At 37.2% G+C, this 53,712-nt stretch overlaps 1 protein-coding gene across 1 annotated transcript; it reads left to right on the top strand.

Moving 5' to 3' along the window:
- The first annotated feature begins 2,520 nt into the window (after nt 1–2,520).
- Nucleotides 2,521–51,066, top strand: LOC120525796 (sulfotransferase 6B1-like). Its single transcript, XM_039748397.1, has 7 exons — nt 2,521–2,784; nt 18,198–18,313; nt 20,416–20,505; nt 29,658–29,784; nt 45,679–45,773; nt 46,234–46,390; nt 50,888–51,066. The coding sequence occupies exons 1-7, from the start codon at nt 2,592–2,594 to the stop codon at nt 51,013–51,015; spliced, it is 906 nt and encodes a 301-aa protein (XP_039604331.1). The 5' UTR covers nt 2,521–2,591; the 3' UTR covers nt 51,016–51,066.
- The last annotated feature ends 2,646 nt before the right edge of the window (nt 51,067–53,712 follow it).

The raw sequence follows: 53,712 nt of genomic DNA, 5'->3' as shown, positions 1-53,712 counted from the left end.
AGATGAGCCCTAATGTTCTTTTTGCTTGACAGTGGTTTGCGTCTTGGAAATCTGCCATGCAGGCCGTTTTTGCCCAGTCTCTTTCTTATGGTGGAGTCAGTGGCTGCAGTTCTTTAGACGTTGTCCTGGGGTCTTTTGTGACCTCTCGGATGAGTCGTCTCTGCGCTCTTGGGGTAATTTTGGTCGGCCGGCCACTCCTGGGAAGGTTCACCACTGTTCCATAGTTTTGCCATTTGTGGATAATGGCTCTCACTGTGGTTCGCTGGAGTCCCAAATCTTTAGAAATGGCTTTATAACCTTTACCAGACTGATAGATCTCAATTACTTCTGTTCTCATTTGTTCCAGAATTTCTTTGGATCTTGGCATGATGTCTAGCTTTTGAGGAGCTTTTGGTCTACTTCTCTGTGTCAGGGAGCTCCTATTTAAGTGATTTCTTGATTGAAACAGGTGTGGCAGTAATCAGGCCAGGGGGTGGCTACAGAAATTTAACTCAGGTGTGATACACCACAGTTAGGCTATTTTTTAACAAGGGGGCAATTACTTTTTTACACAGGGCCATGTAGGTTTGGATTTTTTTTCTCCCTAAATAATAAAAACCATCATTTAAAAACTGCATTTTGTGTTTACTTGTGTTATATTTGATTGATAGATAGATAGATAGATAGATAGATAGATAGATAGATAGATAGATAGATAGATAGATAGATAGATAGATAGATAGATAGATAGATAGATAGATAGATAGATTTGACTAATGGTTAAATGTGTTTGATGATCAGAAACATTTTGTGTGACAAACATGCAAAAGAATAAGAAATCAGGAAGGGGGCAAATAATTTTTCACACCACTGTACATCATAGCAGCAATGAACTGATTGAGTGAGAAATACCACTCCGTATTAAACGCCCCAGTGTCCATACTCTGCACTGTTAAACCTATGATCAACTGTCTGTTAAGGAGCTTGTTTGTATGAAGAATAGCACCCCCTAGTGTCATGGCTGCTTGCATTCTTTTAAAAAGTAGAGGCATCATTCAACTAACCACGGTTTACACCAAGTCCATGTATTATTTTGTTTCCTGCCATCTTTACCCTGTCATAATTTGCTATTTGTAATTTTAAAAATGTTTCCAAACTGTTTTCTCTCTGCTTTCTGTAGAACGGTACTCAGTCATTTCTGTCCCCTTTCTAACATAATCTTGCACTATTGAACTATTGATTTGTTCAAGCAGGTGTATGGATTTAGCAGACAAACTTCATAATTAGGTTTTCTCACTTCATTTAATCATGCCTTGCTGCAAGTTCAAAGATTAATGTACCTGTGCGCCCTGAAACTAAATTCAGTGCAACTTTCATCAGGTGTATGCCACTCTGATTTCACAGTGCGCTTGTTTCTCAAAGATCCTTTAAATTCTGCTCAGAAACTTGTATGACATGGTCGTGCCTGATCTTCTGCTCATTCAGTAATCAGTGTAGAGAAGAATTTGTATCATATTTCATTCCTTTCTTTATGCATAGCTTTTTGCTACGGGTTGTCATGGTATGAGTCTCCTGGTAGTTTATTTAGTCACTAGACATTCAGTCCTGTGGGCAAAGCGCAGGAATACGTTACTCTGTAAACAAAATCTCTCCGTGTTGCTTTTGCCATAGCATTGAATTAAGAAAATGACATGTAGGGCTTCTAGAAAGGCAATAATTTAAGAAGATATTAATCTGAGAGCAACATTAGTAATTTTTTAACACACAGCCTCAACCCAGTCTATGCTCTCTAAATATTAAGCCACATCCGCTTATTATTTGAACAAAATTATTCCCATCTAGAGCCAGGGGAAGCTAGAGGTTATCCCACAAGTGCTGATAAATAAGACACCGTTATATCACAAGATTTACCCACACAGTTCTGAGACAATAAACAATTTATTAAAAACTATGGAAAGTGGAAGAAAACTGGAATAAGATACAGGTAGAACATGTACATGTCATACAGATAGTGGAATGAGGAATTAAAAACACAGCACTCTAGGGCTAAGGTTAGAGCTAACCACTATGCCAAAACATGACAACGTGAATCTGATTGCAATTGTTTCATTAAAAAAAAAATGCCCAAGGATTTTGATTGCATAAAATCTTACCTAAAGTAGAGCTTCATTTTTTTCTAATTTTAAAAAAGAGAGCAGTTTTTTTTCTTTTAATATTTTTAAATTGAAAATATTACACATATTGTAACACACACAAAATATATATTCGAAAAAGGCTCTGTTTTTATAAGGGTGAATCTGACTGCAACATTTCTGAGCCATACATTCAACTTCTTAAACATTTGCCTGCCTAGAGACTTATAAGTCCCTAAGGAGATAAGGCAGCACATGTATGTCATTATTATGAGTGTGCCATAGATGAGGAGTACAATTGCATGCAGGCGCTGTGTAAAGGGGGTGGCTCCTCACGTGCTCTGCATGCAAAACAGGTCACTAAAGTTCATTGCCGCTGCCGTATTTAACATGAAAGTGAGGCACCACTTTACATTATACAGACATCTGCCTGTGGGACAAATTCATTCTCAGCACTCCAGAACAAAGCAAGCATCTAACATGGATAGAGAAACTGCTATGAAAGATTTAGAAGACCTGGTAGAAAAAGTAAAAGTAATGCCAGTAGAAGATAAACAGTTTATGTATAAGGGAATCCTGTATCCTACCTTCACTTTTCCGGAAACCTTACAGGCACTGGACAATTTTGAAGCCAGGGCAGACGACATTTTACTGGTGTCATATCCAAAATGTGGTAAGTTTGAAGGTTTTGAGAAAATAAATTAAGTTCTGTGGTCTTTAAAGTTCTGGCTGTGGTATTTAAATAAAAGTAATAGTTCATTCAGGAAGTATGTAATTAGTCAGTGACTTGATGTACAATATTTAACTCTAAGTGAGCAGTCAGGCTCATGAGCAGGAATGTTAAACGAGGCTTTCATTAAGAAGCTGATAAAGGAGAGCATAGAAACTATCCATCCTTCAGTCTGTGCTTGTTACCTTTAAAAGTCATCTAATGCTTTGCATTTTCCCTGTCAGTATAACTATCCCCATTACCTCTACATATTGATTGTCAGCAAAATGTTGTGCTATCCATTTTTCCACTTGACTGGCTTCATATATGCATACATAAAAAGTTAACATAAAATATGTGTATACACAAACACACACATACACTCACACGCAGGCACAAAAGCATGCTCGCACACATGTATGTAGCTTTCATACCGGAATCTTGTAAATGTTTAAATAACGATCTAATCTATCTCTGTATCTGTTTTCAGTCTTAAAATTCCATTTGTGCAACTGAAATGCTTGGAATCTCAATGAACATTTCATAACTTAATTCTCAGTGTGTAGACAGCAGCCTTCTTTATTCAAGAAGAAACTTATTTATTCTAATGGAACATTGTTTAATCTGAAATTTACAAAATTCATTATTTATTGGAGTGGTGACATACACCAATATGTACTAGTATCATATTGTTTTCTTCTATCTATCTATCTATCTATCTATCTATCTATCTATCTATCTATCTATCTATCTATCTATCTATCTATCTATCTATGTTGTCAGATTCCTATTACTGGAATGTGATTTGGACCTGCTTTGCTTTAGGATTACCTTATAGGCAACTCCTTTTTGCCGCTTTTTTGTGAGCTGTTCTTTTTATTTTTCACATTTTTGTTAATAAATCTTTTTATAGAGATTCTATGCTTGTTCTCCCATTGTGGAGCTTTCAATATATTTTTTGATATTGCTACAGTTGTTTTTGCCAGACCCTACTTTTTGGGCCTGCTCCAGCTGGAGCTAGTTGGTTGCCTTGGGGCCTGGTTGAAGTCTGGTGAGTCTCAGATAGGCAAGACTCTATCTATCTATCTATCTATCTATCTATCTATCTATCTATCTATCTATCTATCTATCTATCTATCTATCTATCTATCTATCTATCTATCTATCTATCACAACAGAGAACTCACAGCAAACCAGTTCACAGAGTAAAGAATAGAAGTTGGACCATAAGAACCTTTAAAAAAGGAGGTTTTCTGTTAATAAAATTCTTTATGGTTAGGCTGTGGGAATTGGTCTACTACTATTAGGGGAGCACTATGTCTTATGATTAAGGAGCATGCTCTAGAACTAGTAGTATCTGGGTTGACAAGTTAGAGGAAGGACAGTGGGGATCAACTAGTTAGGTGTCTGAGATTCTAAAGTCCAGTAATTAACAGCAGGGAGACTCTTTATGTGACATATAGCTACCCATTATAATGGTGATGGGAATCAAGACCACAGCATGACCCTGGTCCCTAGAGTGGTGGTCTGTGGGTGGTCAAGTAATTTCAGAGTATAATCCTAATTCTGGAAGTTATTGTGGTCTTAACTCCAGTGATGGGTCCTGGCTAGAGCTGGCTGGACCTTAAATGCTCCATTTGTTCAACTGTAAGACAGCATGTGCGTTTTAAATAAATAGATAATGCGCTTGTGTTTAGGGTGGGGTATAGGGCAGCTCTGGTAGCAGATGTGGGCAATCCCACATCCATGTGCACATGTGTGAGATTGACCCATTACCTACCTCATTAGCATCGGAGCCATGATTGCCGCACCCTGTCCCTCCAGGTTTTAACAGAGAACCAATGTGCGAGTGAATTGTGAGTGAGTGCAGTATTGAGTGGCTGAGCCAACTAGTGAGCATGGTTGGTAGCCCTGCTGAAGAGTGAACGATCAGTGCTCTAGGGGCAGATTGTTACCTATTGATTTAATGGAGAAGCAGGAACAATGGCGATGGAGTTTTATTTAGGGATCCATGGGATGTCAATAGAGTGTTAAGGATAACTTGAAGACAGCCAAATCTGAGTGGAAGCCAAGACATGGATTGGAATTGAGTACTGCTGATACTGGTGTGTCTGCCAACTGAGCAAGTCATTGGGTAAGCTGGGCAGGAAAGAGAGAGAAAGTTGCGCTGGGCTCAGAAAGGAAGGAGAAAGAAGAGCAAGGACCGGATGACTGTGTTGTTTTTATTATGGTTTTATTGTTGGATTATTTATTTAATGTTAAACTCTCAGACTGCCTCTGATTTTATTGAACTGTTTATTGAAGATCTTTTGATGAACTGCATTCTTTGGACACTGTTTAGTTTTTAATAAAATCACTGAATCACTTTGCACCAACCACTTTGTGACTGAGTGTGCCCTCATTTGCCTGGCTCATCTCCAGGTATGTTGTTGATGGTTCCAGGTTCAAGAGGCTCCTGGAACCAACCATGGAGTGCGAAGCTAACCCTAGACCATCACAAAAAGTGTTCATTATGTGTGGAGTTGTAAGGAATGGGAGCAGCAAGCACTTGTCTAGCAGCAGAAAAAGAGGCCAAGATTCTTAATACAAACACACAGACATTTGCTCTTTAATATTGTTTTATTGCAGCACACTGCATTTTTTCTATACATATTGTAAAATTTTGTTATAGTAAAACTTGCTTGTATTGGGTGTGTGGGTTTCAATAAGTGACAGGCCAAGCAGAACAATAACTATCAGAAAACTAAAATATCAAAGGTAGTATTTTATTAAACAAAAGTATAAAATGCAGACATAATGAGAACACAAGATGATTGCTATTGTCAAATGGCGCAGCTTGCCCATTTACCCAACTGAAACACTACCCTCTCACTCACCTCGCAGTCTCCCCATTCTTCAGTATTTCTGGCTTTCCCACCTCCCTTTTGAACCTTTGTTACAGCTCACTTTTATACACTAGGCTCCTATTCAACCCCTACCAAGGATTAGTACGGGTCCAAATCTTTCTAGACTCAAAATTGTCTTCGAATGCTCCTACAGAACCCGCTCTGATGACATAAGGTATCCCTATACTTCTCCACACCAATTCCCAATTTAAAGGTGATATCAGTTATTCTGTGTGGGAACCATTTACTGCTGCCAGCAGTACACTTTCAGTGACATTTCCTTCTCCTCTGTAACCTTTATTTGAATGCTATGGAAGAAATTGCTTCCTGAGCATAATTTAAGATAATAGAGCCACCTAAATTTTACCCACACTGGCGCCCGGAGGATTTCTCCAGCTACCAGTGTGGATTTCTCCTTTAACATAAAGACCTTGCCTGGTTTATTCTCTGATGTGTGCTATGCCTGCTGCCTCATTTGTCCCCACTCTCTGTTTTCATATAGTAGGGTCTAGTAACACAATACCACTTAAAACCACCTTGGATTATAAGAAACAGATATTGTGCTGCATTGACGACGTCTTATTTAACCGATTTAGGAAGGGAAATGAAGTGGGAAAAAAAAATACAAAAAATATCTATTGGCTTTGTTTCAGCATTGGAATGCTTTGCTAATCTGAATAGACAATTATCTTACTTTGCCCTCATGATCTCCAATTTCTTACTTGCCCAAAATATTTTTGCCTCTTTTTTCCATTGTTTTGCTAACGCCATTGTTTCATGACAGAGCTGTATGGCAGGGAAAGGTCTTTTTAAATTTTTTTTGGAGTTTTACTTTCCAGGAATCTCATCAGGTTTAACCCTTCTAAATATTAATGCCATCCGGTAGCAAAGTCTTTGAGTGTCTAAACTTCTTTAATATTAATTTTATTAAAAGTTGAGATGGAACCCGGGTTTCCTGCAATTACCAGAGGACATTGAGTCATATGTAGGTTCTCCTGGGGATATGATGAAATGTTCTCGATATCCCGTACGGACACCTGGGTCATTACCATTTCTGCCTTAGATTGGCCCCATAGAATGGTTGTTTCATCCTTGCTGACTGTCATTGCATCCTGTGTTTGACCTTAATGTCCATGTGCTTTTTAATGTAAGGAGAAGATAATTTAAGAAAAATATCTACTAGTATGGTATATTTGTATTTGTTTACTATGTAAATAATATATAAACAGATAAGAAACATTTTGAAGAGAACCAACAATTTGCTACATTGTGTAAATTTTTGTGTTTCTATGTGATGCATACAATGCACTGAATTGTACTTAAAAGGTTTCTCCTCAAAATCTAACAATCAGTATAAATAATGCAATTATTGCCCTCTGGTGGCAGCCCTGGTGCAGGGCCTCTACTATTATATTATTAAATTGTACCATTACCCTATATATTACTGTAATTTACATTAGGTATTAACATTTTGACTGGATTCAGTAATCTTTGATGCAAGATTCTCTAATTAATAGGCTTGCGCTCATTTTGTGCAGGATGATTAACTTAGAAATATAAAGAGTTGTATAGTACAAGTAGGAGAGGTTTATTATAATAGGGGATATTGTTCCTCTGGAAATATTCAAGTGATCATATTTTATTACATTAGAATGTTTGCTTTAAAGGGTAAATACTCCTTTTTATTATCTGAAGTAATCCTCACTCATATTTACCCTCTGTTTTCTCATTTTGTAAAGTTGAATCAACTTTTGGGCAGTAGTGGGTAGCACTACTGCCTCGCAGTTATGAGACCTGGGTTCGCTTCCTGGGTCCTCCCTGCGTGGAGTTTGCATGTTCTCCCCGTGTCTGCGTGGGTTTCCTCCCACAGTCCAAAGACATGCAGGTGAGGTGCATTGGTGATCGTAAATTATCCCTAGTGTGAGCTTGGTGTGTGGGTGTGTGCGTGCCCTGTGATGGGCTGGCACCCTGCCCGGGGTTTGTTTCCTGCCTTGCACCCTGTGTTGGCTGGGATTGGCTCCAGCAGACCGCAGTGACCCTGTAGTTAGGATATAGCGGGTTGGATAATGGATGGATGAATCAACTTTTATCTTTTTGCTGTTTTGGTGTGTGCATGTAGTAGCGGAAGAGGCATCAATAGCAAACTAACAATGCTAGCATGGTTGTTCTTAGTCAAATTTTATGTGTGAAGTGGTGGCTCTGAGGCTAAGGATCTGCGCTGGTATCTGGAAGGTTGTCGGTTCAAATGCCGTTACTGGCAGAAGAAATCCTACTTGTATGGGCCCTTAACCTGAAAATTGCTCCAGGTCTGCTGTGCAATGGCTAATCCTGGCCTCTGACCTTCATGCGAAAACACAACTTCCCCTTGGGAATTAATAAAGCAAATCAAATAAATAATTACATGACAATGGCTCTTAGCAGGACTTACCTCCCCAGATTTTAAGAATTGTGCCAACCAACCATTATGAGTGTGATGCAAAGTAGTAATTAGACTCATGGGAAACAAAACGGGAGAGCCAGTATATATATTATATATGTACTGTATATAAGAATTATGCTAGAAATAAAATTTGTATTAAAATTATTTATCTTAGGCTAGCAGTAACAGAAAAGATTAAAGTATATTTTGTTGCTTGCGGTCTTGATTAGACACCAAGCACACCAGTAACATTTTAGGTTTTCATACTTGTAAAAGAATTTGGATTGTTAAGGTTTGTTTGCACAATATATTGTACCTAAAATCAAAGGTCTCAAGGGTCTGGGCATTGAACATAATAATTTAAAGAATTTAAAGAACACTGCCATGCTAAATTTTTCTGTCACTCTTTTATATCTTTTTTTCCCCAACATGGGCATGGTTGTGATCATCGGACTTTGCATTTTTTGCTTTATTTAATGGAATTCAGTTTTATTTTTGTATAACGTTCTTCACTGAGGACAGTCTAAGAGTACTTGCTCAAATTTTCAGCTATAATAGAAGTAGTTAAACCATACACTCTTTACATTAATACACACACACACACACACACACACATATATATACAAATTAGATAGAACACACAGCAAAACAGAGCAAATATGATTAACAAGTTATAATACAGGAACATTATAATTAAGATATGGCCAGTACAATAATAACAACAGAGAAGAGGGAAACAACAATTCTATATATGATGTAATTTTTTTTATGTGTGCGTCTTTTTCTTGGTTTTGTTTCACTGTCATTATTCTGAACAGTGATGTCATGTCATGGTATTTTTTAAACCACTTAATCCACGTCATGGTGGGGGTCTGCAGCCTAAGGGCTGGTTTATACTTCATGCTCAGAACGCGCACGCATCATGGCCGCCATGCGTTCCCAGCATTCATTTGATGCGTCCTATGAGCATGTCCTTAGAAATTAACACAACGTGTGTATGAGTTGCAGTACCAGCAAAAGGTTGGGGATGCGCAATGTGATCAAGTCGGAATATGATGTCAGAGTCTCCATTTACTATCTACTGTATATGTGACAGAAAGTTGCTATGCAGATCGTACAGGATCCTTAGATTTATACTTGAAATTACTTTCATAATGAAATGCATTAAAGTAGAGTATATATGTTATATTTTACAGATAAATTGCTAACTTTTTTTAAATAATGAATACTGGTAATAATTACACATGTGGGGGCGGCACGGTGGCAGAGCAGTAGCACTACTGTCCCTAGTGTTACCTGCCTAGAATTTGCATGTTTTCTTGGTGGGTTTCCACAGTGTGCTCCGGTTTCCTTCCAAAGGCATGAAGATTTGGGGATTTGGTAACGCTAAAATGATGCTAGTGTACGTGTGTACTTGTATAAACTTTGCGTGAAGTATAAACCCGGCCTAACCCAGCTGGCATAGGGCACAAGGTAGGAACAAACCCTGGACAGGTGCCAATCCGTCACAGGGAGACCACACACACAGTGGCCAAACACACACTAGGGCCAAATTAGCGTCACCAATTCACCTAACCTGCATGCCTTTATACAACCGATGGAAACTGCTGCAGACACACAAGTATGAATTTCATTGTACTAGGTACACATGACAATAAAATTTGTAGCAGTGCTATGGATTATTAGACTCCATTTCCCAGCCTTCCCCGAGGGTAATGTACTGATTGGATATCTGCTACACGCGCAGGGGCTGCTGGGAACAACAAAGTCTAAGCAGCTAAGCAGCAAAGACACCCCGGTTGTTTTGTGTTTGTGTTCACCCGTCAGTCTCATCTCATCTCTAATACCTCCTGTGGAATGTCATTTCTATCCTAGATCTTCAAATCCTTAAAGATGTATGGAATGTGGCATTCCTACCTGTCATGTGAGTAGTGTTGGATTGGTCATCATACTTTATCAGAGGGAGAGCTCCACTAGGCACATCAGGACTGTTTAATACATTATTTACAAAAATCTTTTCCTCCATTCAATTTCATCCACCACCATTGCATTTATACTGTTTATGGACTGGATCATTAGTGTTTATTGTTATGTGTTTGTTGTTGTGTTAGTAATTAATATCGTCATGGAAAAAAGGGAGAGTTAGCTGTTTATTTGTTGTTTGTGTTTCATTCAATATATCACATAGTTATTTATTTGATTTGCTGTTAAGTCATGTCTCTGTGTGTGAGTAGTGCAAGTCAGGCCAAGGCTGGGTGTGTTCCTGGGATCTCCACCAAAAAAGTAAACAAATCACCGTCCCTTCCACGATGTTAGTCTGAGCGGCACTGGACTGCTACAAGCTGAAATAGATATGTGAAGGTATTTTAGGCGTTCTAATCTTCTCTGCATTTAATTAATAATGGATCTTTAGATTGTATAAGGCACCTAAACCAGCTCATTTTAGTTCACCTTTTATCCATTTTCTCTCTTTGCATGTTAAAATTTGTTTTGTTCCTGCCCTCGTTCTTTCTGTCTTTCTAGTTACTTTAGAATTATTTTTTTAAAGTGGCAAGCTTAATGTATGACTTACAAAAGGCTTGCTTGCCTGATAGATATATCTGAAATTCCTAAAAATCAGCATCTTCAAGTGTAAGAACAGTTTCTTTGGACTTAAAATCTAGTGTAAAGTGTCCATCATAATAACCTAAGGTCATTCATTCATTGGATGAAAAACTCAACAAGACACTTAACAAGAACATATTAACTGTAAATGCATACGTGTCAAAAGTTCACAAAATTCTTTGAAGATAGGATCATCTATCCACTGCTCTGCTGTTCAGATACATCTGCTAACATAAGGCATTAAGGAATGTCTGGTAACAGTGGCCGCTGTAGGTGTTGCGCCATCTATTCCTTTGTTTCTGCTGAGACTCTGACATCAAAAAAGTCTAAAATAGAAACTCCTACTTACTTCTAGAATATTTCTGAAACTCCTACATAATACTAAAATGTTTTGGAAACTTCCACTTACTATTAGTGTGTTTTGGGAACTCCACCTTAGTACTATAATGTTTTCTGTTTTTATTTTTTGTTCACTAATCATAGCCACTTAATTATCCCACAGAAGAGTACATAAGTAATAACAAAACAAATAAAATGTTCAGAATGGAGTGATCTCTAAATGTTTCACAGTCAGGCCAGATTTTCACAGGTAAACAAACTATCCCTAATGGACAAACAAAAAAGCTATGTGGAGAAATGATTTTACAAACATGAACTCTTTGCATTGATTTGTGGACCATCATACTAAACATGCATTATGCACCTGGTAAGAAGTGTAATTTTGTTCCAGGAATAAAAATGTAAAAATAGTGAGCATTGATGCCTTTATTTATTTTTTAGAAAGCTATTATCTGATACAGAATTTACTTTGTAATTATATGCCTTACCATTAATATAATTGTAATTGAATAACTAGCAGGGGTACCAAGCACTGTCCAATGGTGGAATAAAGTGTAGGAGGGATCATTAAATAAATTACAAAGCTGGAAAAGGTTTCTCCCCAAAATTTTGCTCCCAAATTTGCATACATGTTGCAAGTCCCAAAACTGTCATCTAGGTGCACTTCCCTAATAATCCACAGAGGTGGTGAAATTTCAGAATGAAACATAGCCTGTGGTCTTCTTCCTATACAAACGGGAAATCTGTACAATATTTGCTGGGCATAGATTCAAAAGTGTGGATTGCATAGCAGACATAAACACAGATTCAGGATTATACATCCATCCAGCCATCCATTATCCAACCTGGTATATCCTAACTACAGGGTCACGGGGGTCTGCTGGAGCCAATCCCATCCAACACAGGGCGCAAAGCAGGAAACAAACCCCAGGCAGGGTGCCAGCCCACCGCAGGGTGCGCACACACACACACACAGTATAATAAAGTAATAAAAAATAAAAAAAAGTAGTACATTAACAGATAGGAGAACACTGTGCAAGAAACAAGCTGCACTCTTAGATTAGGTGAGAAAAAGCCAAGCCTTTTTATTAAAAATAATAAAAAAAGAACTGCAGGGGGATTCAAACAGTATGAACGCATGAATCCCATTTTGTGACTGAGACAAGATGTTTTTTATAGCTCAGCCTAAATTTGTTCACATCATGTTTTGCATATCAATGCAATATTGCAATAATACACTTTGATTCTTTTAGTAAAAAAAACATGTCCTGCATCTGTAAAGGGAGAGTTTCTTTACAAGCTTACAAGTCGTGTTATGAGGAGGACAGTTACATAACTTGAGCAATAAAAGTTACTAACATCAGAGCTTGACCAAGCAGGTAGAACACAAATGTAAATTGCACAACGTGAAATATTTGTTATCCCGTGAACAAACCATCTGCCCAAAATTGTTTTGCACTAGTCACTCTATAAATGAACAATTTAGACATACTGAAGTGAAAAATAGGCTCTTCTAAACAAATATACTTCATGTTTGGCAGAATCAGTCTTCGGGGCAATTTCAGGGTCCTTTTTTCAACCAATATCCATCATTTTCTTTATGAAATTGCACAGAATTATTTAAATAGTCTATACATTTAATAGGGGTCATTTGTTATTCTATCAACTAAGCATTGCATAGTTCCCCATTCTAAATTAATCTGCAGTTTTAGAAATAAAATCATTATGTAGAGCAATAATGATAACATAAACCATGCAGCTTATGTTACTGTACATAAATTCTAAAGTTTCTTATCAGCACAAGTCTATAATTCCACTTAATTGAATTCTGAACTATCAAGTGAGTCCTTAGTTTTACAGGACCAGTGTATTAATCCATCATACAGTACAAATCATTTGACACTGAGCAAGTTTTTGGGGCAAGTTCTGCCTAGTAGACCATGCAAAGTTCTCAACAAACACAAAATTGAGTACAGCTTCCATCAGCCGACTTATATAATCACTCCAAGTAATACCAGTGCTTTGTCTTCCCTTTTTTGGGAACCTGCATCTCTGTGCTCTTTCTTATCTTATTAGAAACAGACCTGATGTTCTGGGTGTTGAATCTATTCCAATGAGGGATATCTGTAGTCTGCCACCCACCCTGCAGCCGGTGGTGCCCCTTATCTGACTAAACAGTTGGAACAATGCAAGTTGTTTATACTACAGTATAATACAGAATGCAAAAATGATAGAATAAAAAAAACAATAAAACAAAGCTGCAGCTGAAAGTGAAGTACTTATTAAAAATATTCATTTTCTTCACTAAGACACATGAAAATCTCACAAGCAACTATATACGAGATTTCACTGAGGACACAGAAGTAAGATATGTTTATTATAAGAATCTGACTAATGGCGAACATTTATCATATCTGCTGGTAGTAAAGTGTAGGAGTTATGATTAAACAAGTCATTCTCAAACCTGTTTATTCCAATTCAGTGTTGCAAGGAGTTGGAGTCTATTCTGGTAACACTAAGTGCAAGGGGAAGAGCAAACTCTGGATGGTATAGCTCCCTAAAGTCATGATAAAATTTCAAAGGAAATTAATATTTTCAGATAATCCAATTAGCAATGCCAAAGAGACCTGGTGTGAGATTGAGTTAGGGAAGAAGTAAAGTTGAGTTCACTTCTTCTTGTTGTTCTTTCGGCTGCTCTCGTTAGGGGTCACCACAGAAGATCATCTTCTTCCATATCTTTCTGTCCTCTGTATCTTGTTCTGTTACACCCATCACCTGCATGTCCTCTCTCACCACATCCATAAACACTTTCTCTTAGGCCTTCATCTTTTTCTCTTGCCTGGCAGCTCTATCCGTAGCATCCTTCTCCCAATATACTCAGCATCTCATTAACACTGTTAATTAGGTAAATATTTTAATAGCTAAACTACTTTGGGATTTCTATTATAAAAGCCAGACATATTTAAATATGTTATTTCATATTTATTTTAAACACCGATCAGCTACAACATTAAAACCACCCACCTGATATTGTGTAGGTCCCCCTCGTGCCACCAAAACAGTTCTGACATTTCAAGGCATGGACTCCACAGTACCTCTGAAGGTGTCCTGTGGTATTTGGCACCAAGAAGTTAGCAGTAGATCTTTTAAGTCCTGTAAGCTGACATTTGTTAGAGCCCAATAGTTCTAGTATAATGAGCCTAGGATTGAACCTTTTTACTTCTTGTTTACTTTTTACTGCAATTACATGGACCTGGCAGGATGAATTTTTGAATTCTACTGAAATATCTCAACAGGTTTATCTTGTTATCATTTATTAATTGAAAGGCAGTTCACTTGTAATGAATGGTCATCATTGTGAGTGGTAGATGCTAATTAACATTTAACATGATTTTTTCTGGTATCTTCTCATGAAGCTTTTCCAAAACTGGCCTAAATTAAAAGGACCAAAAACAGAGTAACACTTTCAACAAAAGAAATGTGTGCAAATTAGAAGGGTATACCCTTGTCATATTGTGGACAGAGCCTTTAATCAAGCCACGAGTGGACCTTGTAACATCAATTCTAAAAGGAAAATCCCAATAATGAAACTTGTTTCCTGCTGCCACTCCCATTTCACCCTAGCACTCTTTCTCGCCCACATATCATTAAAAGAAAAAAAAACTTCAGAATTTTGCAGACTGATCCTTCCACAGGGGCCTTTTTCTCATAATCTTCCTTTGATCTCATTTTGTTGACCACCTAACTTACCCAAACATCTCATCCTCAGCTTACTTCACAGAAGAGTGCCACATACTCCACCATCCACTTTGAGCTGAAACAGGAGCCACTGTGTCACTTGCAAATATGTCATAAACAATACCATTGTATCTGGTCCCTCTGTTAAATTATTTACTGCATTTCTTAAGGGAAATGTCCAGCCATCTACATACCATAGGTGAAATAAGGAGATGGCTAGCAGAACATTTCAGAGACCATGTTTGACCCATTAAAACCAAAGACTATATAAAGCCTATTGTAGAACACTTCACATCTCTTCATCATAGCCATGCTGATCTCACTGTTTGTATTCTTTCACAAGACTCTTTTCAAAGAAAATCAGACAAAATGCATGTTGTTGTTATTGTCGTGTTTGTTTTGAGTATCCTAAGCATCTCATGTTAAGGTATGATTCAGTGATGCTGCCAACTACAAAATGCAATCTTGAAAAGCTTGCAGAAGATTGTGGATTTCCCATATTGAAAGAGGAGCTACACAGCCCCAGACTGATATGGAGATCTCTGGAGTTGTCTGATAGAGCTGACAGAGGTATGACATGCAGGAAGTGGTGTGCATGGAGACAAATGCGGTCCAGAAGGTGTGGCTTTTGTGTGAGGCTTGTAAGATCAACTGGATTATCTACAGCTGGAACTACATATGTAGCACAAAGTGAGAGACTGCTGTGTTGTTGTTTTGACTGAAACCTGGATCCACAACAATATACTGTATCTGACACAGCAATACAGCTGGATGGGCTAACATTCTTCCATGTGGACAGGAATGCAGAGAGCTCTTGTAACACCCAAACTGGAGTACAATGTATGTATATTAAAAATGTGTGGTGCAGTAACAGTGAAATTACTTCAACTGACTCTGATGGTGGTTGTGTACATTTCTCCCAGTGTTAACACCCATTAGGCCCTGTGGCAGCTCTACAGTATAACCAATGAGCTAGCGACAGCTCATCCAAACAGTTTTATTGTGGTTGCTGGAATCAATCATGTAAATTTAAAAATCATTCTGCCTAAATTCCACCAGTTTGTCCACTTTCCAACTAGTGAAGCTAACATGCTAGGCTTGTTGTACACAAATGTCAAAGAGGCTTACAAAGCAGCCCTTCATCTCCATGTTGGAGACTCGGAACAAATTTCTTCTATGCTTTTTCCAGCATACAAAATGGTACTGAAACGCAGTAAGACTGTATGGAAGAAAATCTGAGTCTGGCCAGAGGGTGTAACCTCAGTACTTGAGGACTGTTTTGCAACCACTGATTGGAGCATATTCAGAGGGGCTGCCACATACGACGATTTCCACATTGATGTTGAAGAGTACACCAACTCTGTCATTGGCTTTATAGGGAAGTGCATGGGTGATGTTACAGTCATCAAAACCATCACAACTCGGGTGATTCAGAAGCCGTGGATGACATCAGAGGTTGGGAGAAAGGTGAGAATCAGGGATGCTGCCTTCAGATTGGGGAATAAAGTGATCATCAGGCTGGCAAGAATTGACCTCTCCTGAGCTATCAAGCAGGCTAAGATGGAGTACACAGGAAAAACTGAGGGTAAATTATGTAAATGTAGACGCATAAGGCACATGTGGCAGGGAATACAGACTATAAAAGAATATAAAATAATACTACAGGTTGAGGTCATTGAAGCTTCTCTTTCTGGAAGGCTGATAGAGTTCTATGGCAGGTTTGAGGCACTGAATTATACACCAGGGAAGAAAACCAGGTAAGCAGGTGCTTAGACTGTGAACAGCTGAAGTGAGGAGGACACTGAGCAGCATTAATCCACATAAAACTGCAGGACTTGAAAACATACCTGGTCAGGTATTAAAAGACTATGCTACTGAGATAGCAATTGTGTTTGCAGACATACTTAACATTGCTCCCCTGCAGTCCTTTGTATCTACATAATTTAAGACTTCCGCCATTGTTCCTGTGCCTAAGAAAATAACTGTAACCTGCATCAATGACTACCAGCCAGTGTCACAGATTTCTGTCATAATGAAGTGCTTCAAATGAATAGTCATAGGCCACGTAAATGCTAACCTCCCACCTTCACTGGACCCCTTACAGTCCTTGCATCGTGCTAATCGGTTCACAGATGACACAATCACACTTGCGCTACACACTATCCTATCCCACTTGGGGGAAAAGAACAGCTATGCCAGGATTTTATTTGACTTCAATTTACCCTGTAATGCAATCATCTCCCAGCAGTTAATTCTGAAACTTTCTATGCTTAGATTGAACATCTCACTTTGTAACTGGATCTTGAATTTCTTGTCAAAAAGACAACACACAGTACATGTTGGCACTAAAACATTGCACACCATCAAACTGAGCATGGGGACTCTCAGGACTGCAGGATTCGTCAATTGCTCTTTTTTTTGCTGACACATGACTGTACTGCCAAATCCAGCACAAATCAACTCTGTGAATTTGCTGGTGATACAACAACTGTGGGACTCCTCAGCTTCTTACTTAGCAGAGGTGCAAAAGATAGTGAGCTGGTATGGGGACAACAATCTGTCCCTTAATGTCAAAAAGTCAAAAGAGTTAACTGTGGACTTCAGAAGAAAGGCTGAACATCCCCCACTGCATATCGGAGGCTTTCCTGTGGAGAGGGTCAGCAGTACAAAATTCTTTGGTGTCTACATCACTGAGGGTCTCTCCTGGACTCTCAATATCACACACCAGGTCAAGAAACCTCAGCAGGGGATACACTTCTTAGGAGGCTGAAGTGAGTGAGAATCCCTTCTCCCATCTTCACCACTTTGTACCAGGTGACTATTGACAGTGTTCTGATGAGCTGGATTACATCCTGGTGTGGAAATTGCGGTGTTTCTGATAGGAAGACTATGCAACATGAGGTGAGAATGGCCAAGAGGATAGCCAGGCGTAATGTTGTCCGGCATCCACAAGAGGGCAGAAATGTCCAATGAACACCGTAAAGTAGCCAGAGTAATATAGTAAACTGTGCCGCATACCTTCATATGTCCAGGCATCATGCTGTCCACAACCAGGCTGAAATGTCTGACGAACAAAGGCAATAAGGAGCACACAGGGAAAAAGGGGTGTAGTGTTGGCATATCTGGTGAACAGATGTTCAGAACTGCAGGATGCGATCAAAACAGAAGGACTTACAATTGTAACATTAAGGCCTGTTTTAAAAAATGGGCTTTTTGCTATGCTTGCTGATGTATATGTAGAATGAGAATCAATATTAAAAACATAAAAGTAAATAGTTAGTATTTCACATTTACTGTATGTTAGATGTGACTAATGATTATTTTACTTTTAACTTGTGTGTGGAAATGCTGGTAAATGAAACATTTCCTTTTTTCTGCTTGTTTTAATTTAGGATTTAACTGGCTGTTTCACATCTTAAATAGTCTTGCTATTACTGCTGGTACAACCGAAAAGGGAAATGAAATCCGGCCACCTATGCTGGAATTTAGAAAACCCCAAAATCTTCAGGTTGGTAGAAAAATTATATTTTTATAAATTCAGCTTCCATATAAAATAATATACTGCTCAAACAAATTAAAGGAATGTTTTTTAATCAGAGTAAAGCATCAAGTCAATGAACCTTCTGGACTATTGATCTGGTCAGTTAAGTAGCAAATCAGTTTCATCTTCTTTGGTGTTAATGACATTAACAACAACTGCACTACAGGGACAATGAGATGACCCCCAAAACAGGAATGGTTTAACAGGTGGAGGCCACTGACATTTTTCCCTCCTCATTTGATTTTTCACTAGTTTTGCATTTGGCTGCGGTCAGTGTCAATACTGGCAGCATGATGTAATACCTGGACCCTACAGAGGTTGCACAGGTAGTCCAACTTCTCCAGGATGGCACATCAATATGTGCCATTGCAAGAATGTTTGCTGTGTCTCCCAGCACAGTCTCAAGGGCATGGAGGAGTTTCCAGGAAAGACGTAGTTACTCTAGGAGAGATGGACAGGGCCGTAGAAGGTCCTTAGCCCATCAGTTGAACTGGTATCTGCTCCTTTGGGCAAGGAGGAACAGGATGAGCACTGCCAGATCCCTGCAAAATGAGAGTATGCAGGTCACTGGTGTGAATGTCTCTGACCAAACAATCAGAAGCAGGCTTCATGAGTGTGGCATGAGGGCCTAATGACCTCTATTGGGCCCTGTGTTCACTGCCCAGCACTGTGGAGCTCGATTGGCATTTGCCATAGAATACCAGAATTGGCAGGTCCACCACTGGTGCCCTGTGCTTTTCACAGATGAGAGCAGGTTCACCCTGAGCACGTGACAGACATGAAAGGGTCTGGAGAAGCCATGGAGAATGTTATGCTGCCTGTAACATCGTTCAGCATGACCGGTTTGGTGGTGGGTCAGTGATGGTCTGGGGAGGCACATCCATGGAGGGACACTCAGACCTCTACAGGCTAGACAACAGCATCTTGACTGCCATTAGGTAACGGGATGACATTTTTGGACCTGTGCTGGTGCAGTGGGTTCTGGGTTGCTCCTGGTGCACGCAATGCCTGGTCTCATGTTGCGACAGTATGCAGGCAGTTCCTGGAGGATAAAGGAACTGATACCACTGACTGCGCCCATGTTCGTTTGACCTAAATGCAATAGAACACCTCTGGGACATTATGTTTTGATCCATCTGACGCTGCCAGGTTGCACTTCACACTGTCCAGGAGCTCAGTGATGCCCTAATCTAGATCTGGGAGGAAATCCCCCAGGACACCATCTGTCGTCTCATTAGGAGCATGCCCCGACATTGTCAGGCATGCATACAAGCACGTGGGGGCCATACAAACTACTGAGTATAATTTTGAGCTGCTGCAATGAAATTTCAGCAAAATAGACTAGCCTGCCACATCATTTTTTCACTTTGATTTTCGGGGTGTCTTTGAATTCAGCCCTCTGTAGGTTGATCATTTTCATTTCCATCAAAATGATGTGACATCCTTTCGTTCTTAACACATTACCCAGTCCAAATCAGTGCAGATTTCCAGCATGATTTTTTCCCCATTGAGATCTGATGTGTTTTCAAAGTGTTCCTTTAATTTCTTTGAGCAGTTTATAAATAGCATTATCTTATTCCAACAATGTTCCTTACTTCAAAATATTTTGCATATCGAGTTTTTTTCTTTAATTTGCTTGACGTCTCTCATTGTGCTAAGTATCATAGTTTGTTTACGATTTATTCGCACTTATCTGAGACACAGGCTGCGGGCCAAGGGGAGGGGGAAGCGTGACGTCAGGAGTGAGAATGAGTGGTAGGGGGTTGCCCTCCTCACTCACGCGCCAGCCACCATTTGAAACTGTCTAACTCTGGCCACGTTTTGGAATATACCTTGCCTCTGCTTAGCCAGCGATAGCTGTTTGTTTATTGATTGTTAATGTTTGTCCTGTTTCACTATTACACTGGTGGAGCCATGGGGGACAGCTAGTATATATATAATTTTACAATTTAAATGACAGCATCATTTATTTGGATTTTAACAAAATACACTTTGTTACAAAAGAAGATGAAAAAGAATGTTTATGTTCTATCAGTCTAATTTAATCACTGTTTGTTTTTATCTTACAGGTTTTTACCAACATGCCTTCTCAAAGAATCCTGGGAACACATTTACATCCTGACAATCTTCCAAAATCATTCATTGAGAAGAAAGTTAAGGTTAATATTCTTTTTTAACAATTTGATTTTCTAAGAGTTTAATATATTCATGATAGAGGTGCAGAGCCCATACTTCTGCTTAACGAGTTTTCACAGGAAACATATGAAGGTGTTTCATATTCTCATATAATTATGTTTATAATTATGTTGCTAAAGTACCCCATGCAGATGTTTATTGATACTTTATACCTTTATAATTGACTTGATGTGCTGTAAGATAAAGACACAAGTTCAAGATCACAAAGAGCTGCGGAGTCAGGTGACAACTCCATTTAATGCAGATTTAAGGAAAAAAAAACAGCCAAAATAAATCACACATGAAGATGCAAAAACCATAGCCACTGCTGAAGAGAGCAAAGATGAAGAGTCCTAGTACCCTGGAGAGTTTTCACAGCATGAACCGGAGCTTTCAGTGGATTTGCTTCTTTTAGGATGGTTTCTGGTTGTGATGGAAGTGGATGTGACGTCCGTGGTCTTCCAGTCTAAAAGCCTCTGGACTGAGGATGAAGAAGGTGAAAATACTGATGATGGCGCATCCTCCTGGTGTGGTCTGGTATTGCTTACCTTTTGCGATTTTTGAAAATGGCACCCAAATGCTCCTGTCTGACAGTGCTACCTATGTAAAGATATTTTTTCTGTATGACTTTTAACACTCAAGAAAAGAATAGCAACAATAAACAGAACAAATACTATAACCTTTAAACATATTAAATAATTAAAGACAATTTTAGGTCATTGAAACAGCCAAATTATGTTTTTCTTTGCAAGTCTTTGTTCAAAGCCTCAATCAATATCTCTCATTTTAGTAAACAAGATGAACACACGGTGCATCTGATTTTCAGTGATGGTAGATGATATCCATAAGCCTTATGCAGAATTTCTGTCTCATGCATGTCACTGCAGTTTACATTTAAAAATGTGCGCATGTCCAGCCTACTTAGAGTCCAAGGAAAGCAAGGAATAGAAAAGAGTGGCATGTGAACAGAGAAACTCATATCGTGAAGAAACCAAGTTCAAGGTGTGAAAATAAATATCAGCATCCAACTATGAGAAATGTGGAGCACTGCAACAAATAAACTGCAAATTCAGTAAGAAAATGTCATTGTTCTTCACATTATCGCATTGTAATCAACTGTTCAACAGTTTTTTTAGCATGATAATTGAGTGAAGTATGTGCACTTTGGTAAGGTCACTTTTGACAAGACATCTTTGTGCCCAGACTTCTTTAATGAGGACCTTTATGAAACACAGTGCCATTTAATCTTCAGTTAGTTTTTCATACCAAAGATTGTAAGTCTATGACTTTTTAAATTAATAACTTTTGAGTATTGTTAAAGAAAGGTGAGTCTCAAATGTGGAAACACAAATATTCCTGTTTTACATTCTGACTTGTGTATTTAAGTGTTCTCATTCTCTTCTAATGGTCACCTTTCTGCTTGCTTTTATTGAATCATTCTATTTTTTTCATTAAGTTATAGTGTTGTGTCTTCACTGCACATAAAACTTTAAGTAGGGAAGGCGTAAGTCTTTCTCATCTGTAACATTCAGGCCTCTCTTATTTGAACATTCTTATTTATTTCAAAACAAAGGAAGTCAATGACTCTTTTAAGTGTATTTCTGTTCATCTGGAATAAATCCTAAATTTGGCAAGGAAGTTGGAAAAGGAACCATTAAATAAGAGACCAAGGCATCCTGCAACAGGGCTTTTCACTCACCATACCAGTTATTAGTGCTGGAAATATGTCCAATTGTGGATAATAAGTTAATTTTAAAATTCAGCATCATTTTCCAACTTCAAATGGATTTATCCTGCTGTTTTGACTGTTTTTGTAATCAAACACAAATTATAGATACCACAAAATGCTTTATTTAATTTTCTGGTACTAACTATTCATTTCTCACAGTTGGAATGAAAGAAAACACAAATATAATCCATACTAACCTCTAGTTTTGCTTTACAAAGATGTACTTTTTTGTACTTTGCCTACTTGTACTAGTTGTTTCCTGAAAGCAGGAAATTCTGCTTTGGCTATTGCTATAATGTTGTTTCTCATTGTTTTACACTCTGTACTTTCTAACCTGAAAAATTTTCTTCATAAACTTTGAAGCATAGTTCTACATTTCAAATTAAATACATATTTCACAAAATATATTTATAAATTATATACAGGAAAATTAGACATACTAAGGCAGACAAAATTAGCCCTTGAAATAACATTGTTATAATGTAGAAAAACAAAATGATGAAGAGTGGTAAACCAGCCTCAAAATATACATAAAACTGACCAGGGGCCTCATGTATAACCCCGTGCGTAGAACTCGCACTATAACATGGCGTAAGCACAAAATCCGAAATGTGCTTTCGCACACAAAAATCCAGATGCAGGACTCTGTGCGTACTCCAACTTCCACGTTCTTCCGCTACATAAATCCCGACCAGCGTGAAAACTAACGCTCGTGCACGCGCATTATGTAATGCCTGAAATCCTCACAGAATTACGCCTATTTGAATATGCAAATCAATATAAATCGCCCTTAAGCGCAGTTTTCTGTGAAAAGACAATGGGAAAAGCACGGGGAAAATATAAGAATTTCAGCGAATACCAAGTGGAGGCAAAGGAAAACCCTACTATTTGTTCTAATAAACCGTCGTATAATCAACAAAAGGAAGTTGATCAAGTGACATAGCGTGTTGGAGAAACTTGAAAGCTCACATTCACAAATCGCACAGTGCCGGAAATAAAAAAGAAGTCACATATCAAAGTCGCTGTGAAAAGCCGAGTTGTAAGCCCACTGTCTGAGTGTCATATGAAAGCTTATTAGGGTACAGAGAAAAAAGGCACACAGTGAGGAAAAAGCACGAAATGACAACTTCAATCTCAACATTTCCACTTCAATCACGTAGTTTATTTTGTCATTAAAGTAGAACATCATAAACTTCATCTTAAAATCGTTTAATTAACCAGTTTCTCAAATCACATCGTAATTAAAGTAGCACGTTAAATGCTTTGTTTTGTATTTGATCTTCTATGTGCTCTATGTGTGTGAATCACTACTTGCTTCTTAAACCGGCTCTCTTCCTCCAACTGGACACAGAATCAATTACATTCGTAATATTACAGTTCTCTGAATAACTAAAATACTGAGATGTATACGTGATGTCATTTTCATGATGATAGGAGTTAAAGCACGTTATTAAACATGTGTTTCACTTCGATGAAATAATTTATTGCAGCAGTACAATCAGGGGTGGCTCTAGGCTTGTGGTGGCACTGGGCAGAGGAAGAATCGGTGGCTCCTTCGCCCCCGTCAGTAAGGTAGCTTATGCACAGTGGATGGCTGCATAGCTGCCTCGTGCTCATGACACAAGCATTTAACTTTTGCCGAAATTTGTCGCTGTGTTTTTAGCTGTGTTGTTATTTTCTCTTTCTGTTTTATATTCAATATATATTGGCGTAGCCGTCACTGCAGTCAGTGCTTTTGTTTACCCAAGTAACCGATCGCCATACAACCAGCTCTGTAATAGACGTTAAGCCATCTGTAAGCTTAGCGCCGATTCTTCAAAACGTTTAAAGAACATTGAAATGTCTTCGTAGTACATGTTTAATTATTCTATCCTTAACGACACTCCCAGTGAAGAATATAGATTATTTAAATGAAGTTAAAGTTTTATCTGTATAATTTAATAAACATATTTTGCTGAATTTCACCTTATAAATGATATCGTTTCTGTTTCTGAACCGCGAGGTCCGTACAGGAAAGGCTTTAAAACATTTTGCAGTGGCTGAGACAGCGTGTCCTTGAAGCTGTATACCGATAATTCCCTTTCCGATAAGTTGCTGCTGTGATTCACACTCAGATACAGTGATATAAATACTCCGAGTGGTGCAGTGAGAGAAATATTGAAAAAGATGATCCGCTGTGGCAACTCCTAACAAGAGGAGCTGAAAGAAGAAGAAGAAGAAGAAGAAGAAGAAGAAGAAGTGAGAGTAACAACGCTAAAGCAGTTATGGTATTTGGAATACTATGGCTGTTCCCTCTACCATTATATTGTTACAAGTTAATTACAATCAGATGCATTACACTAATAAACAATATGCGGTTAGTTTCGGTGTATTTATAAAGCCGCGTCAGGAAAATAAGGTGTAACCACACAGGAACAGTAGCACTGTTTTGACGCTGGGTGCCGCCAGTCTGCAAAACCGAGCGGAGAACTTGCCTACGACAAGGCATGAGGTACCGTGGAAAAGTGTGTGGATTTACGCCAAGTGTAGGTTTTATACATCGCGATTTGAATGTGGAAAAGTTCTTACGCAACATTTCTGTGCGTACACACCGTTTATACATGAGGCCCCAGGACTTCACTGGCAAGCGCCTAAAACAGGCCTTACCCATGCAGCCAGACCTCAATTCAAGACGCAGGCTTTCAGGCCTTCATAGGCCCAAAATGGAATACTGTTTTTAAAAATTCAAAAATAGTTTTTAATCTCCCAAAAACACAAAAATACCATTCAGAAAGAGGGAACCATACAAACTCTGGCTTAAAGAAGAACTTAATCAAAATATCTTTATAAATGAAGAATTTACAAACAGACCAGAAAAAACGAGAATAAAAATTGAAAAAGGCCAAATAAATGTAAAAAGATTTGCCTAAAAGGAACTTCAGAGCAGACAAGACCACAGCCACCATGCAGTACTCAGAATCTAAAAACAAAAGCAATAAATCCACAAAATCAGGTAAAATCACTGCTATGAATCTTTCTCCACAAACCTAAATAACCCTCTATTTGGACTATCTACTCATTCGCAATATAAAGGCTGAGGGTCTAGTACCCCCTAGTAGTGACATCATGGTGGTTCTTGGAGTCTCATCCACAAAACACAAATCAAGCAACTGAAACACACAATATATAATAATAATAGTAAATACACATCAAATACACAATATTACCAAAAACTACAAAAAAAAACACACATGTAAACTAATAATTAAAAATAAAAAATTACAATAAAAAGGAAAAAAAAAACCCTGACTACAACATAAACATTAACATAAAGAACATAAACATTATATTTGCAGCAACAAGGGCTCAAATAATCCCTGAGAAAGTTCGCTCTCTAAACATCTATAAAAAAAACAACACAAGAACTCTGAAATACTTTTCATTATAACCCAGTAATTTAGCTCCGGTGTCAAAGACCCTACTGTTATTAGCCTTACAACTGTTCTGAAGTGTCAGCCCCGACAGCATGTCGCTCTACTGTGTATTCCTATCAAGTTGGTGTTCTGTGACCTGGCATGGCTGATTGATTATAAAATTTCCTCATGATTTTCACCTGGATTTGAAATCTCATATTGCACCACAAAAGTCCTAGGAGGCTACCTTATTTGTCAGAGACTCAACATGGGGCAAATACTAAACAGACATCTGTGCCAACTCCAAAGCTTGACAAGCCACTCTTCTGTCCTTCTTTCCATGCAGCTTCTGTTGTCCTCCAATGTTTGTGGACATTGTCCTTCCAGTTGATGCAATTAATGCTACAGACCTACAACTTGCAACTCAGTGTGAGAAAGTCAAACCAATTTAATTTAGTCGTAGTGAGTTGTAAAGAACAATAAGGACTGTTAATAGTGTTATGAGTGAAGTGCAGGGTGTGCCATAGTACACAATCACAATGGGTGTATGCTGTGACAGTCTGCCACTTAACTTTGATTTTCTTAACAGTAAATGTAGACTAGTATTAAAATCATAGGAAACCTTGCGTAGGATGATGCCTGCCTAAAACCCGCAAAGTAATTTTGCTCTTTGTCCATGTTTGCTTTCCTGACTAATATTAACATTTGCAAATGTTTTCCTTCTTTTTAACCATATTTTCATTGTAGAAGCATCCATCCATCCATTATCCAACCCGCTATATCCTAACTACAGGCCCACCACAGGGTGCGCACATACACACCAAGCACAATTTAGAATCACGAATGCACCTAACCTGCATGTCTTTGGATTGTGGGAGGAAACCAAAGTATCCAGAGAAAAACCCACACAGACACAGGGAGAACATGTAAACTCCATGCAGGGAGGACCCGAGAAGCGAACCCGGGTCTCCTAACTGTGAGGCAGCAGCACTACCCACTGCACCACCATGCTGCCCCATTGTAGAAACAGCATTTACTTATTTTTTAATTTTTATTTTAACTCCTGGAATTTAAAAATACTCAACGGATACAAACATTAACATTTACTGGAAGGGTTTCTTTTCAATTCGTGTTACACCGTGGCATTTTAGAAAAATACTTAAAGTTTCATTGTAACACCTACTAGACTCAGCTTCTATAATTCATATGATGTTGCTTTGCTGTAGGAGAAAGCTGACCAACCCTTCTTAACAACAAAAACAAGAACATTTTTATTTCTAGAGTATGTTTTCATACAAAAATAAAAAAAATAGACAAAAAAATTAATAAACATCCATCCATCCATCCATTATCCAACCCGTTATATCCTAACTACAGGGTCACAGGGGTCTGCTGGAGCCAATCCCAGCCAACACAGGGCGCAAGGCAGGAAACAAACCCCGGGCAGGCCGCCAGCCCACCGCAGGAATTAATAAACAATATGACTAAAATATTTAATAAGAATAAATCAATACACAATTACATAACACAGATCTACAAGTAATAAATAAAGTAGAGGTCTAATTTATAGATTTGTTTTCAAGTCTAATGATGCGTTTGATGTCCAGATGGCCATGGAGGACAGGAAAAAAAAAAACTCCAGGGGAAATATGGCATTAAAAAAAAATCTGCAGGGGTTAAAAGGACAAAAAAGCATGCAGCCTCCCCTGGGCATTTTACCTAACATAAACATACTTTATGTATGTAATGTGACTCTTTATTGCTTTGATGCATTGTTCTATAAGATTCAATTCAGTAGATCTCATTGACAATCCACTTATGTTCCAACATCACAGATGGCTGCACAGTAGGAACCTAATCAAGGACTTTGTTAAATGGTGTGACTCAAACCACCTACACCTGAACACCAGCAAATCAAAGGAGCTGGTGGTGGATTTTAGGAGGCCCAGGCCCCTCATGGACCTCATGATCATCAGAGGTGATTGTGTGCAGAGGGTACAGACCTATAAATACCTGGGAGTGCAGCTAGATGATAAATTGGACTGGACTGCCAATACTGATGCTCTGTGCAAGAGAGGACAGAGCCAACTATACTTCCTTAGAAGACTGACGTCCTTCAACATCTGCAATAAGATTTTGCAGATGTTCTATCAGACGGTTGTGGCGAGCGCCCTCTTCTACGTGGTGGTGTGCTGGGGAGGCAGCATAAAGAAGAAGGACACCTCACGCCTGGAAAAACTGGTGAGGAAGACAGGCTCTATTGTAGGCACGGAGCTGAACAGTTTGACGGGTGCTGAGCAGGCTAATGTCAATCATGGAGAATCCACTGCATCCCCTGAGCAGTATTATCTCCAGAAAGAGGAGCAGCTTCAGTGACAGATTGCTGTCACTGTCCTGCTCCACTGATAGACTGAGGAGATCGTTCCTCCCCCATACTATGCGACTCTTCAATTCCACCCTGGGGGGTAAACGTTAACAATATACAAAGTTATTGTCTGTTATACCTGCCTTGCACTCTCCACCCTGCATTTATTAACTTGCACTGCATTTTTATCACTATTTAATTAATATTGTTTTTATCAGTATGCTGCTGCAGGAGTATCTGAATTTCCCCTTGGAGATTAATAAAGTATCTATCTATCTAGTACTTTGATGAAGTGATGGTGACATTTCAAACAGGAAAAGAAATCAGAGAAAAGCAAAAATTAATAATGATTGCAAATTCACGAAGAATGTGACATTTCTACACATACATAAACTATTACAAGTGGAATGACAAATACTACTATGAAAAAGCAAAATTAAAAAGAGGATTTTTAAATGTTTTCTACTGATCCACGGTGTTAACCTGGCATCTCTTTATTGGCAAAGTATTCCAGATTTGTGGTGCATAGTAGAAAAAGGCTGCCTCACCACTTCTTTCATACTTAGCTCTTGGAAAAATAGGCAGACCATTATTAGAATATCTAAAGTTATGTCTAGGAATGTAGTGGGACAAAATATAGGAAGGAGCAAGATTATTTAGATCTTTATATACCATTAATAGCATTTTAAGTCAGTTTTAAAGGACACAATGTAACAATGCTAAAGCTACTCAGATGTGCTCAAGTTTTCTCTTTTCAGTAGAGTTTCTTGCTGCTGCATTTCTCAGCAAAGGTCTAACTTTTTGTAACATTCCTTATGTGAAAATCACAGTTCTAATAGTATTGTTGATGAGCGATTTGAAGTTTAGGTCAGAAGCCATGAGTACACCTAAATTCTTTGTTTCCACTTTGACTTTGAATTTTATTTCTAAGTACCTCATTATTTCCATTTTTGCCAACAACTAAGGTGTCTGTTGTTTTGAATTCCGCTTGAGAAAACTACTAGTGATCCATTCAGAAGTACAGGGTAGACATTGGATCAGAGGGTCTAGAGCTTCAGGGTCATCAGGTACCAGAGATAAGTAAAGCTATTTGTCATCTGCTGTAGTAGTTCACCTTGTGTCTTAATATAATCTGGCCTAACAGGAGCATGTACATTGAAAATAACAGTAGCCCAATAATAGTTCCATATACAATATCATTGATTCCCAAATTACAATCACCACACCTAAATAAGACTGAGACCACTACCAGAGAGACACATGATCTAAGGAGATTTCTGAGAATGCTGTGGTATGTGCTGTCAAAGGCTGTGCTCAGATTTAAGAGAGCAAGAACAGATATTTAACCTGTGTCAGCATTAACCAGCAGGTCATATACCAGTTTACCCAGTGCAGTTTCTATACCATGCTTTGGTCTTAAATCTGACTGAAATTTGTCAAGAATAGAATGTTTATTTAAATAATTATTTACCTGCTGGAAAGCTGCACTTTCTAGAATTATACTTGAAAAAGGGAGGTTAGAAATACATAATTTTGGTGTTAACATGATGAAAACTGATGAAAAGATTATGATGTAAATTGTATTACTTTGCTATAATTTACAGTTACAGATCTTAAGAATTACTGTATCTCAATAATTTCTTTCAACAGATTTTGGCTATGATACGAAATCCCAAAGATACTGCTGTTTCTTATTACCATTTCCAATACAACAACCCAGTTTTGGGGTTTAATTATACATGGGATGAATTCTTCTCTATATTTTTGGAGGGAGAAGGTGAGTTAATAAAAAGGAAGATTACCTCAGCCTTTAATAGGCGGTAAGTTAAAAAGTTTTCAAAAATATCTACCCTACATTTACAATGGAAAATACAGAATATTGTTTTTTATTTTGACATATGTGGTATTATATCCTTTATTACGTTATGCTCACTGTATATCCTTTGAAATTACAGCTTACTACCAGTAGCTGAGTCTGGTTGTAAATTAAAGTAAAGTAATGTCATTTACAGCATAACAGACTTTAAAGAACTTCCTCTAACTCCTTTCCTTGGAAAAATAAAATTCATGTTGGTAGTAAATGATTAACAGACTTAGCAAACCCTAACCATAGTTAAAAAAAGTCAAGTTTCGGACAGAATGGGAAATGGCTGTCCACTTACAACTTCATAGGGTTTCAGTAAATAAAGAACTTGGTGCTAAAATGAGTACCACCACAATGCTTCTGTAGCCTCGGCCATTTTGATATTAAAATATAAAGAAGGAACTCTGCCAGTTTTTGTTCTTGTTAAGATTTACCAAAGACAGGAAGGCTAATACCAGGGAAGACTTTTTCTTACTCACAGAAGCCACTCTTAAATAGTTAATTCCCAACAATTTTTGCAAATAAGCCAAAAAATAATAAGCAAACAGAATTAACTAATTAAAGAGGAACAATCTGAAAAAGAAAACTGAAGAAATTAAAAAATAGCAGAGTGATAACAAAAAAATGATGTGAAAAACAAAGGGTGTAAGCTTAAGCCAAACATGATCTAGAAAATCCAAACCCGAAACCTAGGCTTAACGAAAAAAGTCTCCAAAGACATAAAACAAGCCACACATCAAAAGTCTCAAATACAATGCAAAATATCCTATTAATCTTAAGCAAACACTGCAATGAGGTTCAAAGAATGGTCAACTGGTACCGCAGCCCAAGCTAACTAATGCAATTTTTCATTCAAGTGACTGCTACACTTGAAAAGGGTGTTATTTTTAGTGCGCCCAATGCAAAATCTGGAAATAAAGGAACGTAACGACCTGGGGTCAAATTACAAATAGAAAACTAAAAAAGTCAACACAACAAAAGTAAGAGGAAAGCACAAAATGAAAAATATAAGTAAAAGTTTAAACAAGGACAGTACAGTCAGCTCTCTGTATACCAAAATCTGTGGAGGCTCAAGTCCTTTATATAAAATAGCTTATGTAGTATTTGCATATAACCTACGCACATCCCCATACACTTAAAATCATTTTAATACCTAGTTTAATGTAAATACTATGCAAGTAGTTGTTATACTAAATTGTTTAGGGAATAATAAATTTGGCAAGCGATATATCACTTTTCCAAAGATCTAAGATATCCATTTTCATGTTGAGAGAATGCACTTTATGTTCACTATTAGCCTTTAAGGGATTGCTTTAACCACTTAATTGATTTTTATGAGCCATTTTTTTTCATGGAAACAAGGAGTGTACCCAATGTGGCATCAAGAGTTTCACAGTGCCTAACAGCTGGAATTGTTGACTGAACAACTTTTTTAAAGCAATGCAGGGCAGGGCTTGGCACTGAGGGTGTGTGTATCAATAATAACTTTAGTACATAATTTACAATGTACTTATACTAACAGGCAGTCTGTGTGTGTCAAGGCCATTTCTAGCTTGCACAGCTTTTGCATACATGTGTATATATAGATAACCTTACAGTTGAAAGCTGGTGCCCTGGCCAGGTGTGTGCAGGCTGATGGACAAACTCACTTGTATTGGCCTGGGAGGTGGGGAGCAATGTTTTAAAGAAGTGTCATTATTTCTAGCGTGCGTGTTTTTTTATGTTTTTTTTTAATAGCGGCAGTACTACAGATAGTGTAAAGATGGAAACTGTTTCCCACCTTGGAAGGTAGTAGCACTCAGAGGTAGGATAGATAAGCAAACAAATGCTTTCCTTTTACAACAGTGGTGACTGTTGAGGTTGATCTACAGAGAGGAATAAGGAGAGCAGTATGGTGGCTCAGCAATTGGCTGCCATATAGCAGCTGTAAGTTTACTCCAATGAGCTACTTTTAACTGATATGGTGGGGTTTGCCTACAGATCACTTCATTTGTGTGGATTCAGCATAGTGCTCGGTGCATGGCATATTCAGAACTTTCCGTATTTCTTTTTTTCTAATATTTTTGATCCATGGTTATTTGAATCCACAGATGCGTAACTCACAAATGCAGAGGGCAGACTGCACTGCCTAGTTTGACTTTGGCAGTCCTGAAAGTAAAGTTGAAGAAATGGACTGGGAGATGATAAAGAAAAAGTGAGATAAAGGCAGAAACTAAAGTTACAAAAACAAAGAACTGAAATATCAAAAGCCAAAAGTTGAAACTGGAAACCAGGAATCTTAATCCAGAAATACGCAAAGTCCTAACTTGCTACTTGACTTATTTCTAGCTAAACACGTGCCAAATATAAACTCCAAATAAATGGATACTAAAAAAGACACCCTGGCATCTTAGACAGTGTCTCTGCATTGATGTCATTCGTCGAGTTAGGGCTGTTATTTGTTAGCAATAGGAACTATTGAGTCAGTTATGAGCACAGTGACACTGTTGTGAAGTACAGACATCATAAGGACAAGAATCCTGAACATACTAAAAATACCCAATAAAGTGGGAAACATGAACAAACCTTGGCTAGTAATCAAGTGAGCAACAAAGAATCTTTATAAATAAAAAAAAGAGTTAAAAAAAACATTGAAGTGCCAAAGAGCACAAAAAATACAGAAGACAATCCCTAATGTGAACAAAGTCCCAATATGAAAAACAACAAATAGTCAAAAGGCACAGCGAAAGTCCACAAAAACGAGTAGATTTTCAATGAACCACAAGAGACTGTGGGGTTTTCCTTAGCATTTATAAGCTTAGAGCAGTCACTTGTGGTGATGAGCAGGAGGCTGTCCCTTTTGGGATCCATCTATAATACACAAGGGACATAACCATAGATACTTAGCCAGATAGAAACAAAAAATACACATTCTTAACATAAAAAGAACAAAATAGACAGTATTTGAATCACAGCTGGGGGATCCCTTACTGAAACACAACAGACACACGATGGCAAAAGGAGATGCAGACCACAAAATACACAAAAAGACAAAATCAGGACCTCACTAGTCTCCCTCAACACAGGCCTCACCCTAGAAACCCTGAACCTAAACTCAAGAGGCAGACTTCCGGGCCTGTACAGGTTCAAAATGGACAACTGGCTTTAAAAGTGCAAAAATACTTCTAAATGTCCTAAATACACAGAAATTGCCCATCAGGTAAGAGGAAACTGTAATACCTTTTGCTTAATAGGACAAAGGGAAAGACAAAATCTTTTCAAATAAGGACTGTGATATGCCTTGTGACTTTAGTTGCGTAAAGCTACAGCAGGGTCCAAGTAGGGATGTGGCAAAAAGGCAAAACCATTGCAATCAGGTAGAAAAACAAGAAAGATGTTAGCCTCCTAAGTACTGTTCATAATTGCTGCACAATGGAGCAACTATCATTTGTGTCAAGGTAAATATTGAAGTCACTAAGCCCTGTGCTGTGGAAACCTACAATAACAAGTGCAGATCAGGCACTGACATTTCATCCACTTAAGCTCAAGCAACAAGAAAAATACTATAAGAAAAGCATCCAAAGAAAAATGCTTATACTGCCCTGATTGTGACATCGTGCTGTGCAATGGTGACTATTGCAAAATTTGCTACAAGAAGGACGTTTACTAAATCTCCATCAGTACATCAGTTGACACGAGACATAGCTTTCCTAATATATTTATGCTGACATTTTAATATGTGTATGCTTCTGTTACACATAATAAAATTTTATCTTGTTGAAAATAATTCAATTTTTGACTTGTGTTATTGGGGGTAAACATAATGGTAAGGAGGCCACATAAAACAATATGTGCAAAAACATTTGAAAAGTAATAATTAAAAAATAACAGAAATGAAAATAAAAGGAAAATAAACTCTGGCTGAAACATAACAGGTTCAAGTTGATTGTCTGATTCCAGCTATTTCCACGTCATGCAAAAATATGAATCTGTTGATTGAAATAAAAATTAAAAAGTTGACTTGTGATCAAAGTCACACGCATTATTTTCTTTGTTATTTTTAAACCTCTACTACATTATGTTTCTCTCCACTCTTCAATGGAACACACATTTCAATTTTTCATCTGTTTTACTTTGTGTCTATATACTCTATTGTTACAAACTAATGTAGCCTAGCCCTGTTAGACACTGTTATTAGTCCAAACTGTAATAAGCCCTTGCATTTCATTCATGGTCGAGTTCTACTGATAGTCACACGCACAAGATATCAATATATTAAAAACTCTTTTGGAAAATGAAAGGAAAAAATATTATTGGATGCGTGAAATAGCTATTCTTAACAAAAACATTTATTTATATAACACATTTTCATATAATGTAGCTCAAAGTGCTTTGCAAGATGTGAAAGAGAAAATTATAAGAAAAGAAAAAACAACTTGGGTAATAAAATGAAAGAATAAGTAACATAGGGGAAAAAAACAAATGAAACTAAACAATTTTAAAACAGAATAATTATCAAGTGTAAAGTTAGCGTAGATTGCCACCACAGAATAATCGGAAAAGACAACAGAGAAAAGTAGAGATTAGTAAAGGATTGCAGATCCCTGTTGATAATTCTTTGCTGAAATAGTCTATTATGAGTATAACTAAAATGTAGCTATGAAAAAGCTAAATTAAAATAATTGTGTTTTTAGCAGTTTTTTAAAATGTTCCACAGTATTAGCCTGTCGAATTTCTGCCGGTAAAGTATTTCAAATTTTAGGTGCATAACAGAAAAGGCCGCCTCACCACAAATGCTTGTTTTAGGAAAAGCATTTCAAAATATACCACACAGCAACATTATTTAAGGCTTTATGAAACATAAGTAGTATTTTAAAGTCAGTTCTAAATGACATGGGTAACCAATGTAACAACGCTAAAACTAGTCAGGTAGTCAGGTTAGGAGTGCATTACAGTAATCTAGTCAACTAAAAACAAAAATGTGAACTAATTTTACAGCATCTTGTAATGTTGTAAGAGGTCTAACTTTTGCTACATTCCTTAAGTGAAAAAATGCAGTCCTAGTAATCTGGTTAACATACAATGTAAAGTTTAGGTCAGAGTCAGTGATTAACCCTAAATTTTTTACCTATGGCTTGACTTTTAAATCTAAGAGAACAAGTTTATTTCTGATACCCTCACTTTTCCATATTTGCCAGTTACTAAGATTTCTATTTTTAACTTATTTAGTTTGAGAAAGTTTTTACTCATCCAATTGGAAACCCTGCCAAGACACTGGATCAGAGAGCCAAAAGCATCAGGGTCATCAGGAGCTATAGATAAATAAAGCTGTGTGTCATCTGCATAGCTGTGGTAGCTCACCTTGTGCTTTGAGATAATCTGACCTAATGGAAGCATGTTGATTGAAAAAAGCAGCAGACCTAGAATAGATCCTTGTGGTATGCCACATGCAATATCATGGGTATTCGAAGTACATTCAGCACAACTAACAAAGAATTTTCTGCCTATCAAGTAAGACTGAAACTAATTTAAGACACTGCCGGAGAGGCCCACCAATTGTCTAAGGCAATTTATAAGAATATTGTAGTCTATGGTGTCAAATACTGCACTCAGGTCTAGGAGAACAAGAACAGATACTACTTTAACCTCTGCAGTTTCTGTACTATGATTTGTTTTAAAATCTGACTTAAACATGTGAAGAATAGAATGTGTATTCAAATAATCATTTACCTGCTTAAAAACTTTTCTAGAATTTTACGTAAGAATGGCAGGTTTAAATTTAGGCAAAATTTGTCAAAAACCGAGTCAAGATGATTTTTCTTGATCAGGGGTTTAACGGCTGCAGTCTTTAGACAGTCATGGAAGACCCACATATCTAACGATAAGTTCACTATGTCCAGTACACTATCAATTAGCACATTGGAGGCTTCTTTGAAAAACCTCGTTTTACCAGGTGAAGGACACAGGTAGAAGGTTTTAGCTGAGGAATTATTCTACGTGATTCAGGTCGATCTTTTTCATTGAAATAACTTTAACTTGCTTAAAAGGGCATGCTGAGCTTCAACAGTATTCATTTTGGGGGGATGTACTATATTATTTCTAATATCATTATTTTGGTTTTACAAATATACCAAAAGCTTTATAATTTTCAGTAGTAGTTTTTAGGCTTAATCCATTGAGTGATCTGGGTTTAGAAGACGATCGATAGTTGAGAATAAAACTCTCGGATTACCAGCATTATTGTTTATAATTTTAGAAAAATAGGACTGCCACTCAATGCAGACTGTCTTCTTATATAATACGCTACCGTGGCTGTTCGTTTGTCTGTACAAGATTTTAAATCACCTGTAGCTCGCAAACCATTTAACCTATTGACTTGAAATTTGGTACACATATACTACGTGACGTCTACAATCCGCTTTTGTGGTGATGATTTTTATTATTCTTTTTATTTTTATTTTACTGTAGAATCAACTCTCGGCAGCGTACAGCAGGTCAGCCGTGCGGCACATGTGTATGGGCGCCATTCTCATTCCGTTCTACCTTTGCTAATCATTCTTGAGGTAGATTGAAGACTTAAGTGCCAGCTTAAGTGAAAAATTAAAGAAAACGTACTAAGTAATTGCAACACAAAAACTAACTTAATCAGTTTTAATGTGAAAAGATGCCGACAACAGAAGAGAAGCAGCAGGCCGCTAGGGTGGAGAAAAGAAGAGCTGCTCAGGAAGCAGCAAGTGCATCAACCTCTAACCAAACGAATACTAAACAGAGACAGAGAAAAAAGAGGAAAACTAGGAATGCGCAAGTCAAGTGTATTCACTGCACGTTATCGTGTAGTACACCGTTACTGGTGTTATTATATTGAGTTGTTTTTGCCTTCAATATTTCATAGTGGACTATCAGTTTAGCATTTCTCCATTTATACTAGGCTCTCTGGTATGTTCTCTTTACAGGAGACACTCCTTGAGTCTTCCAAGTTATGATAGTGCTGGAGGATTTCTTAAGTCTTTTCAGGGGCAACTATGTCAGCTGCAGCTCTAACCTTAACATTAAAATTTTCCATCTTACATATTACACTATTAACAATATTAAGTTAAGCGCTCCAATCAAACTGATTGTTTAGAATATTAGCAAACACTGAGGCTGCAGATGTAACAAAAAATGTTTTTAACAAAATGCTTCTCATTAGTTGTAGTCTTCACTATTTCTACATAAAACAATATGCAAAAATTGTCCTATATGCCTATATCCATAACCTGTCTTACTTCAAATTTAAATCTTCCTCCTTTATGTGTGGGCTGGCTGACATGCTGAGTAAGATCAAAAGAGTGCGGTGAGTTCATGAATACTGTTGCTTTCAAGTCACATTGATTATCATATAAAAATTGAAATTGCCTTCAATTAGGAATCTCACATAATTAGTTATTTGTATAGAGATATCAAGTCTGAGAATTCCTTTTTTTTATTTTTTTTTATTAATTTTATTACAATCCATATTTAGCAATCAAGTTTTTAGAAAGAGAAAAATTTAGTTAAGAACAGATCAATCCCCACCCCTGAGAGAGAGAGCAAGCCAAACGGCGTTAAATTTAAGGCTTGTAAAAATACCTAAATTAATAAATTCTCTGTGCTTTATGAACTTATTTTAAAATATTACTGATTAGATCCTGCCATGTTTTGAAAAAGTCTGTACGGATCCTCTAACTGAGTATTTGATTTTTTCCAACTTCAAATAATATAACACATCGGTTTCCCACTGACTTAAAAGAGGAGAGTTTGGGTTCTTCCAGTTTATCAGAATTAGTCTGCATGCCAAGAGTGTAGTGAATACAATCACAATTTGTTTGTCCTTCTCCACTTTAAGCACCTCTGGAAGAACCCCAAACACAGCTGTTAATGGGTTAGGAGGGATTGTGAGTCCAAGGCTATCTGAAAGGTAATTAAAAATGTTTGTCCAGAATAATGCTAATTTGGTGCAGGCCCAGAACATGTGACCCAGTGAGGCTGGGGCTTGGTTGCAATGTTCGCAGGTTGGATCATGCCCTGGAAACATTTTGGAGAGTTTTAGTCGAGACAGATGTGCTTGATATATAATTTTAAGTTGTATAATTGTATGCTTTGCGCATATGGAGCTCGAGTGAATTCTCTGCATTGCTACTTTCCACTCCTTTTCTGATATATTAATTGAGAGATCTTTTTCCCAGTGTCCTCTTGGATCTTTGAAAGGGAGGGATTGTAAAATGGTTTTATATATTGTAGAGATGGAGTCTAAGTCCTTGAGATTGAGCAATATTTTTTCCAGCATGGATGAGGGTGTAAGATGAGGAAAATCTGAAAGGTTTTGTTTAACAAAGTTTCTGATTTGAAGATAGTGAAAGAAATGTGTAGCTGGAATGTTAAATTTGGAGTGTAATTGTTCATAGGATACAAAGACGTTGTCTATATAAAGATCTCTAAGCAAGTTAATTCCAAATTTTTTCCAGATCTTAAAAACTGCATATGTTTGTGAAGGTTGAAAGAGGTGGTTCTCTTGCAGAGGTGTCACAGATAGAAGCTTCTCAGTCTTAAAATGCTTTCTACATTGGTTCCAGATTCTAAGTGAGTGGAGCACAATTGGGTTATTAGTGTATTGCCGATAACGTGTGTTTATTGGTGCACAAAGCAAGGAATACAAAGAAGTACTGCAGGATTTTACTTCTATTGTGGTCCAAGCCTGTGTATGTTCTTCTATTTGTGTCCAGGTTCTTATCGCCTGTATATTTGCTGCCCAGTAATAAAACTGGAAGTTAGGTAGAGCCATGCCGCCTTCTGCCTTTTGTCTTTGTAGGGTCGCTCTTTTGATGCGTGGATGTTTTGAATTCCAAATAAATGAGGTTATTGTCGAATCTAATTGCCTAAAAATGATTTATTAATGTATATTGGGATGTTTTGAAATAAAAAAAGGAGTTTAGGAAGAATATTCATCTTAACAGTGTTAATTCTTCCAGCTAGTGTGAGATGAAGGGTTGACCATCTATGCAAGTCTTGTTTAATTTTTTCCATGCAAATGGCGAAATTGTGCTGATATAGAGCTTTATGTTTACTTATAATGTTTACCCCTAGGTATTTAAACTGTTCTGCAATGATAAAAGGTAGGGTATCTAATCTAATATTATATGCTTGAGAGTTCACTGGAAAGAATACACTTTTATTTAGATTAATTCTGAGACCAGAGATCTTTTGGAATTCTGTGAGTGCTGCTAAGACTGCCAAGTCTGAGAATTCCTCAAAAAAGACGCCTTATATTTTGCAGGTCTATAAACAATCACTACGAAAGATTACAACACTCCTTCAATAGCCAAGATACTCAAAAGACACGAGTTTAATTGGCTTGAGTAAATGCTCGCATTGGCAAACCGATTGAACAAAACTGCAACTCGGAGGTAACTGCTTCAATTAAAAATCCTCAGCTTCCATTAAAGATGAGCCACGTTTCACTTAGTGTAAGAAAGTCAATTTCCCTAAAACTGATAAGATTGTTGATGTAAAAAGTCTTCCTGATTAATAGCCAACTCTGATCCTGGGGAGCCACAGTGGCTACAGGTTTTCATTCTAACCATTTTCTCAATTAGTAACTAGTTTTTGCTACTAATTAACTTTGTTTAATCTGTTTGCTATTTAAGACGCAGAGCCATTAAAACCGGTCTGAGCAATGTTGGTCCTGGAGGGCTGCATTAGATTCAGGATTTTGTTCCAGCTCATTCGCTTTGTGAGAAATCATTCATTGCTGATGAAGAACTTACTGCTCCAGTGTCAATTTTCTGTTTCATTTTATTTGTCTTCCTTGTTAAGATTTTGAACGCTTACCTGCTTATTTTAATCTTAAACAGCTGTATTCATTGTTTTAACTACTCCTTATTAGTAATAAGATGCAAATGACAAAGGAACCAGCATTTCTTCGTCTAACTTGTCTCCATTTCCACCCATGTGTATTCATCATTCATTGTTTGGTTTAATTAAGTACTCAGAAGGAAACTGAAGAGAAAGGAGAACTGAAAATGAACTATCTGTTTAAAGCTTTAAATCACTTGGATGATATAAGTATCATTAGAAAGGTAAAAGAAATTTATGATTTAAGAATGAACTGACATGGTAGAATTAAAACACTAACAAGCCATTAAATTAAATAAGTTCTGTTATTGGTGAGGATTGATTTCTAATTAAGTAATTGGGTTGGAACAAAAACCCATTGCCACTGTGGCTGTCCAGGAATGGAGTTGGACACCCCTGGCTAATATTTAGTGAAGCCATTTTTACGGTCTTGGGACAGCTGTTATGGCAGTTTGAAATAGTAATTAAGTAATTCATGTTTATGTTGCTTTGTGTGGATATTTCATTTACTCTGTAATCTGCTACTATAGTTCTAGTACAGTGCACATCTATAGGTGACATGGTAATTAAGGTATTCACACTTACAGTATACTACTTTGTCCTGGTTTTTTGCTTTGAGCCCTCCTTTACCCTAACCTATTATCTAAGGAGAAGCAAAAGCTTTAAATTCATCAAAATTTTTGATCTCTGGTTTTCAATGGATCTTAACGTTTTCGGGTCCCCTGATACCGAAAACATTGATAACTTGATGATGGGTATATGTGTCTGTGTGTCACAGTTTCTTGAGGATGGAGTAGAGCTAAAATGGCTGGATGGAAAAATACCAAGCTCGAAACTTAAGCCTGTCATGAGATGACAATGTGCTGATTAGTTTTTCAGCCAAATCATGCAAGAAAAAGTGGTTCTTTAGAGGAACCCTCAAATATTGTAATTCTGCAATTAATTATGAATTCTTCTGAGCAATTGCTATCGTAATGACCTATTTTATGATCAGAAAGATCAGCATCAGAGTGCTAAAAAATTACTGAAATATAATAGAATATTCTGGGTAACATGGTTCCTAGGGTGCAAAGCCTACTGATGCTCACATCTGAATTTTTAGTTAGACTATGTTCCATTATTATAGTGCTAATACAGTGCATATCTTAAGGTGAACTCACTACAGAGTTATCATCCTAACACAGTGTCATAGAAAATGTTAGGACTAAAATTACATAGTCAAGAAAGACTGGCTATATTGTTGAAGAGGACTCGGGCACCAAATCTGTGTTATGTTTAGGGCATGAAATACTAAGGTGGCACACAACTGAATCCCCAAAAACAAGTACTGCCAAGCAAAGTGGGAGAATAAAGAGGATCAAAGCAGTTATGAATGGTGACGTTTGCCTGAGATGACGGAGGTGATCTAGACTTGTGTTGCTGAAACCACCAGATTCCAATGTCGCTGTCGTCTTGAGTACTAGTGTGGCTAAACCTCACTTGGCCCAGTCGGCGAGCAGCATGGCGTGGAGTTCATGTTGCTGAGTGAAGTAGAAGTGTGTCAATCTACTTTTGAGGAAGTCTTTTTTAGAAGGCCAGCTTTCTGTTCTCTGAGGTACATCTGTCTAGCAAGGAGTTGCTAAATCTGGTTCACGTCCTATGAGAGAGAGAGAGACAGAGAGAGAGGTTCCTTGTAAAGGTTCCTTTAAAAACGCAAAATGAATCTACACCTTCTTTGCTGAAATATCACTTTAAATTTAACTTGTTGGTTTGGAAAACCTATCAGCAAGACGGAATAGCTTTAATGAACACAATTTCGATATGGCCTTCTTTAAGCTCTTCCCATATTCTTAAAATGAACTGTTGTATTAGAAGTAAAATGCATTTTCAGCTTCATAGTAGGTTTAGGCATTGAGTAGTCTTTGTTAGAAATGTTGTTGTGAAATTCAAAGCAAAAATAAAGATAAAAATTGGGAAGACACAAAAGAAAGAAAACCTGCATTATATGATGTTTCTGTTCAAAGCTTGCATATTTTGGTTACATTTCTGTTAGTTTCCCATGTTATTACATGCATACATACAATCAGAAAACTGCATGCCACCTTATACCTAACTATTTGCAAGCAAATAATCTAATCTGTCTAACAGTTCTTTGTTCTAGATAGCTACTAAATAGTATTGATCCGCAAAATTCCATAGAATGTTTTTGTAACAAATTTGCTAGGTTTGCTCTGTATGGCTGGCTTAGGCAAACTTTTTTTTACCCAGCTCCCCATGATGCTTTGCAAGGTTACTGTCACATCACAGAACTGTAGTAGACAATCTTGGATGGAGTTTTTATTACCTGATTTGTGCTACCTGCTCGATTTGCATGATGGATGTGCAGAACTTTTATAAGTGTACCCCACCGAATATGGCACTGTCTAGTATATAACGCTGATCTCTTGCATCACAGGCTCTGTGGGTGTTAGTCAAAGTGAAAGGAGTTTGGGAGACATAAAGGGACAGATAAAAGACTTGGAGTACTGCAGACTTGGAGTACAATTTTATCTCAGGAAAGAAAGGTGGTACAGTGGTTAACATTGCTGTCTCATAGTTCAGGTATCATTTCTGGCCCCAATAATTGTTCCAGAATATTTCCTAACTTCCCTAGCTCTCAGAGTCCCTTTAAAGACCATTGCACTATTACAATCCATTTCAAACTACAGTAGCTCACGTTTTGCCTCCCGTGTTGACTTAAAGGCATTTTGCAAAGCAAAGTTTGTCACAGTTCCCGAACACTTCTGCAGTTTTGCCAAACTTGCAACAAAGTTAATTTTGTAGTGTTCGCTGATCTCTACTAACAAACTGACTCCTTCAATAAATACATTACAGGTAGAGTCTGAATTTCCATTATGTACAGTAATAGCTTATAGGGGATAGAAGAGTCTTTCATTAACTATTTAACCATCTGTAATTAAAATTCTATTCTGTTTAAGCAAATACTTATGTCAATTTTAACATTAACTGTTGAAGATTGGCTATTACAGTAAGCAAATGTCAACATGTCTATATGGCACACTTTTGTAGAAAATGTGTCATTTTTTTATGTTTATGTTGGTAAAATGACTACTTTATTCTTGTTTACTGCTTGTAACTTTTAAAACAGGGGTGTCCAAACCGCGGCCCAACAAGCAATTAAAACTGACATAAACAAATACAAAGTAATTTACTGTTTCTGATATAATAGTTGAAGTGTCTTTTGCCTCCAAGAAGTGAAAGAAAAGCCCATCCCGATGATTCATTATATTTTTGCATTGTGTTCATGCAGTTAGATGACTATATATATATAACATGATGTGTCGCTCGATACGTCGTTATATGGCAAGACAGTTGAATTGAGATTGAGTGTGTTTCTGCAAATTGAGTGAACAAAACAGAGTGGTTATTGATATATCTGTTTTTATCTTCTGTTGTAGCATAGTTGTTTTTTTTTAAAGACAAGTAAGTATATTTTCTTACTTCGTTATTGAGCCTTGCTTTCTATATTCTTACTGTTCTTTACTGAAAATAAATATCGTTTATTTCTATTATTATCCTAATCTTTGCCCTTACCAAATAAATAGTTTTCAAATTTTTCTAATTTCAGCATGGTCCCTATGTCTCAACAAAAGACTGTATCTAAAAAAAGAAAATATATCAATGAAAGAAGGTTATTCAATGAAAGATGAACAGAGGACTACTTTTTTGTTGAGATGAACAGTAAGGCACTCTGCGTAACCTGTCGTGATTCCATACCTGTCTTCAAAGAGTATAATTTGAAATGGCATTATGTGCAAAAACATGCTTCCAAATTTGATGCGTATCAAGGAATGTGTCGTAAAGACAGAGTAGAGGAACTGAAAAAAGGCCTCTCATCTCAACAAAATTGGTTTTAAAAAGTTACAACTCAGACAGAATCTGTTCTAAAAGCTAGTTATGTAATCGCAAATTTAATTGCCAAAAAAATAGAAACCATTTTCTGATGGCGAGTTTATTAAGGAATGCATGGAAAGCGTGGCAGATATACTTTGCCCTGATAATAAAGGCGATATTTCTAAAACTAGTTTATCTCATCAAACTATTGCCAGGAGAACTGACAAACTTGGGAAATCTATCAAAAACGATTTGAAAAATAAAGCTTGTAGTTTTAAATTTTATGCTTTGGAGATGGATGAAAGTACTGATGCTACTGATATGACAAAACAACATCTCTTGCCAACATATCTGGTATAGTTATGGGTGGTGCCCCAGCTATGATAGGTAAAAGAGAGGGGCTTATAAAATTATTAGAAGACGATGCTATTGCTGTCGAAAACTCTCGTTTGATGAAGTATCCATAATACAAAAAGAAAAGCTTTAAAAATGGATAATGTTATGCAAATCGTTGTCAAGACTATGGATTTTATAAGGGCCAGGGGACTGAATCATTGTCAATTCCAAGAATTTATCAGAAGTTTGGATGCTGACTATGGCGATATCATTTACTTTTCAGAAGTAAGGTGGCAGAGTCGAGGCCAGATGTTAGAAAGATTTTATGATGTACTTAATGAAATCAAATCGTTTATGGTATCAAAAGCAAAATCTGTGCCAGAACTTGACAACTCAGTTGCAGATTTAGCATTTTTTGTTGATTTGACTGCACATTTAAATGACACGCATCTTTGAGGTAAAGACCAAGTTATCAATACAATGTTTCAAACCATAAACATGTTCCAAATAAAACTAAAATTATCCATCCATCCATTTTCCAACCCGTTATATCCTAACTACAGGGTCACGAGGGTCAACTGGAGCCAATCTCAGCCAACACAGGGTGCAAGACAGGAAACAAACCCCGGGCAGGGCGCCAGCCCACTGCAGGGCGCATGCACACACACACCAAGCATGCACTAGGGACAATTTAGAACTGCCGATTCCCCTAACCTGCATGTTTTTGGACTGTGGGAGGAAACTAGAGTACCCGGAGGAAACACCCGCAGACACGGGGAGAACATGCAAACTCCATGCGGGGAGGACCTGGGAAGCGAACCCAGGTGTCCTAACTGCGAGGCAGAAGCACTACCCACTGCTCCACCAACTAAAATTATGGCAAGCACAAATAAATGCAAACAATTTTTTGCATTTCAACACATTGGCCAAACATAATCCTATAAATAGAAAAAATATGCAGCCTTACTTTTCGATTTGATACAAGAATTTGAAAACAGATTTCAGGATTTTCAGAAAAATAATCAAAATTTTTGTTACAGTTGATATAGATATGTTGCCAGCTAATTTTTTAAATGGAATGCATAGAGTTGCAATTTGACATTACACTTAAAGAGAAATTTAATCACGTCTCTTTCTTGGACTTTTATAAATCCTACCTGCCCAGAGACAAATATCCCTCGCTGTACAGTCGTACATTATTCATGTCATCACTTTTTGGAAGCTTGTACATTTGTGAACAACAATTTTCAAGAATGAAGCACACTAATAATAAAATTAGAACCAGAATATCCGATGAGCCCCTTGAGAACTCGTTTCAACTACTTCCATCAAATCAGATATTGATGCATTAGTTTCTCAAATTCTATGCCAAATATCACATTAATTTTATGATTTCTAGTTATCTTTGTATAAATAAAATTTATAATGAAAATATATTTATAAAATTTATAATAAAAATTATATAAAATAATAATTTAGACATGGACTTTTTAATTCATCAGCTGTCTGTAATGTTTGTACTTGAAATGTGGCCCAAAACATTTCTTTTTTTTCCAATGTGGCCCAGAATATTAAAAAGGTTTGATATCCCTGGTTTAAAACATACATTTCTAGGAGACATAAGCTGTGCTACCATACCGTTCGTGACATTCACAAGAATTGTTTTGCATTATAAGCTAATACTTCAATCAATATTGGCTTTGTGTGTTATTTTTTTTTCATTTTCCTGGTTCATTGTTGTCTTTGCAGTTTTCTACGGCTCCTACTTTGACTATATATCGGCTTGGAACAAGAAGGTCAATGATGAAAATGTACTTGTTGTAATCTATGAAGAGCTGAAAAAAGTAAGTACTCTTCCATTTTATTTGTTATTTTATTGTCTAAAGAAAAAGTATACATTTTATCATTAATGAATAGGAAACATTTAGACACCTTATAACCTTAAAAGGATTACACAAATGTTAATGCTGCCACTTCATAGATCCAGCATCCTTGGTCCAAACCCTCCATATTCTCTGTGTATGTATCAGTTTTCATTCCATTTCTAAAAGATTTGCATGTTAGATAAGTAGGCAGTCCTAAATTATCCTCATGAGGATGAGGGGGTCCTCAGAAGAACTGGCGGACCAAATAGTCGGTTCCTGCTTCATGTCCAGTACTACTAGGGCGGGGTCTGGTTTGCACAGTTTTGAGATTGTTTGTTATAAACTAAATGCCAATTTCATTGCCGCTCAAGTTGTTTTGGGCAAATCAATTATAAATGCAATAATAATTTTTTTTTTTTTCAATTTCATTTATTTCCAGAACATGGCAGAAGAAATTAAGAAAATTGCCAAATTTTTGAATTTCACACTTACTGAAGAGCAGATCCAATCAATCAGTAGTAAGAGTACATTTAAATCAATGAAGGAAAACTGTATGAATACTCATGGTATAATGGGGAATGTTATATTCAGGAAAGGTAAGAAACTTTTCCTTTGTTTCCTTTTTGGTTTTTTTTTCATGGTGTTGCATTTGTTAATACTGCTGTAAAAAATGTGCTGGGCATCCAAACTAGATTTCCACCCCTCTGTGTCCCTGTGAGTTTTCTCCAGGAATTCCTGCTTCCTCCAAATCCCAGACTTGTGTTGTGTTTAAATTACAGCCTGTATGTTGACGTGTGTAGTGTGTGGTGGTCCTTGCTGTGGATTCACTGCAACACAAAAAAAGTGTCCAATACCGTGCAAAAACTAAATTGAAAAAAGCAGGCTTTCAAAATGGATGAATGAAAGAAATGTCTGCTTACTGCCTTTGGCTGCATTCAAGCTGCATAATCAGCACAGTAACTTAAAAATGCAAGCTATATGTAATATGTTGTAAAAGTGATCATATTTACAACATGCCTTTTAAAGCAAGCTCATGGAACTCTGTTCTGTATTAAGAAAACAAAGATCTAATACAAATGTTAAACTTCACTGAACCCAACAGCAGTTAAATGAACCTTTAAAAATAGGAAAGATTTGTTGAAGACAAAAAAATGTAAATCAATATACAAAAAGTAGCATAAGTTGGAAAGTTTTTGAAGTGGCTGGTGTGTAGATAAATTAAAAGGGAAGGCCGGAGTGTTTGTCAGCTATCACTTTATGTTACATTATCTGACGGTCATTTATATCTTTCAGTTTGTTTGTTTTTTTTATCATACTATTTTTTATAAATTAGATTTTTTTATTAAGCAATAACAGGAACATGTCACAGAAACATGTTATCATATAGGTTTTCAGAAAAGAATTCTAGATTTACAAGAGAGGAACTATTACACACATACAGCATATAAACCCCCAAAAGAGAGACATTAATGGATAGAGTTTCAGACCGGAATGTAAATACTGACAAAAAAATTGCAAAACATATGTAAAGCATATCTGGGCCTTTAATATGGAGGAGCTGGTAATGTGGATCACTGAGCATAGCATTTGCAAGAGGTTTCATAGGAGCAGTACACACATTTAAGCTGTATATTTTGATGGTTAGGAGTTTTAGAAGAATTCCATGAAACATGGAGGTGAAGGGAAGAGCTTTTCAGAGTGTGGTGGGAAGCCCTGAACCCATTAAGTACAGACTGGTCTTTAAGGAGTAGTTTTGTTTATGCCTTTGAGTTAATACTAAGATATTTATGCAGATTGACTCAGAAACAATGGGTACATGATGGCTAATACCATGCAAACTTTAATTACAGTATGCAAATTATTATTAACAAATCCAAAAATCAAATGTTCTCTTAACTGTGCACTCATTCTACTCATTGAAGAGGGCTACACAAGAATAACTTTGATTATGTTAACAATCTTTCAAATAGAGTGGCTCTGTCCAATAAGTTCATTCAACCAGAGTGGTATTTTTATCTACAGGTATACCTCCATACAGTACCAATCAGAATCTCGGGTTCAGCCAGACATTTTAATATCTCAGTGTTCTGGTGATCTCTGCTGGATATCTTTCTGATTCCAGATTTGATCCTGGATGTCTTATTGAGAATATTGCTGTGTTCACATTTTGTTACAAGTAAACTTCAGCTTGGCACCTACTTTCCATTTTTGCACTACAGCAACAGTCTTCCTGCTAAATTAAAATTCATTTGTAAGCTCTTAGTCATGCATTTCCTTTAAGCATTAATTCTGCATAGTGTTATTTATTCTATATGGTATGATTTTTAACCATATTTCAATATCCATTTGGATGTTTACATTGAGAAAGAAAATGATGTGCATTTACTGTACGGGATAGCTATGGGCATATTAGGTCAATATAGTGTATGTTTATAGTGTTGCTATTTGTTATAACTTTTTGTTCATTTTGCTTTTTGAACAAATTGTAATTTAAAGTTTATGACTCTTCATGTCTATTATATTAGTAAAAATCTGCTGGTTTAAACATTTTAAATGCAACATAGTCTCTATATAGTCTTCAGTTTGTTGGTGTCCTGATATGTTGTCATTATTATGCAAAACGGCCAGTAATTTTATTCAATTCAATATCTTTGCATGTAATTCATTCTGCAGGAAAAAAAAAGCCATAGACCTCTGCCTCAGTGAACGTTCCAGTAATGTTTGGCAAGCTGTATATGCTTGACTTTGCTGTTTGACAGCATAGGCCTTTTTGGCTACCCTCTCAAACAACTTGTGATTATGTAGGTGATGTCTGATTGCAGTTCTGGAGACTTTCAGACCCCTAGACCCAATTAACATCTCCAGCTGTGATCCTAGGAGATTCTTTGGCCACTTTAACTATCCTTTTGACAGTGCATGAGGTCAATATAAACATATATCCTCTTCTAAGCCAACTGTTAACATCTACAGTTGCTTTAAATTTATTTATTAAATTCCTGATATTGGAAATGGGCATTTTTCAACCATTTAGCTCTTTTCATATTATTTCCTCATTTTGTGCAATTCAACAACCTTTTGTCACACATTAATACTGTGTTTTCAGGTTATTCCCATTGTGATGGATGACTAAAGAAATATGGCCTGTGTATAAGCTTATGTATGCCCCAGTGAAACAGGAAGTCATGGTTGACCATTTAATGTTCCTACTCACTCAGATTAATCTATAAAATTAAAATATGAATGGGAGCTAATAATTGAGGCACGAATATGTTTAAGAAAAATGTTTGTTTTATGATGAAACATTTTTTCTTTTTAATTACTGGTAACACTTTAGTTTAGGTACTGCAAAAATGCACCTATTACTCAATTACTCTTATGTAACAAGACCTTAACAAAGGCTTCTTTAGTTCTTCGTCACACTTCTAAAACATCAGTAGATAAGTTATTCATCTATGTGTTGTGTGGTAAAAAAAGGATTTGTAGGTCTTATTTACTCTGTCTATATTTAAAATCCTAAGCCTAAAAGTGCAACGATTTTGTGTAACAATTTTGTCACGTTTTTATGTTACGTTTTGTCATTGCTTATTTTAGAACCTACATATATATGTTTGGTATCATTCTTTTCAGAATTTATCGAACTTTAGTGTGATGTTGTTAGAACAATGCCCATCTCATTCGTTTGAATGCTATTGTCAGACACAGTTCCTGCGCTCTCAGCTCCAAGTGGGGTCGGAAATAAAAGACAAAGAGTAGAAGACAAAGTAGAATGTCCTAAAGAGGTTTAAAAACGTTGGCACGATACACATGCAGAGCAGGTTAGAGATTATGAAAGTGCTAAAATTTGAAGTCTCAAAAAACTGATAGTAAAGATTGCATTAGCGTTAGCACGCGGAATTAATTACTCAGTGAACAAACAGAACAACAAAAAGAGATTGAATATATGGACATAGGTGATATGACAAAAGCGTGTAGATATTGTTTGGCTTTAAAGTTTAAGTTGGAGATTTTTAGATCGTCTAATTCGTGTTACCATCAGGGAAAAGTAGTGTTTTTTCCCAATAAAGAGGCATATCTGCGAGAATTAAAAGATTTGTCGTTTGGTGAAAGTGAAATCCACATACACGAGCGGCAGAGATGCAAGTGGCGGGCACGAAGGGCAGGTCGGCGGGTTGGCAAGTGAAACGAGCACAGGGCAAAGCCTCCTAGTACTAAATATATAATATCAAGAGAAATGTGTTTCAGTTAAGCCACCTCAGGGCACTCCAAATTGAAGCTTTGCTAGTAGGTCACATTGATGAATACACACTTTACTAACTAATGTTGATAGTGTTATGAAGACTCAAAGAAGTGCATGTTAAGGTCTTGTTATACAGGGTGGCCCACGAAAAAGTGGCCCGCCTCCATCAAGATGACTGCATTACATGGTGAAGAGAAAAATGATCAAATTTGGTACTCACTTTTACAGAAGATGCTGAAAGTGATCTCCTTGTGCGTCAATACATCTCTATGCCGTACATGACCGTAGCTACCTATCCGGGTGCAGACGAAATGGGCCACCCTGTATAATAGTAAATGAGTAATAGATGCATTTTTGTTAGCTAAAGTGTTAACACAACTACTTTACTTCAGTTAAAGGTTACATTTTTCTTAATATTTTGAATGAGAATTAATAATAAAGACATTTTACAGTCGGTTTTCATTTTATTGACCAAGTATGACAATATTAGTTGAGTGCTCTGTATCAGGTGAAACACACTCTGCCAAACTCAGCAATATAGAAAGAGAAACTCTAAGTGTCTTTGCATCTAGTAACACAAATATATAACTGTGTCTGAGGAAGATTGTGTTTTGTGTAGCAGCAGCTAGCATTGACCATTGATAGATATGGTGTCATGAGAATTAGCTACTCTGTACTGACTGTGTTTGTGTGTGCCTGATAACAGGCTGGCATTCTATTAAGAGCTTCACACTCACAGAATAGGCTCTGCAAAGAAAACTAAATGAGATGAATCAATGTTATAAAGTTCTAAGAGCTAATCAGGTTGGTGTAGAATTAAGACTAATTATATAATACTGTTTTCACCGCAACTCAGGTGATATTGGTGACTGGAAAAACTGTTTCCCAGAAGAACATAGCAAGGCTATAGATGACAAATTTGAGAAGCACCTTGAAGGAACAAAGATTGGAGACCTTCTAAAATATGATGAATATTGTAAATGACTGTATAAAAAGGAAATTCTTCATATTGATCAATAAATTTTTTGGAAAAAAGACGACTCCTACTATGTTTTTAAACTACAATGTTATAATTTAAATAATACCATTCAAAATAAGCTGCTGTGCTTGTCATTATTTGTGAACTTTACATGCTGTTTACTGCATAATTATATTCATAAATATTGTTACTCTGGAACACATATGACTATAAACATTGTAATCTATAAGGCTTCAGGAAGTCAAATCCACATATAAAATTTCTAAAAACTACTTTTTCCTTTATATGGAGATGACTGAGCCTGAGCATCTCCAAAATGGCAGGTCTTGCCATGTTCCCAGTATGCAGTGGTTAATAAAAAGTGGTCCAAGGAAATAAAACTAGTGAATTGGCGACAGGGTCATGGATATCCATGTTGACCCCTGTCCTCTAGTGAAAGCTCCTACAATGGACACCTGAGCTTCAAAACTGAACTTTGGAGCAATGGGCAATGGGAGAAGGTGGCCTGCTCTGTTGAATCATGATTTCTTTTAGATCATGTGGACGGCCAGGTGTGTGTGCATCATTTACTTGGGAAAAGATAGCAGCAGGATTCACTATGGGAAGAAGGCAAGCCACAATGCAAAAATTGTTCAGGAATGGTTTGAGGAACATGACAAGTGTTGACTTGGCCTCCAAATTCCCCAGATCTCAATCATACTGAGCATCTGTGGGATGGGCTGGAAAAAAAGTTTGATCCATGGATGTTCCACTTCACAACTTGCAGGACTTCTTCTGCTAATGTCTTGGTGCCAAATACCATAGGACACCTTCAGAAGTCTTGTGGAGTCCATGCTTTGACAGGTCAGAGCTATTTTGACAGCACAAGGAGGACCATAACAATATTAGGCAAGTGGTTTCAGTGTTGTGGCTGATCAGTGTATATATATTGCGACCATTAAGGGGTGTTACAGAACCTCAAACTCCAGACAAGATAACATAGACACAAGTCCCAGGTTCAAAAGAACTTTTCTTAAACAGAATTCCTTGTATAGGCTTCATCTTGAACTTTACATTCATAAGCACAGTTACAATTCTCTTTTTCATCACTTCTCCCGGTAAACCATGTCCACCACCTCACAGCTCTGACTGCCTTTCTTAGGTGGAGCAACTTCTTTTATGGAGGACTCAGGAGTACTTCCAGTGTCATAGTGTTGGACGACAGAAGCACTTCCAGATAAAATGCAATTGCCACGAAACAGGTAGGTCTTCTCCCTGCAGCATCCCAGTGTAATGGACCAACAATATTCAACCTGACTTTCTCAAAAGGCAATTCCAAAATTGGCATGGAGGAGAACATGAAGGTTTATGCACAGAGATTATTTGATAGTCAGGGCAAGACTTACAAAACACATATCTTTACCCATATTTATCCAGTAAAACTGTTTCAAAATGCAATATTTTTCAGTGCCAAGGTGACCACATATGAATGGGCAAGAGGCAATACAGTCTACTTTTGGAAATGAGACAAAATTAACTGCTCTGTTCAATTAGATATCATATGGTATAAGCAACTTTTTTTATTATAAAGTGTGGAATTTTCAAAGCGTGTGCATCTTGCTTTCTATAGAGCATCTACCAAGCAAACCTGCTTAAATGCAAACTCCATGCCAGTGTCCATTTTACAACTGCAAAAAAATCCAGCCCATGCACTAGCCAGTACACCCTGAGTCTCATTCTAGAGAAAGAAAAGAGAAGAAAAATCCAGCTTACCTAACCTTCACTGGCAACACAGTAAAAGCTTAGTTAAAAAACATTTCTAAGAACGAAGCTCCTTTATAATGAAATCGGCATATAATGCGCTGTGGCAAAAGTGCACCTTCAAGTATCAGTCTGCTAGAGTACTTTGCTAGTTGTGTTGCTTCTTTATGCACAATAGTTGCTGCCTGCTCTTGATCTTGTGTGCTCTAGAATATGAAGTCATTACACATGTATGCTTAGTTATTTCTTATGTACCACAGCATTAATATTTTTTAGAAAGTAAAAAATATAATTTTTCCAGTTTATCACAAAAATGTAAAACAATATCTTCAGAAACTAAAATGCAGATTATAAAAGGGAACGAAGAAGGAAAAAAGAAACACTACATAGCAGAATCACTGGGGATAGCACCCAGCTGTGAAAGCATCTGGTGCAAAATGTGGAAGAGGGGGTGCAGATAGAAACCATTTAACTGAAAGGACTTCAGAGATGCTTCTCTACTCCAATAATCTGGGTGCTTGGCCACAGGCGAATCCCTTGAGAATGCTAACTTGAAGTCGCTCAGAGTTGGGGAAAGTGAGGCAGATGGTGTTGCTTCTGAGTCCAAGTGAGGTGTGAGGTGAAGCAGCAACATGAATGTCTAAGCAGAGAAAAAGACAGAGAAGAGTGTGTCGAACAGCATGGAAGAAGTTAGTATTAGCCATGCATGGCAGCAGCATTGTAAGGTGGCCAAGGAAGGAGATGACAAGTCGCACAAGTTGTTACATAAGTTGTTACAAAATTTCTTATAACAAACTAAAATCCAGGAAGGCATCTGTTCCATTTGTTAAGATATTATTGCAAATTTCTGAGACCCATAGCTTTTAAGAAAAATGCAGGTAAAAGTCCATCTGACTGTGAACAAACAGTCCCCAGCCCCTCTCTCAGGTACTTCAGGTTTTAGTAGAAAATCACCAAGGTGT

This window comes from Polypterus senegalus, chromosome 3, assembly GCF_016835505.1.
Source record: "Polypterus senegalus isolate Bchr_013 chromosome 3, ASM1683550v1, whole genome shotgun sequence".
Classification (NCBI taxonomy): Eukaryota; Metazoa; Chordata; class Cladistia; order Polypteriformes; family Polypteridae; genus Polypterus; species Polypterus senegalus.
This window is presented reverse-complemented; position numbering and strand designations above follow the sequence as displayed.

Bases quoted from the DNA above. Each gene is read 5' to 3' on its own strand.
- LOC120525796 (XM_039748397.1), top strand. From the start codon at position 2,592: ATGGATAGAGAAACTGCTATGAAAGATTTAGAAGACCTGGTAGAAAAA. The intron at 2,785-18,197 runs GTAAGTTTGAAG...GTTTTAATTTAG, and splicing joins GGTGTCATATCCAAAATGTG to GATTTAACTGGCTGTTTCAC. The intron at 45,774-46,233 runs GTAAGTACTCTT...ATTTATTTCCAG, and splicing joins TCTATGAAGAGCTGAAAAAA to AACATGGCAGAAGAAATTAA.